General features: G+C 39.5%; 1 long non-coding RNA gene across 1 annotated transcript; it reads right to left on the bottom strand.

Moving 5' to 3' along the window:
• Positions 1-38,833: 38,833 nt before the first annotated feature.
• Positions 38,834-43,069, bottom strand: LOC142162820 (uncharacterized). The gene is made up of 2 exons (XR_012694254.1): positions 41,531-43,069; positions 38,834-39,091 (listed from the first exon to the last, which is right to left on the bottom strand). It is a non-coding gene; the product is annotated as an uncharacterized LOC142162820 (long non-coding RNA).
• Positions 43,070-72,089: the final 29,020 nt, after the last annotated feature.

The following is a 72,089-nucleotide window of genomic DNA, read 5'->3' as shown; positions in this document are numbered from 1 at the left end:
GTGTTGGTGCACTCCACTTGCTCCAGAGTTGCCTATTTGGTCAGTATGCTTTGGATATGTATTGATTGGTATGGCGGGGCCCTGTCCCGACCTTTTTTATTTTATGTACTCTTAGAGGCTTGTAAACAAATGTTAGGTGTATGGATACTTGTATGGCCTTGTCGGCCTATTTTTGAGTTTACAAATGGTCATGTCGGCCTTATAGGCCCGTATGTTACATATATAAGTTTGTATATCATGTTGGGTCTTCATATGTTGAGTATTCCCTTATATTTTATTCTTGTTATCTCATGACGGGTTTTCTAGATCATTTACTCATGATAGTATGATAAGAAAGATATGTTATGTTGGTACTCGATCGAGTAAGGCACCGGGTGCCCGCCGCGGCCCTTCGGTTTGGGTCGTGACACTCGAGGTCATAGTGTACATCCGTTTGCAGGCCTTGAAGTAACCTTCCTATATTTCTATTACTATTTATTTTGCATTAGACAATATTGTATTTCATTTCAGACTTTGTATTTTGTTGTCTTTATAGCTCATGTACTCTATGACATCAGTCTTAGAAAATCGTTTAGATAGTTGTATTGGTTTTAGACTTGTTATGTAATTTCAGGGTTTTTACTCTTTATTTATGATATTGTGCTATTAAATGTTTATTTTTGTTTCTTCTTTTATTGTTAAGTATTTCCCTGCCTAGAAAGTGGGACTAGGAACCATCACGATCCCTTGGATGGGATATTCGATCGTGACAAGTTGGTATCAAAGTCCTAGGTTGCATAGGTCTCACGAGTCATGAGCAAGCTTGGTAGAGTCTTGAGGATCGGTACGACAACGTCTGTACTTATCTTCGAGAGACTATAATGCTTTTAGGAAACGTCTCTTTCATTATTTATCTATTGTGTGGCTTTGTTCTATCCTAAATTTTGATCTTTACTCTCTTATTCTCTCACAGATATTGAGAATTTATGCTTCAGCCATAGCTGAGCAAGAGCCAGAGCCCCCAGGTTGTAGCCACTACCAGGGGTAGAGGCCATGGCAGGGGCAGAGCTAGAGTCTAGCCTAGAGCACGTATAGTGGAACCTACACCTACTCACGCTCATGCTAGAGCAGTGTCGGTCGAGCTTTAGTTAGCTCCGGATGCTGAGCAAACTCCAGTTCAGGATGATCCAGTAAGGCTAGCTCAGGTTCCAGAGGGGTTCATTGTTATCCAGTGCTTTGGGATGCCTTGGTCTATATGATTTGTTTTATGGAGAGAATGGCTCAAGAAGGTATACTTCCTATGGAACCAACCAATTCTCAGGCCGGGGAAAGAGCTCAGACACTCGCCACTCACACTCCAGAGCAGATGGTGCATGAGTATCAGACCCAAGAGTGCTACCAGTTTGTGTGGATCGGTCTATTATTGCAGCGTAGCCTGAGGTTGGGTCCACGATGTCAATTGATGAGTTGAAGAGGATGGATAAGTTTTAGAAGTTGTTTCCTCTTCTGTCACAACCCAAAATTCCAACAATGGGGCCGTAATAGCACCTAATATTTACGTGCTAGGCAAGCCAATATTAGCTAATTAATTAACTATTTTTAATAATTTAAAAGCAAAACACTAATAATTAACAACTGATAAACTCTGAAATACATAAAATAAATACCAAAAGTAACGCAATCTATACTAATCCCACAAATCCAGAGTCACAAGTACTTAAGTGTCTAGAATACCAAAAACATGGTGTGAGAAGAAATACAACTGTCTGAAACTAGAATAACAGTAAAACAAGATATAAGGGGACTTCAAGGACTGTGAACGCCAATAAGCTCTACCTCAAGTCTCATGGGCAAGTCAGATCCAAGCGAACTCCTCTACGCACTACTAGGACCAGCACCGGGATCTGTAGAAGAAGTGCAGAAGTATAGTATGAGTACAACAGACCCTATATACTCTATAAGCGTTGATCCTAACCTCGAATAAGTAGTGACGAGGCTATGATAAGACACTTAGTATTAACTTGTACAAATAATAACAAAAGATAACAGAAATATAGAGAAAAAAAAGTAAACTCATAAGAACAGATCCGAAGGTCAACTAACAAAGGATCGATAATAACAACATCTCATAACCACATATCAGTTCAGAAATAAAGCACTACATCTACAAAAGGTTACAATACATCATACTCTATTGTGTCACGCAACCTGATCCCAACCTTTATCATAATATCTACTACGACATGCAACCCGATCCCAATATCATATCAATATATGTTGCGGCGTGTAACCCGTTCCCATTATATGTTCATTTTGATATTGTTGTGGCGCGCAACCCATTCCTAATATCAACTCATTAACATGAACAACTCAACACAATCAAATGTCGTAATCTCGACACAAAGGAAATGAAGCGTATAGAACCTCAAGGAACTACTAGTAGAAATAGAGAATAGCCAATGCCTCGTATTCACAAACCTCGACAAATTATCATTTCAAGAATAGCTAAAGGAGTCACATAATCAGATGACATAATGAAGTGCAACAAGTAATGTAAAGACAATAAAAAATTTAAAACTTGAGACAATATGGAAGTATAATTAAATACAGCTAGGAACATATAGAAGGTAAGTAGGTATTGAGTGAGGAATGAATAAATCGAAACAATTAACAATTAAAAAGCAGCTAACAATTAAGGCATGGAGAAACGTAAGGACATGTAGCAACCAAAGCATGTAACTGAATATAACATGAAATAATTAATTATGTAAAGGTAAATACCCCAACCCGCATGCTATAACCCATGACAACGCATATACACTCGTCACCTTGCATATCGCCTTCCCCACGCATAAATCACATAACAAATTGACCAACAAGCCTAATTTTCTCAAGTCAAATTGTGACGACCCGGCCAGTCATCTCATGAGTTACCTCTCTGTTTACTCCGTTTCTATTTCTTTATACTTAGTTATCTGTGTTTTATGTGATCGAGTTGATTAGTTTGTGTTCGGAGAGGATTTGGTAAGAAATGAGACACTTAGTCTCTTTTAAGAAAGTTTAAGTTGGAGAAGTCAACCGGATGTTGACTATTGTGTTAGAGGGCTCGTATGTGAGTTCCAATGGTTCGGTTAGCTTCGAAAGGTGATTTATGACTTAGGAGTGTGATCGGAATGGGTTTTGGAGGTCCGGAGTAAAATTAGGCTTGAATTGGCGAAGTTGGTATTTTGGCGATTTCCGGTTAATAGGTGAGATTTTGATATAAGGGTTGGAATAGAATTCCAAGAGTTGAAGTAGATTTTGTGTCATTTGGGATGTATGTATAAAATTTCAGGTCACTCAGACGTGGTTTGGTTGGGTTTTTGATCAAAAGCGTATTTCGGAAGATTTTAGAAAACTTAGGCTTGAATTCGATGTGAATTGATGGATTTGATGTTGTTTAAGGTGTTTTGATGATTAGAACAAGTTTGAATAAGGTTTTAGGATGTGTTGGTATTTTTGGTTGAGGTCTCGGGGGCCTCGGGTGGGTTTTGAATGGTCATTCGGGTCATTTTTGGAGTTGGGAATTTGCAGAAAAATCTGATCAGGTGTTGTAGAGATTATCTCTTCGCGTTCGTGTGAGGAGCCTCGCGTTTGCGAAGAAGGTAATGAGGAAGGTTAGGATTTAGCCTTCGTGTTCGCAGGATTGGCTTCGCGTTCGCGGAAGGCTGGGGTTCAGTGCATCGCCTTCGCGAGTAGGTGTACGCGATCGCAAAGAAGGATTTGAGTCAGATCGCGAAGGTGTAGGAGGAGAAAGCATCGCGTTCGCGTAGAGGAAAGTCTGGTCAATGCAAAATTTGTGCATCGCGATCGCGAGGTGTTGTCTGCGATCGCGAAGAAGGGGGAGACAGACCTGGGCAGAATGTTTTATGTCATTTCATCCGCGATTTTGGGGATCATTTCCTCCATAGTTGATCATTTTGAGAGCTTTTTGAAGGATATTAAAGAGGTATTCAAGGGGAAACATTTGGAGGTAAGAATTTTGGACCTAAAACTCAATTCTATTGTGAAATCTACCTAGAAATCATGGTACTTAAGCTAAAAATGGAAGAACTAGGGCTTGGGATTTTGAACTTTTGAATTGGGATTTGAAGGACCATTTGAGGTCGGATTTGAGAACTTTTGATATGTATGAACTCGTGAGGAGATGAGGAATCTAATGATGCAAAAATTTTTGAGTTTCGAGAAGTGGTCATGTGGCTCGGGCTTTGCTAATTTCGGGATTTTTGATACTTTTCGATTGTTTTCGCTTGGACTTTGTTCCCTTAGCATATTGTGACGTATTCGTTCTGATTTTGGTTAGATTCAACGGGAGTGGAGGCTGATTCAAGAGGCAAAGGCATCACGGAGTAGTATTTTCACCGGTTTGAGATAAGTAACCATTGTAAATCTGGAACTGAGGGTACAAAACCACGGTATTTGACTTGATTTGATAAAAACGGTGACACACATGCTAGGTGACGAGCGTGTGGGCGTGCACCGGTCGGGATTGTGACTTGGTCCGTCCCATAGCGACTATTAAGCCGCGTATTTGATTCGGAAATCTTATATTATTCTGTATTTCAATCTTTTATACTGTATTATGGGCTGTATGCTATGTTTGGGGCCTCATGCCAACCTGTAGAACCTTTAGGGGCATTTTGACGGTTTTTCCTCACTTTACTTGATAAAATCACATCCTCAGCCATGTTTTTATATGTTTAAAAGATTAAAGCTGGTCCTATCACTCTATTCCTAAATGTGAGGATTGTGTGGGCTGAGATCCCTGCCTTCTAATATTGTGCCCGAGAGGCAGTGAGGTTAATGACTGAGAGAGATTAAGAACCCAATTGTGAGGATATTATATGTATATATTATGAATCGGGGTACACGCCGCAACGATACTTATATGGACCGGGCTGCACACCGCAGCGAATTATATATTGGATCGGGCTGCCTGCCACAACGATATAACACTTGGGCTGTAGGAGCCCCTCCGAAGTCTGCACACCCCCAGTGAGCGTAGTCGACTATATATATATTGATCAGGCTGCACGCCGCAGCGGTTACTATGATTTCTATTATTATAAGGTATATATATGAGATGAGTGCTGAGAAATAAGTACTAAGTGACGAGAGATGAGTCCCGAGTGACTGAGAGGCTGCCCGAGGGGTCTTATTTTGAGTGATTCTTTGACCGAGAGGCCTTATTATGTTGTTTTCACTGTTTCACTCTTTTTTCAAACAAAAACCTCTATTTGAAAAATACTGCTAGGTATATGATTTCAAACATTAAGCTGAAAGTGTATATTTTGTGACGAAACTGGGTTTAAACTGCAAAGTCGAGCTATTATCCTGTTGTTATTTTCAGTTAATATATTTTAACTGCTCGCACTATCTTCAGTCTTTATTTACGTTAGTTACTTACTAAGTTGGTGTACTCACATTACTCCCTGCACCTTGTGTGCAGATCCAGGTGCCCGAGAGGCAGAGTGACATCTTTCTGCGGATTCAGTGTTCACCGGAGATTACGAGATAGCTGCATTGCGTCTGCAAGCCTATTTTCTCCTCTCTGTCTAGTTCATTCTCACTTTTCGTAGAGTTGATGTACTCAATGTTCAGTTATGTACTAGAGGCTCTAGACTCGTGACACCGGATTTGTTGGGCTGTGTGGTTCTGTTATTTCGATTTTCCGCATATTTTTGTCATTATAACACTTATAAAGAATTCCGTATTTAAAACTTATGTTAGAAAAATGGCTTAATGATGTTGATAAACGAGTTGTGATTATGGGTTGTCGGCTTGCCTAGTACTGTGATAGGTGCCATCACGACCGGTATTTGGAGTCGTGACACAAATTTATACATGATACATATCTTTTCCCGCAACCAAATCAATAATCAACCACGACTTTTCCTTTCGAACAAGCCTCCAAACCAACCGAATCTATCCAAATATCATTCAGATAATTTAAAATAAGCTTTAGAAACTACCAACGAATAATAAAGGTTCAATTTTGATCATTTATGAAAAGTCAACAAAAGTCAACCCAAGGCTCGCTTGGTCGAAATTCAAGATTCGGACCAAAAGACGATAACCCATTAACTCCCTAGATTGGATATCTATGAGCTTAGTAGGGTTCTTGCTTGTGTTATTGTGTAGTAGACCTTGTTTGAGTGTATTAAAGCTCACTAGTGCAGTGATCTATACTTGTTGTTGTTGAAGGAAACAGTGTAGAGAGGTAGTTCAAAAATGGTTGTGATTGGAGATGACAGTGTTATATGGCTTCAGGGTCATATTTGTGATAGGAACGTAGATGATTTGATGGAGTTGATTCTCTAAGAGGCTTATAGTTTGTGGTATTCTATTCATCATGGTTTTATGAAGATGTATCGTGACTTAAAACAATATTACTAGTGACGAAAGATGAAGAATGGCATTGTTGGGCATGTTTCATAGTATTTGAATAACCGGCAGGTGAAGTATGAACATCAAAAACCAGGTGATTTGACTCAGAGGTTGGTTATACATGAGTGGAAGTGGGAGTGCATTACTATGGACTTTGTGGTAGGATTACGGACATTGAAGAAGTTTGGTGCTATTTGGTTCATTATGGACAGACTGACCAAATCTGCACATTTTATTTGTTGACTTCATACACTTCAGAGAAGTGTGCTCAAATCTATATCATATTGACTATTCATATGCATGGTGTGCCTATTTCTATCATTTCAGTCCGTGACACTCAGTTTATGTCGCACTTTTGGAGAGTTATCCTACAAGAATTGTGCACACATGTAGAGTTGAGCACTACATTTCACCCGCAGATGGATGGCTAGTACAAGTGGACTATTCAAATCCCTGATATATTGAGGGCTTGTGTTATTAATTTTGAAGTCTATTGGGACCAGTCTCTACTATTGGCGGAGTTTTCTTATAACAAAATCTATCAATCTAGCATTTAAATGTTGCCATATGAGTCTTTATATGGTAGGAGATTTCGTTCTCCTATCGGTTGGATTGAACCCGGTGAGGCTAGGATATTGGGTACATATTTGGTTCATGATGTCTTAGATATGTGAAGTTAATCAGAAGCATCTTCAGACATTGCAGAGTAGGTAGAAGAGTTTTGCGGACAAGAAGGTCTGTGATATGGCTTATGGAGGGTGAGAATGTACTTTTAAAAGTTTCTTCTATGAAGGGTGTGATGAGATTTGTGAAAAAGGACAAGTTTAGCCCGAGGTTTATTGGCACTTTTGAGGTGTTAGAGAGAGTTGGGGAGTTTTCTTATAGGCTTGCATTGCCTCCCAGCCATCTAATATTTCATATTTTGATGCTTCAGAAGTATCATAAGGACAAGTCGCACGTTGTAGACTTCAGCACGGTGCAGTTTGATGAGAATTTGACTTATGAAGAAGAGTCAATAGCTATTTTGGATAGTCATGTTCGGACTTTTAGATCTAAGGAGATTTCTTCTGCAAAAGTGCTTTGGAAAGGTCAATCGACCGAGGAGGCTAATTAGGAGTCTGAGTCTCATATAAGGAGTAGATATCAGCATGTCTTTGCCAGTTCATGTACATGTCTATGTCCGTTCAAGGACGAATGTTTCTTTTAGAGGTGGAGAATGTAACAACCCAATAGATCATTTTGATTTCTACATTTCTATTTTGTGATTTGAGACCTTAAATAAGTTCTTTTGATGTTTTGTTACTTGTGCATGTAGTTCGTTTCGATTTCCAGAAATTTTAGATGTGTTTTGGAGGAGAAATTCTAATTGTAGAGCTTTAATATTGTTGGAGTTAACCACGGTCAATATTCTTGGTAAACGATCTTGGATCGGTATTTTGACAATTTTAGTAGGGTTGTATGATGATTTTGGACTTGTTGATATATTTGATTTGGGTCCCGGGTGACCCGAGGCCGTTTCGGCGCATATTGTTGAAAGTTGAAAATTTTGAACTTATGAACTATTTAATCTTTGTTTTGATGGTTGATTCTTGATTGTTCATATTATTTTGATATTTTGAGCTTACAAGCGAGTTCATATTAGGTTTACATACTTGTTAGAATGATTGAATGTGGTCCCGAGGGGCTCGTGAGTTTCAGATTGGTTTCGGGCTATTTTGGTAAGTCTTGCTATTGTTAGTGTATTGTTGCAAATTTTGACAGCAGGAGCACAAATGCGAGGTTGCAATTGTGACAGTCGCCTCGCATTTGCGAGGGGGGGGGATGGCTCAGGTTTGTCACATTTGCGATGCATTGTGTGTGAATACGAGGTTCTGCATTTGCAAATGCTAGCTCTTTTTTAGTAAAGAGCTCATTTTGGAGGATGGCTCGCAATTGTGAAGACCATGTGGTAAATGCAAAGTCGGATTTGTGAAAGTCATGTCACAATTGTGATTTTGCACCGACGCTTGTTCGCAAATGCGAACAAAGTTGTTGCATTTCCGAATAATATTTCGCAATTACGACATTTATTTTTCAGTAAAAGGGATGTGTTTTGAGATTATCTTATTTTATTCTATTTTTAAGACCAAGACTACATAAGGAGGCAACGTTTGAGAGGATTTTCTTCCCAACTTTAAAGGTTAGTACTCTTAATTTAGTTTTGATTTATTTTCATAAATTCCCATAGAGTTTCGCCCCAAAATCTAGAATTTCAAAGAGTAAAAAAAATAGGATTTAGATTGTAACTTAAGATAGTGAATTTTGGAGATTTAGACCTCGATTTGAGGTCAGATCTCAAAGCAAATCACATATTTGGACTCAGAAAGAATGAGTAATCGGGATTTGGTCTTGATTTCAAATTTTGACTAAGTGGGCCCAGGATAAATTTTTGTTCACTTTTTCATATATGATAAAGATTAAACCTTTTTAGTATTATGAGGGTTTCTTAAGCTTGTTTGACTTATTTGAGTATTATTTGAGTAGATTCAAGTTATTTGGAGGCTTTTCTTAAAGAAAAGCAGTATTGAATTGTTGAACTTGTTCCGAAAAGAGGTAAGTATCATGGTTAACCTTGATTCGAGGAAATTAGGTTGTAAATGAATTACTTGATTTGTGCTAAATCTGTTGGGGCGATGTATATGCATAATGACGAGTATATATGTGTTTGTCATTTCCTAAAGTATACTGTTAGAATTAGTTTTATTCGTGTTTTTGCTTATTTCATGTGTTATTCTCTTATATTATAGTGGATTGTATAACTACTTGACTATTCACGTATTAATGATCTTGTTTGAGTTCTCGGTGGGATATATGAGTAAGATTTTCTCTTGGATATTGGATTGCTTATGATACTTTGGTCATGTTCAGTTCTCCTTAATGAATTATGCTTATTCGTCCTTTTGATATTTTACTTTGCCATGTTTTATTGCTTGTTGGGTGTTTCCATGTGAATTTGTATGTTGGATTGGGTTTCTCGCCGTTATATTATTATTATGGGACCGAGTTGGTCACCGAACAATATTGACATGGAATCAGGTTACTCGCGACAATAGTTTTGTGTTGGATCATGTTGTGCACCACAATGAATATGTTATGAATTCTTTTGTTTAATGGCTATGTTATTCACAGATATTGTTTCATCCTCGTTGGTTTGAGTTTTTCAGAAAGGTTTTGTTGTTTTAACTGAGAAACATGGTTGATATTTTCCTGTTGATCCTTTAGTATTTTCTCATACTTATTGTTGTTAATTCTCTTGCTAATTCTCTTGCTTATTAATTGTACATATTTGTATGGTAAGTGTCTTGTCATAGCTTTGTCGAGGTTAGGCTCAATACTTACTGAGTACATTGAGTTGGTTGTACTCATGCTACACTTCTACACTTCTTGTGCTAATTCACGCATTGGTCCCAACAGAGTCGTGAGATGTGCTTAGCTTGGATATTTGGGAGACTTGAGGTAGTACTGCACATCCGTTCGCAGGCCTTGAAGTCACTTTGTTATGTCTCTATTACTTTTTATTTTGCATCAAACATTATTGTATTTCATTTCAGATTTTGTATTAAGTATTCTTTAGAGCTCATGTACTCTATGACACAAGTCTTGAGAAATCGTTTGGACCATTGTACTGAATTTTAACTTGTTATGTAATTTTAGAGATTTTAATATTTATTTATCATATTATGCGGTTAAACATTTAGTTATGTTTCTTCTTTTACTATTAAATATTGTCTTGCCTATTAAGTGGAGTTAGCGACATCATGACCCCTTGATTGGTATTTTGGGTCGTGATAGCTAATTCAACTTATCATGAACAATCACTGTAATTACCACCAACATAGGAAACTTTTATAACTGTATAGGAAATAATATGTTTATATTAAATGATCGCATGAGGAAGTGACATGTGGAGCCAAGGACATAAGATAGTTGAATCCGAAGGCAATGATCCCGTCGGTTACCAGAGAGAATGATATTGATAATGATGAAGTAAATTTCCGCCACCCGGTAATATTTAATGAGGAATATTCTTAAGTACACATCCTGTTACAAGGAATATGGCATTCACTGCCTGAAACCATAAAAAGAACCCACAATAATTCCGTTACACATTCTTCAATAGTCCTCATAATTGACACTCAAAAGGGGTTTGATCCTAGGACCTTATTCCCTAAGTGCAACTATAAATAGTGGGCCCTATTATCATTATAAAGGATGCGAATTTTATGGCAAAGACATGCTACATTCTATTCAAAGCTCAATATATTTTTTATCTTCTTATTTATTGATATCGCTGCTATTGTCCCCGGAAGCCTAGCTCCTGGAATTACTATTTCAGCTATTTTATCTCCATCTCAAGGCTAAGTATTATATGTTTGTCTAGTTCATCTATTATTTTAAGATCAAATTAATTTGCTTGTCTATAAACCAAGTATAAATTCAACTGTACCGTTTTATGAGTAAACAATTTGGCACCCACCATGGGGCTTAAATAGTTGTGTAATTAAGTTGGTCGTTGCATGTTTTACTAACGTGTTTGATTATTTGTTCTTAGCAAAAAATTATAGAAAATGACAGATAATGGTGTTAACAACACACAAAATATTAAGGCCCAAGAAAATCAGCCTCATCACAAGGATTCAATAATTGATATCCACATTGAGGGGAACGAGGACATGCCGGTCCACGACAGGCAGTACTCACGACATGTTCGAAAAACAACTCCTAATGATTCTAAAGAGGAGCACGTCGTCAAAGCGGTAAGGGTCCTGCAGGAGCAACAAAAGTCCATTATAGGTCATCTCACATGGCAATATAAGGTTATGATAGAGCTAAAGCAAGTGTTATAGGGTGCTTCATATAATGCGAATGAACGAGGTCCAGTTCCTCCAAGTCTCCATCAAATCAAACAATGCAGAGGGTCGACAACAACACCCAAGGGGAGAAGTCGGCTTTAATAGGGTAGTGAGGAGTGGAACTGGCCACAATAATAAGAGTGATCCCTTAAAAAACAAACTCATACGGTTTATGAAGGAAGTGAACGCCCGCATGGATCAATATCCAGGTGCACCACCAGTGTTGAAGAGGCTGGACTCAAAGAAGTACACTCAATTGTCGTACAAATCAAACGCGACACCAAAATTTATCTCGAAGCAGTTTAAAATGCCTTACTTGAAAAAATATAATGGGACTTCAGATCCTTAGGATCATATCACCACCTACACAATGGCGGTGAAGGGGAACGATTTTTCTCCCCACGAGATCAAGATAGTATTGCTGAAAAAATTTGGAGAGACTCTCATGAAAGGAGCCTTGATGTGGTATTCGCTTTTGCCTAAGCATTCCATAGAATCTTTCGAGATGCTCGTGGATTCTTTCATTAAGGCCCATGTTGGGGCCAGAAAGGTACATGCCTGAAAGGCTGATATATTCAGGATTGCACAAGGAGAGTCCGAGTTGCTATGGGAGTTTGTAACCCAATTCTAGAAGGAAAAGATGTTTCTACCTGATGTTCCGGATGAATGGGCAGCTGAAACATTCACCAAGGGTTTGAATCCGAGAAGTTCTGATGCTTCCTAGAAATTTAATGAAATCCTACTCGAGTTCCAAATGACAACTTAGGCGGATGATCACAACCGGTACCAATCAAAGATAAAGACTGAAGATGATCAGCTCGGTTTTTCGGCGTCAATTAAGTGTTTGGAAAAGAATAGAGTGAAATCAAAAGATGATTTTGACACAGATAGACGGTTTTTGAGGAGCCTATTTTTTCTCTATGAACGGGCCGAAGGATGCGGAAGAGGTTTTCGGTCAGCAGATAGGTCCATTACCAATAAAAGAACTGATCACAGCCGGAACATAAGGTCATTACAGGACAAGGAAACGTCAGGATCTCGAGATTCTTCCTACCACAGACTTTCAGAATATAACTTCAACGTCAATGTAGTAGAGTTGGTATTGGCTATAAGGAACATTGAATAAGCGCGGTTCTCGATGTTAATGAGATCCGATCCCATCCAGAGGGATCTTAATTTGTGGTGTAACAATTGTGACCATAATTGTTTTTATAACCGGTCATTTAAAAATTCCTTATGATGGCCATTTTCAGCAGTGTCACAACCTCTTCGCAACACGGAGCCCTCAAAATCAAGAGAAGATCCCTTGCGCCTAACGATCAACATGATTTTTGGGGGGAGGGGGGACTAGATTAACGGGGTTACCTTCTCAGCGGCAAAAAAAGACGAAGGTATTAGTAACCCGCAACAAGAGACTTCGGGAAGTCGCTGATGACGACATCACTTTCACGGAGGAGGACGCAGATGGATTGTTCAAAAATGCGACAAGTTTCAACGTTACACTCCATTGGTACATAAACCAGCAGAACCATTGTACTTAGTTTTGTCTCCATAGCCGTTCGTGAAGTGGGGGATGAATATCGTCGGACCACTACCGCTGGCCCCTGGTAAGGTAATGTTTCATTTGATTTTAAGTGACTATTTTTCTAAGTGGGTTGAAGAAGGTCCTTATCACAAGATTGGTGAATGTTAAGTGGTGGATTTCTTGTGGGAGAACATAATTTGTAGATTTGGTATACCAAAAGAAATAGCCTACGAAAACGGGCCACAATTTATAGGAACAAAGGTCACGAAGTTCCTTGAAGACTTGAAAATACAAAGGATCACATCTTCAACATATCATCTGTGCACAAATGGTCAAGCGAAATCAACGAACAAAGTGATTATACAAAATCTCAAAAAGTGATGGAAGCAGCTAAAGGCAAATGGCTCGAGGAGCTGCTCAGTGTATTATGGGCGTACTAAACAATAGACAAATCAAGCGCTAGAGAGACTCATTTTTCCCTTATGTATGGAGCAGAAGCCCTGATCTCGATGGAAGTAGGGGGAGCCTACCTTGAGATACTTCCAGGAAAATTAAGAAGTAAACGATGAAGTAATGTTGGTCAATTTGGAGCTACTTGATTAATGCAGGGACTTGGTGCATATAAGGATGGCAGCTTAAAAGTAGAGAATGAAAAGATATTATAATCGAAGAGCAAACCTCCGTTATTTCAAAGTGGGAAACTTGGTTTTAAGGAAAGTAACTCGAAACACCCGTGAACATAATACATGGAAGCTAGGTCCGACATGGGAATGACTCTATCGGGTTTCAGCTATCACCAGAAAGGATCATATGAGTTGGAGAATCAAAATAGAGAAAAGTTTCCAAGCAAGTGGAATGTGGCACACCTCAAGAGATACTACTGCTAATGGACATCACCTGTACTGAAAGTATGTGCTGCACTCTTTTTTCCTTCGTTTAATTTTCGTCCCAATTGGGTTTCTTTGGGAAGGTTTTAAAACAAGGTAGAAATGGAAAGCATACTATGAAGGAAGTTCCAACAACAGCAATAAGACCTTTTTAATGACAAGTCACATAAGAAAAGAGCCACTCTAGAGCGGTTAGATAATCCTTTGCTTGGTAGCAAAGTTCCTACTGGGAAGTTAAGTTTGCTATCAAACAAAGATTACCCTACCGTTCACAAGTGCAAGCCAGTAGGGGATTGTTAGATGGTCTTTAGCTCAATATCATAAATTCCTAAGAGGAAGTGAAGTTTGTTATCGAACTCGAAGGTGTAAAACTTCCATTGTTCAAACACGCATTCCTCGCATTCGAATACTAGGGAGAGCGAAATGAGGGTACCACAGCAACGACTGTCGCTTCGAACGGAATACGAAACCCAGAAACACAATTGTACGATCGGGACCGAGGACTGCCCAACCAGCCCCGTAGAAACAAGTTGTACAAGTTAGCCACAAGAAATGGCAATTTCTTTTTAGCACAACGAATGCTTATATTCTTACTAAAATGGAAGGAATAAAGTAAAGTCCTTTTATTCTATCTTGTTTCTTGTTTCTTGTTTGAACAATGAATTGATTTTGTTCTTTAAAAGTTAAACAAGTATTTCAAATGCTAATGGTGCAATGAACATGAAACGTGCTCTTCAACAACACTGCAAACATAAATGGGCCCCCTTTTATGAAAACCCTCATGTTAAAGGGTTGATATTGGAAGGGCTTATGCCCAAAATCCCAATGCCTTCGGGGAAAACTACTGTCATAACCCAATTTCTCCCTCCATGAACCGTCGTAACGGCACCTAGTCTCTACGACTAGGTAAGCCTAACACTTTGCGGAAATGAAACAAAAGCATGAACATTACCTACTAACTATAACAATTATCTAATAAGCAACTGAATGCCACTCGACATATACAATTAACACTTCTGAAATGTACGAAACAATTCCCAAAACTCGCAAGTCACAAGCTACTAAGAAGTCTTAACTGTTATATACACCATTTCTACAAAAAGAGGGAAAAATGAACATAGAGGGGGACTCCGAGGATCTGTGGGTGCGGGCAGATGTACCTTGAAGTCTCCAATAAGCAGCAACAACTGCAACTATTGATGAGGCTGGTACTATGAACCTGGATCTGCACACAAAAAATATGTGCAGGAAAAGGCATGAGTACACCACAACGATACCCAAAAAATGCCAAGCCTAATCTCGGTCGAGTAGTGACAATATTAGGTCAGAGCCCTATTGGTATCAATATAATGAAATAAGATAGAATGAAATATTGCAGTAGAAATAAATACGGAAATCTAACAGAATAGAATCAAAAAAAGCCAACGGCTCAGAACATAGTGATAACAATAGGGGATCTCCCGGGATACCGTCCCGTAGTCCCAAACGTAAATGAGCAGAGTGATCTCCCGGAATACCGTTCCGTTGTCCCAAAGAAAATATGCAGTTCTAGGGAATCTCCCGGAATAACGTTCCCCAGAACCTTCTCCGGCCATTTTCTTGCCTGAATCCATGGTGGTTTCACCACCCACCAGCCTTCTATGGCTCCTCCACGCTTGGTTACCGAAGTCTCATGACCTGACCACGAAGAAGCTGGGTCCATACCTTGCTTGATTCAAGTTCCATGTCTATCTCTGGCCTTGCTCTGGCAAGCCATGTCTGTTCGAGCCTGGCCTTGACTCTTCCTGCTTAGATCAACGACTATCCAAGCCTTTCTCACCATTTGGGTTCCTCTGAAACCCTAGCTTTTGAGGTTCTTCTGATTTCTTTAAATCTATTCTAGATCCATGTTTTCCCTAAACTTTTAAATGATTTCTTGATATTTCTTTCAAAACTATGCTTTCAAAACCTTTATTTTTTTCGATCTAGGGTTTTTGAGTTATTTAGATGTTTCTCTGATTTTCTTTTTCTCTTGTGTGTTTCTTCTACTATGTTTCTTCTACTGTGTTCTTTGTGTGTTTCTTCTATTATGTTTCTTCTGTTGTGTTCTTGTTAGGTTTCTTCTACCATGTTTTTATCAGTTTCCTCTACTGTGTTTTTATATGTTTCTCCTACTGTGTTCTTATTAAGTTTCTTCTACTATGCTTCTTTATATGTTTCTTCTACTGTGTTCTTGTTAGTTTCTTCTACTAGGTTTCTTATTAGTCTCTTCTACTATTTTCTTTACTGTGCGTCGCATGTTGTTCTTTTACTATGCTTCTCATGAGTTCCTGCTACTGAAAGAGCATGTCAAAGGTCTCAGTTCCTTTCTGAGACCTCTGAACCTGTCTCAATTAGTATCTTTTACCTTGATTACTTGTCCTCTCATCTCTGCTCTCGATTGATAGTAAAAACCCTAGAATTTGGGGGTTCATCCGAGTTTTGAGACCATTGGCTATATGATTTGCTTGACCTTGTTTGATTCCAGAAACCCTAATTCCTTTAGACCTATTTCGAGTCTCTAAACTGAGACTTGGGATCTCTGTTTCTTTAAGCGATTCTGATTTTCTACTAAACTCTTCTAAAGTCCTTATACTGGACCCTTTTGTATGCTATTTGATACTATCTCTTCTACATTGCTGACCTATGTGACTACCATGATCTTACAGTCTATTACCTACTGATTTTGCAATGGTATGACATTTTTTTTCTTTGCCCTAAATTCAGCCTAGCATATTTTTGTACTCTTTATATGTGTTGAACTTCCCTCTAAAAATGGCTTTCAATTTTGATTGATTTCAGACTTCCTTTGTATAAGTTTGATTGATTTCTTTCCTTGTCTGCTGACTTCCCTGTTACTCGATTTGAGTCAAAAACTTTCCTTAGCTTTTCTGACTTGGTTCATTCATGGACCAATGATTACAAAAATCTCTGACCCCTTGATTTACTGTATACTGATTGATCCTTACCTTATTTGTTTTAACCGTGTATTTCAAAATTCTTCCCTTAATTAAACCTCTATGTATTTACCCCTAATTGTTTACTTTGCACAAGATGCTTATTTGATTTCTTTCCTTTAATAACTTTTACCGTTTAAGTCTGAATTCCTTAATTAAAGGAAGTCTTGTATTGATTGATTTTTAATTGATATCCAGTTCCTTAATTGTTTTCTTACCTTATTTCTGCCTGTTTTTTTCACACTATAAATACACGACTCTTTCATTAGCAAAAACATCCATCACTCATAGTCTTTCTGAACTTACACTTACACTCAAAAGTATTCTCTCTTGTTGCTTGTACTGTGGCCTATTCACAAGACCTACTACCTGCCTTTCTTTATTTGCTTCTTTGAAACTGGTATGTCCTGATTTAAGCTTTTTAGCAGCACAACAATGTGTTTATTTACTACTTCCGTATCCCTGTCTGCTTACTGCTTCTGTGTGGTTCAACACTACTGATTTCTTTCTGCATGTCTGTTATGAATACCAAACCCCTGCCCCCATATGTGTTCATGCTATGGTTTGAGGCATGGCAATATGCAAAGTATTGTCCATTGAATTAAGCTTGATCCCCTGGGATCCTAGCCTCTAATAATGTGTGTTCTAGTAGGCTTATAGGTATTCTAGCATCCTCCATTGCTGGGCATTCCTAAAGCCTGCCCTTGCCTAAGCAATAGGCTCTTTACAATCTCCCCATTCCCCTGAACCCCCCTATGTGTGTTTATTAGTAGTTGTTTCCCTCTCCTTTTCCCCTTTAGCATTCTATTCTACACTTGCACACTTTCTTAGTCTTTAAGTTCTGCCCCCCCTCTTGTGAGCCTTTCCTTGGGACCCTTTGAGTTCCCTCTGAACTTGGACACTTGAGAGCTGGCCCTTCCACACTGCACTTGTCCTAATCTGATTATACATTTGGGTGTGAGCATTGCTCGGAGTCCCTTTGAGGCTCTTAGGGAACTTTGACACACTCAAATGGGAGAAAGGATTTGGATCATGATCTCATGGAGTTGGTTTACCTCATATTTTAGACATAAAGTCTGAATCAGGTTCTCCTTTGGTTGTACATTTATATATGTTTTCTGATGTATTTTTTACTTTATTTCGGGCTATAATATTTTGTAATAAACTCTTGGTGATGGTTAGTGATAAAGGGGCAGGTAACTATGTATGCAAAAAGGGTAGATACCATGTCTATAGAAATTTTGAATCTACATATAGAAATCATGCCTATAGGAATTTTGAATCTGCATATAGAAATCATGCCTATAAGTGTTTGGAAATCTGCATATGCAAATAGAAATCATGCCTATAATTCCTTCTGAATTCTGTATATCCTACATTCATATAGAAATCATGATCATATGGCTACTATATTCATATAGAAATCATGCCTACAGGATTGTCTAAATCTGCACGATCAATCGCACTAGATATCATGTCCATAGGTCTTAAACAAATTTCTGCACCTAGATATCATGCTCATAGGACTTAAACATCCAATTGCACCTAGATATCATGTTCATTCAGCATCTAGATATCATGTTCATAGGTTTAAAATGAGTCTTTCGCATTTTTATACCATGTCTACAAGATTCAAAATCAACTACGCGTAGAAAGCATGTCTATAGGAATTCCTAATCGAAATTGAATCTCTTCATTCACGTATAGAGCTAAAACCAGTAATAACAGGTACCATCAGTTGCAGAAATTATAACCTTCGTTAAAACTTACCTTTCTTTTAATAATCTGACTACCCCTTTTAACCAGTACGTATTCAGTTTATTTTGCTTTCTGAATTCAGTAGATACCATGCCTATAGGATTTTTGTCCAACACTTAGGCAAGCCTTAGGGTAAAGTTATAAACTGAATCTGTTCTATTAACTACAACCAGCAGGCAGGCCTGATCCGGGCTTCTTATCTAAACTATGTAATAAATCAGTCTGCCTCAAACTTTAAGTTCTTTCATGTCTAGTATTTAATCAAACCCTAAATAGTATATGTAAGTCATGCTAATTACATGCTTCTTTGTGAAAGGAGGTATATCTAAGCCTCTGCTTGTTATGTGCTTTCCTCAACTTGCAATACGTGTTTTGTATGTCGCCTTAGAATTTTTGCCTTTGAAACTACAAATAAGCCTAATATCCCTCCCCTTTAGGATTAGTAGTCCTAAATGCCTCCGGGGCTGATAGGATTGGGACGGGTAATTGCATGCAATAAGTAATCGAGACCATTCCTCGCTTTAATGCCTTAACGGAGTGGGAAGGGTAGATATAGATATGATGACCACACGATAATGTCACATGTAGCCCCTCATTGACGAGTGATTACAGAGCATTGTATGGAGTGATCCATATTATTAATAAACCTAGGACCCCCCCTTTCCCTTTGTTTCTTCTAAAGATTTCAAACTATTTGTTTTAAGAAAAATCAGCTTTCTTTTAGTTCTTTCCAACTTTGTTTATTTGTAAACCATTACATAAAAATCCCCTCTTATTTGAAGTTTCATTTGCCTACATGTTATTTGCACCTAAATTCACAACAATTGTCTGGCCGGGAACCACACTAGTGGATCGTGAGGGGTGCCTAATACCTTTCCCTTGGGATAATTTCAAGCCCTTACCCAATCTCTGGTTACTCAAATCAAACCCTCTTGGTGTCCTAATGCACATTAATTATTAGGTGGCGACTCTTCAAGTCAAACCCAATTCCCAAAAGGAATGAGTTGTCCTCCCAAATGTCATAAACCCGATTTTGCGAGAAAAAAAGGGGGCAACATGGACGATGGCGATAAATGGGATATGCACTCATAGTACGATAGAGATTTTAGCGAGGCTAAACGAGTTCGTGTCTTCGAGGAAAAAACATCGCTCGAGCCTGCTATTTCTGAAGTCTTCAGTTCCAAAGCGGTGGTTCCTCTGAGCGATCATGCATCAACTGAGGTTGGTTCTTCTAGGGCCGAGGGGGATGGACTAATAGGAGTGTGCTCGGCCTTTGAGGAAGTCCTCCGACTTCACTTCGTGGTAAGTTTTGGCATAGTCCGTCCGCATCTTGTGTCTTCCCTTCCTTATGGAATTTTTCTTCTGCAGGCCTTTGATGGGCTCAGGTCTGAGCTGCTCCGTCATGGGGCTAGGCTTCGGAAAGCTCTGGATGAGGGGAGGTCCCTTAGGCTCCTCTGTGAGGAGAAGGAGGTTGAGTTGATACACTGGCGGTATGAGGCGTACCGGAGCTCGAGTTACGAGAGCTATTTGATGGAGCAGGTAACCTCTTGTATTATGCGTTTCGCTTTTTTAACCCTTAAGGTTAATGTTTTTTCCTATCTTAGTTGCAGAAAAGGACGGAGGCTCTGGAGTACCTTAGGGGTGAAGCCAACCGCGTTAGGAATGACTGTGGCGAACTAGGAGCTCAGGTGCAGGCTCAAACTTTAGAGGAGAAGGTGCCTTAGCTAAATTTCCCGCCTTTAAGGCCCAACTCCGCTTGGCTCGTGACAACGCTTCAGTTCAAGCGGATATAATTACGAAGCTCGAGTCTAAACTCTCGAAGGTCAGGGTTGAAATTGTCGATGCTCGGGCTGAAGCAGCATTGAGTCATACCAAGGCTGATCAGGAGATGTCGATTCATTTGAAGGATGCCACTAATGCCCAAGACGTGTAGAAGAGGGCCCTCGATCGTGAAAAGAGGATCGAGGAATATGTTCGTTGCATATCCCGAAGAGAGGTACTTGAAGAGATCGACACCAGGGGTTTTATGCTCCTGGAAGAGCTGGCTCGAGCGTGGGCAGACGAGCATGATGCTCGGTCACTTCTTGCCGATGCCACAGAGAGTGAAGATGAGGCTGATAGGCCGTAGCCCTTTGAAGTGAGGCGTAGATTTTGCTGCTTTATATGTAATATTAGCAGAGCACGTTTGTAGATAGAGAACAAATTTTTTGCGTATGTAAATAAAAGGAGGCCTGGAGCATTATCTCTTATGTATCCCTTTCTGCTTCGCTTTTGACTAGGCAGGTTAGTTTCGGAGTTGGCGAGAATCCTTAGATTCGTAACATGGTTCTGGAGCTCATCAGGCAGGCCTAGAGGCTCTTATACGCTTGGTTGATGCGGCCTTTAGTGCAAGCTGGCATTAGATCTTTTATGCTTTGTTTAACTGTTTTGGGTTTAGTCTCCAAGTTTTGTTTCGACTCGAGCCCATTCAACCCTCGAGCTTTGTGTTTGTATGGGCTGGCAACAATGGCTCTTACACCTTGCCTTTGGGCATTTGTATTTTAACTATTTTGAGTTCAGTCTCCGAGTCGAGCTCCGACTCGAGCTCAATCGATCCTCAAGTTTTACGTCAACATGGGCTAGCGACAATGGCTCTTACGCCTTGCCCTTGGGCATTTATATTTTAACTATTTTGGGTTCAATCTCCAAGTCGGGCTCCAACTCGAGCTCAATCGACCCTCAAGTTTTACGTCTGGCGACAATGGCTCTTACGCCTTGGGTCGAAGCGACCTTTTATGTATGTGGCCTTGAGGCTTGTGGAGCTGGCGACAATGGCTCTTATGTTGTGCCTTTAGGCATGTATAGTTAACTATTTTGGATCCAGTCTCCGAATCGGGTTACGACTCGAGCTCATTTCAATCCTCAAGTTTTCAATTTTTAAGCTGTCGACAGTGGCTCTTACGCTTTTGGTCGCTGCGACCTTTTAGTGTGTGGCCCGGAAGCTCGTTTGGCTGGCGACAATGGCTCTTACACTTTTTCCTGTGGGAATATATACGCTTTATTTTACTCTCGTTAAGGACTTTTAAAATGATTTTGCCTGACCCGTCGTCGGTTGGGGGAGAACCTCGATTTCAAGTCGTTAGCGGCGATGATCGAGCACCTCGGAAGGTTTAGCTCATAGGTTGAGTAGCTCGAAGCCTTGTGATTTGGAGCTGACATGGTTGAAACTCGTTTTCCTGTCGAGGGTAGCCTATTTTAACTGGGTTTTTTCGAAGTAGATTCGAAGTAATGGCCTATGATTTTGTTAGACACGGTCAGGCATCCCCGAGTCGCGTTAATTTGGCTGGTGCAGCCATTTTGACTGTATTTGTGTTTGGCCAAAGCCATTTTTGGTCCCCGAGTGTAGTACTTTGGGCATATATATTGAGGGTATCCCTTTTTAGGGGTCTTACAAATTCGATATATAGCCTAAACTTCGGGATCTAGTTTATGCCTGTAGTAAGGTCTTACAAAAATTTTCTCATTCTTATTGAGGTCTTATAGTTTTTTCATGCCTGTTGAGCTCTTACAATTTTTTCATGCCGTTGAGGTCTTACAGGTTCGTCATGCCATTGAGGTTTTACAATTTGTCATGCTATTGAGGTCTAACAGTTTCGTCATGCTGTTGAGGTCTTACAGTTTCGTCATGTCATTGAGGTCTTATAGTTTTGTCATGCCGTTGAGGTCTTACAATTTTTATTACTATGTAAAATAGATCTGGCTAGACTGAGTCTGCCCTCTCGGGGTCTTACGACCTCGGGCTCTTTTAGTGAATGGCGATTGACGACAATCATCGAGTTTCCTTTGGCTCGAAGGCCATTACTTGTGAGCTCGAAATTGCCTCGTTGGGGACTTATGAGCATGGAGTTTCGACCCTGAGGTCGCGCGGGTGCCAAATTATTGACGCTAAGTCTCAAAGTATTTCGGGACGTACTCGGTGGAGGGATCCTTGTCGTGAGCATGCTAAATTTTCTTTTGGAGTATGAGATGGTTTTGGCAAAATGTATTCTTTGATTACTTGTCGTAAATACATGTTGTTTTGTTGCCGTGAGCTCTCCCTACGTGGGCATGACTCTTTTGACCGTTTGGCCCGGTACATGATTTCCTATTGGAGCTTAGTCTGTTGTTCCCCGGCCCTTCCGAGCGGACGCCATCTTCAAGGGCGGTGCCTTCCAGTGTTTGGGGTTAATTGCAAAAGAAGCCCTGGGAGCTCGTCGGATCCTCTTTAGGAGGCACATCACTCCGCTAAGAACCTTGCTGGTGAGATGCCCTTCGGGGCGGAAGTTCGGCCAAGGGGAAGGAGTGGGACGGGTGCCGTTAAGGTCTTGGGATTTTTGGGTAGGGTTAACACTTCCGAACGCCCTGGCCGGGTGTTTGCATGCAGGTTAGTGTAAAATAATGAAGGAGGGAGGTAGTTTTACCTTACTGCGGGATGCGTAGGTGATGTTTCGAGGTCCGATATATCCCTGCTGCTTTGGAGCGAGGACTCTAGCATAGCCCTTCACTATGTTTAATCGGTCTTGGCAAGAGACATGGTTTGATTACCCTTTGACCTTTTCGAGAGTGGAGATATTAATGTCGGTGATATGTTATGTGACGCGAACATTCCCCTTGCCACGTGTTGCTCCCTGCTGACGGTTTTAGTTCCGTCCCTTGCGGGGGATTTCACCCTTTGGCGAAGGGGGGATGGCACTGCCTTCACGCAGTGCCTCCGCAGTCATCTGAATAAGGCGTTTATCCCTTGCGCCTTCTTTGATGATACAGAACTTAGTGTTCTGGTCTGCTCCAGCCGTGCTGACTGAGAGAATGGTCTCTCTTCACGCCATCTCGATTGCCGTGTGGAATCTGCCAAAGATTCGAGTGGCGGGCGCGATTTGGTCCGGTGGTCCAAGCTGCCCTATCATCCTCGGCGCCCGATAATGTTGATCGAGCTACCTGAATTTATAAGCACATGATTTATTAGAAATGGATCGAATGAGGATAAAGGTTACAGTGTGCGTCAGTGTGAGGCTGAGACACGGTCTCAGTGTCCTCTTTGATGAATGTGAGGGTTTCCTTGGGAATACATCCCCAGATTCGCTTTTATCTAGTGACGGGCATTTTTACCCTCTTCTTTATAAGTTATTGGAGAGTGTCGTTGCTCCTCCACTATCATGGTACTACGTCACGACCCATTTGCTTCGTTCTTCTTAGCCGCCCTCTTTACTCGGAACTGAACCTGAATCTGATCGCTCGACAGTTCTCGGCGGTGATTTTTCTTGAGAGGCTTGGCTTTTTTATTTCGGAGCTGGTGTCCATCTTTGGCCCCATGGCCGTGCGTATTATCTAGTTCACACACCAATCTGCGATTCCTCTAAGAGGGATTCGACTGAATCGGCCTGGGCCATCAGAAGTCTCTGGTTTTGCCGACGGTGAACACAATGTCTTATACAACAGTGTTGAAATTGTATCCTGATAGGTGAGGCGCCCTCACTAGCCTTGTGTCCCCGTAGAATCTGGCTCTTTTGATATTTCCTCGAGGATATTGTCCTCGATCCATTCTCCGATTGTAGCGAGGTAGGTTGTGTCTCGGGGTATTCCTCCTATCTACTGCGTACGGCCGATATTTCTCCTTGTTTTGCATCAGTTTCTTTTCCAGGAGCTTGCTTGGGTATACTGAGCCCGAGGGGGCTCCTAGCTGGTCATCCACGACCTCGATATGCGACTGGTGCCAGAAGTGGGCATCCGACCGGGCCTTGGCTGGGTGCCCGATCAAGTTCTATTTCAACTGCCTTAAAATCACCAGGCTTTGTTAGTTTAGACTTTGAGTGAAGGCTTGCACCGCCCAATCGTCTGAGGTCGGGGGTAGTTCCATTCGTTCCATCGGGGAACGAGATGTGAATCCTCGCAGCATTTCATTCTCCCTTTGCTCAATCTCGGATGTGTCGGGCTTTCTCGTCGTTGCTTCGATGGCACCGGAGCGTTCTTTTGCTAAGGAATCTGCCAGTATGGTAACTAAGATTATGGGGTTTGGAGCTAGGATATGATGTCACTTCATGACCCCTTTCAAGAGCGCTTCTCCGAACCTCTTCAATAAGACGAACTTGATCTAATCGTGTTTTGTGTCATTGTCTTTCATCGCACATGTACAGGCAGTGATGTGTTTGTTGGGATCTGAGATCCTATTGTACTTTGGGAGTTCTGTCATTCTGGACTTCTTTGGAATGGGTTTCGGGGCCGCTTCTTCAGGGAACGGCCTTTGTATGAACTTCTTCGACTACACGCCCTTGAAGATCGGGGATGCACCCGTGATCTGGTTGACCCTAAACTTATAGGTCTCAACCTTCTTGTCATTGGCTGCTATCATTTTCTCGCCTAACATGATCCTTTTGGTGAGATCCTCTTGTATTTTCACGATGCAAGGATTGCCTACTAATTCGTTGTTGCTTGACCTCTCCGGTACCTATTCGGCCGGGGGAGTAGTTTCTGGCACTACTATGCCGGGAGTCTTCGTTGGCTTTGCAACTGAGCGATAGCCAACTATTATGCCTGCAACATTTCAAAAATATCATGAAGACTAACTTCCTGTACTTCCCGGGCTGGGGTCTTCTGGGCTTCCTGCTAGTCGCCGTGTTGTTTGCTTCTGTCGGTGTGTGAGGTTTCATTGACCTACTGCACGTCTTATGAACTCGTGTCTGCTGGAATTGGTCCAGGTGCATTATCGGGGTTCTGCGAAGGCATGCCAATGACTGGAACAGCCACACCATTTTCTCCGTGATTTTCAAGGTAGTCGTTCTCAACTCTGTTTACCGAGCTGGACATTTTGAACTAAAATCAAGAGATCTTGGACAAGAAAAAGTGTGAAAGATAATTTGCGTTTGTGCAATGAAGCCAGCAAGATTAATCACTATTATTTTTAGCACCACGGTGGGTGCCAAACTGTCTACCGTGAAAATGGTAACAATAATTAAATTTGTAAATGGAACTCTAAAAATACGTGATCTCTTTTTATGCTAGTTTGTTAGAACGGTTGATGCTAAGCGTATGAAATTTAACGATGAAATTAAAGCTAAAACGGGGCAGTAATCAAACCGGAGGGCTTGCTACCCGAGCTTCGAACTAGTCGATGAAAGGCCTCGAGGTCGATACCCAGCTCGAGCTTGAGCTATCGGGGTTAACAGGGGAGGGGATAACAGTTAAGATATAATTAAAAAAGGCTCCTTATGGCCAATATCAAGCAATAAATGAAGAACACGTATGAAAGCAACAGATGGAAAGAGTAGCCTCGAGATAGTAAGTTAGAGAGAAAAGAGAGAGAAAGATATTATTGATCTTGTGTAGAATGGATGGAGAAAGATACAGCAGCCGCCCCCTACAAAAGTGGTGAGGATCCCAATTATATAGGAGGGGAATCTTGCCATAGTACAAAATATATTAATTGTAAAAACATGGAGATGGGACGGCTAGATGCGACATTTTGATACAGGCTCTAGGTAGGCCGGCTCTGTCAGACTTAGCCGTGTACTTTGAAAATTCCCGTTTTGATATAGCCTCGATCTTCGTTTTCTTTGAGTCGAGCCTCGATGAGCCCCGAGGGAGGGGACTCGGTCGCAGCTCCATGTCCTCGGGGTCTCGAGACATTCTTCTGAAGTGACTTGATAGCAAGAAATTAGGCCTTCTGATTTCGCCGCATACAACTGAGCTTTCTACAATTTAGAGAATCCATTAGCTCTCTTGTTTACACGGGCTTAATCCTGAGGACTTATCTATTCTCGTCACCTTCTCACATGCCCTTTCTTATCCTTACTCCTGTCCTCCTAAAACCTTGTCGTTTTTCCATACTTTAGCTTGCAACCTATACATATCTAAGCAACCTTCCTTCAACTTTCTTGCACCATGAATTTCCTTATGTTATTCTGGAACATCAAGCGAGACACCGCATCGTGTCTGACTCTTCTTTATTCTCTTAACTAGACCTCTAGTTACTTAGAAACCATGGGCTGGAAGGTATGTCACTAATGACACTATTGTTATTCTTGGATACTGAATCCCGATTCTTCTAGCCCTCTATCTGGAGTATGGACTATTTACAATCTTCTTCCTTTTAGTATCTCGTACGTTGTTCACCTTTACCTTACTTATCTTAAAATCTCGAATCGTATCTTCCATGACCTTCCTTCCACTTAGGTGTAATTCATGTCCATAACTTTAAGCTCTATTATAATACTTGCACCTCTAGTGCATACACAATTTGGGGAGCTTCGTACTGACTTCTTATGAGGTTAGGACACGTCTAACTGGATTTATTGTAGAGCCGTTATAAAATATCGCTATTGTACTATTTCTCTTCTACCTCTAACATTAAGAGTGATTCTACAATGTTCTCAGTCATGATGTCTGTAACTTTCTGGGTCCAATAAGCAGACTTCTAATTTACTTAGTTAATGTTACTCTTTAGTTTCCTCCTCATTCTGATTAACCTTTATGTATGCTTAAGCTATCACCTGATCTGCGGATCACGGAATTTAGTTATTACTTTAGCCTTTCATGGATGCTATGGAAAACCATGATACAATTTGTAATGATTCAACCCTTTGTCTATGACCTGGACCCAATTCATTCTTTTAACTCATATATGAGTATTTATAGCTGATCATTAATCAAATAATTCCTTTCGTTCCATTTCAACTTGCTTCCAATGTAAGCAATTGCTTTTTCTGGGTTTTTTTCCTCCTTGTTGCGTGCATACTTAGCTTAACTGAGTCCTCACGTATGCCAAAATTTTTGTGCAACTTGTATGGTCTCGAATATTACTTTTGATTTTACTCCCCACTCATTAGCCATGGTAGGTTCCACTTTCTTTTGGAGTGCCTACAATTTTGTAGTGAGACTGTTGCTACACAACCATTTTCTCCTTAGGTTACTGAGCTTAGGTTGAAGCCTTCTTCCTTACTTCCTCAACTAGTCTTTCATTGTAGTATTTAGAGAGGATCCTCCGACTCTTGTAAAGCCGTGAGCTTATTACATTGTATACTCGACTATCCTTTTGATGTCCTCCCTTGCCTATAATTATCTATAGTTACTTACTTCTACCCCCTTGTGCTTGTAGGGTTACTTCTGAACTTGATATTTTGACTGACTTCCCAGTGGTACTCTCTTTTATCTCTGTAACACTAATATGGTACCTTTAACAACCCCAACTCCTATTTAAATATTTCTCAATGATCACGATATTATAACTGCGAGGTTGAATTCACTATATTGGATTTTACTATGTTTGTCTTACACGGTCTACTTAACCCGTCTATAACATCCTGTTTAGCCATAACTTGGATCTTCCTGATCAATTACTACTACTCGTTGGCCCATTCTCATCTCAATATTCCGCGTAATTTTTCTTGGGTTATTTCCTTTGTCTATTCATAAGTCTCATATTGGCTCCTTATTTATTAATAACAGCTCGAGAAGAAGCCCTTACTTCCTCTCCTTGACGTCATGCTTGCATTAGAATCATAGCATATCTGCAGGATTTGGATAAGTTCCATCTCATTCCTTTTTCATTTTTATTGCATTCTTCCTTTACCATCCCATAGTCACTAGAACCATTTAATTCCGACTTAATGCCACATCACTCCATATTCCCCCCTTTAGGGGAGTACTAAGAGCTGAAGCCACGAGGATTTACCTATGGATGTTTTACCTATTCATTTTTGGCGTCGTTTCATGACATTAATGACCTTTGATCGCCTTGCGGGAATCCTTGTGTTACGAAGGATAACAAAATTCCTTACTCGTGATGGTGACACTTAGAGTAACTGGCGCATACAACCCTTTAAGCTTAACTTTCCTAATACTGCTTACTTTAGGGAAACATCTCCCTGAGTGACCATTCTCTGAATTCATCATGGATATTCTTCTGTTGTCCATTCTATTATTGCTGGAATGCAGTATGAAATAATCATGAAGCTAACTATTATCAAATCACTCAATTCCTAATTCATGTTTAGTTTATCTTGTTCACCAGCCCATACTGATTTCTATTATTCTAGGGTCCAACTTTTCCTTCCGGTAGTTGTGTTGGAGTCACAAAATTATTTTCCTAAGTGAGGATATGACTTTATGGCCTATACTCATTTGTTGTCTCAAGGCCTGTCACCTCTCGTTTATCACTTTACTTGACTTCAGACTCTATAATACTATCCTTTTTTGATCTACTGTTGTCATCCATGTACCACACTTTACTCATACTGCCTCATTAACTCTCTTCTTATTTTTCTGCTAACATTTCTGTCTATCACTTTATTCTAAAAACTAGAACAAAATATTCTTTTGCTTTTAGCCCCTCTTGCTCCATCCACTAGCTCATAGAATTGCCAAGTATTCTCGCTCTACTAGGAACGGGAGCCATACTAAGGTTATATTTATCCCTTCAATGCTTCCAATGCCTACCTTTGTAGTACTCATATCTAGTTGTACTATTTTAGAGTGAACCATCTGGGTGTCCCATAAAGAGATCTATTAGCATATTTGCAATATCCTTAGAGATGTCAACTAATGCAAATCATCCATTCATCATTTTGGGTTACTCTAACCCCAGCCGGATTCTGATAACCCTTCCTCTTATACCATATTTTTATCTCCCATGGACATAACCAAGATGGGTGTGGACAATTGTACATACCTTTGTTAAAATTGAAGATGACTCAAAATGCTTATATTTTTCTACTTGAATAGAAGATAATGTTCATCTCTACTAACTAGGTACCTCGTACCCTTCTTTACCTTGCTTCTTTTACTTGTTGAAACTTGTGCCTACCTTCCAATTCTCTTATTCCTTTTTACGGTAAGAGTGTATAAAATTTTCTTGCCTTAATGCTCCTTATCAAGAACCTTACACATTTTTGTACACACATGATCTGCTAAAGACCTTACATTTACTCATCATAAACATGATGCAAAATTGAGTTCCTCTAACTCAACTCTTCTAAGGCTATATCATATACCAATCATCTTTCTGGACGTAGGCATCGTTGTATTATGAATAAGATAGAGTTTAGACAGTTGAGTTCTTACAACTGGGCTCTACCACACGATCTAGAGTAAGAAGAAAAAATGACAGTCCTAAATGCCCTGTAGCCTCATACTTATAATTGTGGTGCACGACGCACCCATAAATAAGACTCTACTAGACACGGCTTGTAGACTCCCTAGGACGGAACTGCTCTGATACCACTTTTGTCACGACCCAAACTGATGGGCCGCAACGGGCACCTGGTACCTTACTTAATCGAGTACCTACGTAATGTATCTTTCGTATCATACTATCATAGGTAAATGAGCCAGAGAGGTTGTTGTGAGATAAGTAGAATAAAATATGGGGAAATACCCGACATAGAGCGACCCATCATGATATAAAAACTTACATACGAGACATACGGGCCTATAAGGCCAACATGATCATTTTTAAACTCAAAACATAGACCAACAAGGCCATACAAGAATCTGTATACATGACATCTGTCTACAACCCTCTAAGAGTACATACTTATCGCAAGGTTGGGACAGGGGCCCTCCATACAAAACAATATGTGTCTAAATCATACTAACCAAACAAGCCACTACGGAGCAAATGGAGCACACCAACATCTTCCATTGCGCCGATAGCCTACTTAGAGGACTCTCGACCTGTCCATCAAGACCTGCGGGCATGAAACGCAGCATCCCCAAGCAAAAAAGACGTTAGTACGAATAATGTACCGAGTATGTAAGGAACATAAATAAGTACATAAAAGACATGGAATAAATATAGAGTACATGACTTAACCTGTAAGTCTGGACAACTCTGTAAATCATGAAATACTTATACTGTCATGCATATGCGCATGAATGTCATGTCGTGCATAGTTACATGTGTTCAAAACATCATCAAGCCTCTGAGGGCATCCCATCATTCATCTCGGCCACTATGGGCAAAATCATCAACGTATACCAGTTGATCAGGTGGTGGTGCGTATATAATACCGTAACCTTTTCCCATATCCCATATACATATATATACATATAGATGCGTATATAACGACATCTGGTTATGGGTCAATGTACATGAATGTAACGTGTCACACCTCTCTTTTACTACCCCCCGGAAGGTGTATAAGAGATTTTTTCCAATTTATGTGACAATTGAAATGGGATTAATTATTAGATTTAGAGTCGCCACTTGGGATAATTTATGGTGTCCCAAGTCACCGGTTTAAGATCCTGAATCGAGGATATTTGACTCTATCTACGGTCTGCGAACACAGAAATCAGGGTAAGGAATTTTGTTAACCTGGGAGAAGGTGTTAGGCATTCCCGAGTTCCATGGTTCGAGCACGACCGCTTTGATCATACTTGGATTATTAAATTGTCTAATTACTCATTTTAAAAATCTATGTGCATTTGTGTTTTTTTAATTAAGAAATTATCTTAAAACAGGTCACACGCACGTGTACCCATTTGTTTGGCGCGTCAAAAATCATGTCACACAAACGTGTCCACAATTAGTAATGTTTTATTATTATTAAGAAGGTTTGGTCGAAGTTGCGCGAATGCATACTTCGATTTTGTTTTTAGAGTTGTAATTATGTCAGGAAAACGTGTCCGCAATCACAACGATATATTAAACGCGCCTAAAGCAAACTACGAACATTCATTTTTAAACTAAGTTTGGAGTTCAATCAAAATACTAAATGTAAACAAATTATTCACTTTTAGAACAAATTACTAAGTTATAATAGTTTCGAAAAATAGCACCTCCCTTTACATGACTAAAACTCATTATGAATCATAATAAAATCAAACTATCAGACTAATTTCAAACAGGACACATTAAACAAACTAGAAAGCAACTCAATATTTTTTTAGAGGTCTTAGAAAAAATTCAAACAGGACATAGTAAGCAAACCAAGCTAGCAGACTAATTAATCAGAACAATGTCGCATTTGTAGAGGTGTTTTTTTTGTTTTTGTAATTATTATAAGTGATTGATACATTCAGTTGTTCTTTTAATTTTTGACACCATTTCCTAAAAATTCTGAAAGGTCCGCAAATACAGAAACCAAAAGAAAGAGATGGACAAGATCTCATTTACATGAATACTACTTCGTTCATTCACGACTAGAAGAACCTCACAGATATTAACAGCACAAACAACAAAATGATGACAAGTCGCAATAACATCCAAAGCCGGCAAGGCTGATATTATAAAATACATATAACAACGCCATAAGGCGAAGATTAGAAAAGATTATATCCAGATAATAAAGCAGCAACTATAAACAACAGAACTTTTCTTTCATTCTCGTATAAGTGCTTGAGACATCAAGATTACATTGATCAAGAACAAGTTAAGAGGAACGGACCTGAGGCAATTTTTCCAAATACAATCCAAAAATGCTTAACTACAGAAAACTTGGACAGCGACGACAACCTTGATGGAACTCCAATTTTGAGACGAAAATTAAAGAAAAGCTGAAGACGAAAACAGAATAATGTATTTTCTGGCTCTGTTTCCACTCCCTTCTCACGTTTCTGCCACTGTTTCTCCCTATCTTCCATATATGTATCCTCTTTTTTTTGGTTTTTCGTTGTGTGTGTGAGATGAGAGGTAGTGGCTGAATTTTGGTAGTTGTGTGGCTGGAATTGGAGGAGTATCGCTGGGTGAGGATGCGTTGTTGTGTTTTCTGGCAATTTTTGAGAGGTTCAGAAGGTGGTTCAAAAAGAAGAAGCCTATGCTTTAATCTATGGAAAAGCAGCAGATCTGCTAGAGTGTATATATCTAGGTTTTGTTTTATTATGTCAAAAATGGTTGATTGCCTTCTTTAGGTCTAGGGTCCCTTTTAAGTGTCTTCCTAGGTTTTTAGGGGTATTGGGCTTGGGTTGTCATGGGCTATGTCCGAAAATTAGGCTTAAAAATAGGTTGTTTGAGCCCATATTTTATTCTTTCTCCGTGAACAAGACTAAAAATACAACCTCATTTACCAATTAATCCTACTTAAGTAAAAATGACTATAAAAATAAGATTAATCGTTAAAACAAACCTATTTTTTTGTATTTTCAAATATCATATTAAGATAATAATAAGGTACTCTTTTTTTGTATTTTTTAGTTTTACAAAAAGTAATAAACTAAAAGCAACTAAAAAGAAGAAATATTTTGTAATTTTTATTTTTTTGATAAAATAAAGTAAAAGAGTCAAAACTAATTGAAATAGAGATATTATGCCTAAACTAAACATTTACATGCTAAAATATGAAAATCTTGGGGAGGATCAAAAATCACATGTCTACAACTGCCCCTCTTTGACTTGAAATACGAAGTATTTTCAGACAAAGAACGACTAGACAGATTTTTTGACCTGACCCTTATTTAAAGAGACCAAAAGCTAAAAGAAAGGAGAATGTGACCGAGCCCTAGTATCTGAGCTGCCTACATATCCTTGGCTATAAAGGAATTAGGCCACGTGTAGTTCAGAAGTGAGTGAGATGATGGAGTATATCGAGGTGGAGAGTCGTTCGAGGTGCCATTCCGTCGAGGTTTCGGTCCGCGGTCCTGTTATTACAGCAAAATCAAAAAATGACTAACTAAGCCTATCAACTATGAGTTACAAGATTCCTATTTATAAGTCTTCTGAAGCTTGATCTTGAGTCTTGAATGGTTCTGCATGCAGACTTTGGATTTGAACGTTGACGCTTGCTAGTTGCAGGTGCTAGTTCATTCTTTTTCAGCTTTTCGGATCAAAACCGGACATACCATGCTTGTGACTTTAGTCATGTCTTGAGCAGCTCACCTCTTTCATCAACTTCTGCATTTGGATTCACTTCTTTCCTTTCTCTCTTTTTTTTTTAATCTGGATTGTGATTAACTTCCGTTGATCATCTCGGACTGTTGACTCGCATTCTTGCTGCGAGCTTCTTTTGTTGCTGACTTGAATTGCATTCTGAAGTAAATTCCCTTGTTTTCCAGGTGGGTGCCTGATTGCCAAAGCTTGAACTGTCTTCCTTCAAAACTTGAACCGTTTTCCCTTATTCTCCAGGTGGGTGCCTGATTGCTGAACTTCAACTGTCCTCCTTCAAAACTACTTTCCCTTAAAACTTGAACTGTCTTCCCTTTTTCTCCAGGTGGGCGCCTGATTGCTGAACTTGAACTGTCTTCCTTCGGAACTGCTTTCCCTTGAAACTTGAACTGTCTTCCCTTGAAACTTGAACTGTCTTCCCTTGTTCTCCAGGTGGGCGCCTGATTGTTGAAACTTTCTGTGTTCCCTCGAAACTGCTTTCCCTTGAAACTTGAACTATCTTCCCTTGTTCTCTAGGTGGGCGCCTAATTGCTGAACTTGACCTGTCTTCCTTCGGAACTGCTTTCCCTTGAACCTTAAGATAATTCCGAAACAAATTCCCTTGTTTCCCGGGTGGGTGCCTGCAATCAAAACAACAAAACATACATTGCTGGTGAATTGACATTTCCTATTTGCTCCTTCACTTGCCATGATAACTTTGATTTCACCTTGAAAGACATTGCTTACTTATTGACTAACCACTTTCTCTGTCACCCTTATCGCAGAAAATACCTCTGATTCATTCAAACTCAATACCATCTACCCGTTGCATTTTGCTCATGAATTGACATTTACCGCACCTTTGTATTTCACATGAATCCCGAAGCACGTTGATTGTTACTGACTCAGTGCGCATACTGTTCTTTCCTAACTTATGCCACTTTGATGTGCTGGCCAGATTCCGTTTTGTGCAATTGAAAAGCTTGTGGCAAAGTTTGAAGTCATTTCTCACTTGTTCTGACCAAACAGACTCAGGAAAAGGAAGTAAACAAGACAAAAGGAACAGAGTAAAGGACAATGGAAAGAGATGATTCCTAACAAAAAAACTACAAAGTAGAAACTTATCAGATGTGGATACCAATTCTAATGACCATGACATGCACCTTCGGATTAAGTGGCCTAAACTATCAAGCAAGTCTGATGTTCAACTCTTGTTATACCCCTAAACCGTGAAACTGGCTTCCGTGCTCCGATTATCTTATCTGATTAACGATCCTTAATCGACTTGTGGTGCCCGAAGGGTCTTCACCATCAAGCCTCTCTCATTTTGTTCTTTCTCTCAACTTATTGTCGCCTTATGGTGCCTGTGAAGGTTTTCACCGATAAGACTCTCTCATTTTTGTTTTCCTTGTGTAGAATGAAGTGTTGCCCCTGATGAGAATCATACCTCTAACTCGCTTGACTTGGCACTACTCAAAGATTGATCGGAAGGTCTTTCTTTGGATCGTAATATAGGCTTTTGGATAAGATTAGAAACAAATGGTATCATAAAGGCTCAAAAACAGCTTAAAAAGGCTCAAAATTACAACTTTTGGAATCAGATTTCTTACAACAACCGCAACTTCTGCCCCAGTTTCTTTACTTGGGGACTTTTGAAATTTTATTTTGATGGGACCGAACCATGAGGCTGCCTACGTATCCTTAAAAGGAATCAGGTCGAACGTAGTTCATGTCATAGGAATTGCTTTGTTGTTGTTACTTTCTCTTTTTCTCTCTCTCTCTCTCTATCTCTCTCTCTCTCTCTTTTTCTTTTCTTTTCTTCCTTTTTCTTCTTTTTTTCCCACTCTTTTCCATTCTTTTCTTTCTCTTTTTCTCTTCTCTTTTCCTCTTTTTCTTCTTTATTTACCTTTTGTGTCCGTGTTTCTGAACTTTGCTACTAATTCCAAAAGAGGGGTATGGAAGAAAATAAATAAGGCTCAAAGGGGTAACAAAGGATAAAATGTTTAGATAGCAGAATAAAATGCCTTTGTCATTTCAGTCTTCAAAGCACGCCAAATACAAACAACACAATTAAACAAACCAAAAAAATCATACATAATATCTTTTGACTGCATTAAAATTGATAGTCATATCTACACATTTGCCTTCTACATCTGTTAAATACAAAGCACCATTGGACAACACTCTCGTTACCATAAACGGCCCCGACCAATTTGGGGCAAACTTGCCTTTAGCTTCAACCTGATGCGGCACGATGCGTTTCAATAGTGTTTCTTTATATTCTATCTGCCCCAATTTCACATAATTCGGGCTTGAAGTGATCTCAAAATGCCTTTTCTTATTTCCCTCAAATGTCTCTATCATCTTCAAATTGTTTCATTGCTTCATGACTAAACTAACTTTTAAGACCAGGATGAGAATTGCGTGTGCATGTCATGTCACTAGAGTCAGCAGGAAAAGAGGAAATTGCACTAGACAGATGGTGAAAGGGTTTGAACAACAAAACAAGTAAATTAAGCTAGGGTTATAACCCTGGAACAAAACCAAACAACACTAAACGAGCTACTATAACTAAGCAAACTAGGCAAAATAAAAGGATAGAAGGGTTTGAGTCACAAGACAATATCCGGATTGCAACCCTGAAAATAACCCGGTCAACAGAAATAACAACAAAATAAACCACCAAAACTCCTCCCTAGCTAACCAAGAAAGGAGCGTCTTTCCAATTACCAAGCTCGCCATCTTAGCCACTAAGTTCCACATCAATATTACCAATTTTAATCACATTGACCTCAGCAAATAGCTTTTAGGCCTCTTTTGCCAACTTGTTCTTAAGATCAACTTTTGGAACTGAGACTGATAGCGCTGAAAACTTTTCGGCAAGTGGCCCTCCGAGGATCTTAGAAGAATTCTCATATTCCTTTTCAAGACAAATCATACCCACCATATGCGTCTCATTATGAACAGGCGATGGACTTTGGCTAGTGTCTATTGCATATAGATTTCGCACGATAATGTAACCTGCATCAATAAGCTTCTGAACTGCTCTTTTCAGATGCCAACACTTTTCTGTGCCGTGACCCGGGGAATTAGAGAAATATGCGCACCTTTAAGAATAATCAAAATTCTTTGGAAGAGGGTTGAACATTTTTATCTGAATCGGCTTCAACATGTCCAATTGCCTCAACTTTTGGAACAAACTGGCATATGATTCTCCAATAAGAGTGAAAGTCTTTTCTTTTTCCTGTTGTCTTTTCATTTTGTACTCCGGCCTCGGTTGGAACCTCCTATGGGTAGGTGGTTGACATGCTTGAGGAGGCGGGTACAATATTTGTAGAGGTGGTGCAAGCCATTACGGGTCTTGTGGGTGTGGAGCATATGGCGGTGCATTATGGATAGAGTACTAAGAAGGTGAGGCATGACCTTGGTGATTTTGTGGAGGAAAGTAGCACTGGGAAGGATTATCTGGAGGACGAGGATATTCATAGGGTCAGTATTGAGGCTGAAAACGTTTAGCAGGAAAGCCCACTGGATCCTGTTGTTGGTGGGACATAGCAGCATCCTTTCTATCAATTGGAGAACTGACCCGAGCAACTTGTTCGTTCCATCTGAACCAAAATTCCCTAAATCTTTCCTTGGGTTTCTTTTCCATCTGAGATAGGGAGGAGTGGTTTGGGACAATATCTATATTATACTGAAAGTGTCGCACAAAATCTTGAGCCATGTCATCCCATGTACTCCACTTACCGACATCTTGACAATTATGCCATTCCAAAGCTGCCGCAGTCTGTAACTCATCTTTCCCGCCAACACTTCTCATTTCACTGCCATAACTCCTCAAATGGGCTACTGGATCTCCACGCCCATCATACAAATTAAACTTTGGCATCTTAAACCCTTTCAACTTTCTGGATATCTCATCTTGCTCTACTGTCATAGCAGACTTTGCAGTCTCACCGGGATGCTCGAAATGAGGAGCGTAAGAGTATGGACCCGGGATCTTGAAAATTGGTTCTAGAGCATAGTGTTGGGCATCGGGGATTTTGAACACAGTCTCACTAGAGGATCGAGGAAAGGTAGCAAGTGGATGAGCTACAAAAACATGACTGGTCAAAGGAGCGGGATATGAGGTGGTTTTGGCGGGTAGAGTACGAAAAGGTTGTGGGGAGATATCAACAATAGTGGGAATCTGGATTTGTGATAGTGATGGGATAGTTGCAAGGTTTTTAGTGTAGTTAGTGGGGAATGAAGGTGGATGATGCCCCCTGATCCACGCTTGGTATATTTCAGTCATCTGTCCTTTCAACCTTAAGACCTCTTCTTTCAACTCTGATTCTGATTCAACAATTCCCTTAGACGGATCAATAACCCCTATGTCCAAGTCTTTTCTAGACATGGCTACCTTGCTCTTTGACCTTGTGTTGTATGGATAAGTTACCTTAAGAACCACAAACCAACCACCCTTCTTCTCAATGGAGATAAAAAAAGGAACAAAATGAGGTCATCACGCTAGCGTTAGCGCATTTAACAGCTGCAAATATCACATTATGTGCAATGCACCTAGCAACAATTAAAGGTTCAAAAATGACTTCGAGGGCCACAAGCTTACTTGACATCATCCCAATTTGTTTATTTAAATCTTCTCTTTTCTTTTCTTTTCTAGAACTTCTTGGCTTGCTCATTTTCCTTCCTCTCTTTTTTTTCTTGTAATTATCGCACTTTTCTTTCTTTTCATTTTCCACATCCCATAATTCATCACCTTTTTTGTTTCCTTCTTTTTTCATTTTTCTTTTAATAAAATTAAAAAAAATGATTCGATCGAACCCTATGTAGGTTGCCTACGTATCATGACGCCACATGAATTATATTTTTGCATAGTTCGGGAATATCGGGAATAAAGTAAACAAATAAATGAAGCAAATCTTTTTTTTTTTTAATTTTGTAGACTTAATGTTCTATAACCTATTCTAAACTCAAGCTTAACGAGCATATATTTTTTTAATTTTGAAACAAACATTCTATGGAAAATTATTAAGCAAAAAACCATACAAAAGAAAAATATTTTTTTGATTCTTTTGTTAGGAAGGCAATCTAAAGAATAAACCAAATAAAAAATATTTTGAATTTTCATTTGATATCTTTGAAGAAAGATTTCGAAATAAGAAATGAACAAGATAGAAAATGTTTTTGGATTTCATTTTTTGATTACCTAAGGAAGAAACTTTAGAGATAAACAAAGATACAATATGTTTTTTTTCCTCTATGTACACTATCATAAAGTTCTAGTGAAAATAAAGAATTTTTTTTCATTTTTCCGTTAATTTCACAAAGAAGAACCTCATAAGAAAATCTTTTTGGATTTTGGGAATTAATATCTTGAAAGAAAACTTTTAAAGAGGTACTAAAAGAAAATTCCCTTCTTTTTCTGAATTTTTAGTCTTAATATACTAAAAGAAATGTAAAAGCAATTTTCATTTTATTTTGAGTTCTAGATATTAATTTCCCAAAGGAAAACCACCTCAAAAGAAATTTTTTATTTTATTCTAGATTTAGTATTCTAAAGAAAACTTCTAATAGAAATATAAAACGCAAAACCTCTTTCTTTTTTTTTTTGAATTTTTGAGTTACAACACACTTTTTCAAATACAAAGTAGAAAGTATAATAACAAAAGACTCGACATTACTATACAAAACTAAAAAGTAAAAGACGAAATAAAATGAAAAACAGACTCAATACATAAAAAAAAAAAAATCTCCTTAAGCAACTCCTGAATGAGCGATCTTGACTGGATGGTCCCGGGGTGTCTGTCATACTCAAACTCCGGTAAGTAGACCCACACCTGTATGAGAAAATTAAGACCAAATAAGTTAAAGACCTAGAACGCTATGTGAGACAATAACCCTTCCTGTTGGACACATGCAAGACATGATTGTGACTATTTTTCTAAAATTCACATATGTGGCTAAAAGTGGTTAAAATACAAGATTTGGCTACGACCCCGTGAAGCCAAGAACCTAAGACTCACTAGGAAGACCAGAACCTATGTGGTTTGCCTACGTATCACGCCTCGAAAGACGAGAATCGGGTATGCGTAGTTCGAGCAGATTTTGATATGGGCGAGAATTAAATAAAACAACTAATTTAGAGAAAAATATGTTTTTGTATTTTTTTTTTTTTGAAAAATGATGAAACAAGTAAACTCTTTTTGGATTTTCTTTTCCCTTTTTTTATTTTTTTTTTATTTTCGGAAAATGATGAAAAAGCGCAATTTTTTTTTTTTGAATTTTTCATGTTTCATGTTTCTTTTTCTTAACAAAAATGTGAAAGAAAACATAACTGGCCCCTACTTGCTTTATTTTCACACTTCACCTTTTTTTTTTCTTTTTTTTTGGTTTTCCCTCAACTATCATTGGTCTACCAAATGACCCTTTTACCCTTGAAGATTGTAACATGTAGCCCATAGGATGCATCTGGATGGTTTTTTATTTTTGGGTACACCTGTTCTAGACGGACCCAACCCCTGTGTTGAGTCCCCAAAGTCAAATGCACATGATGCAAACAAACGTACCTACTAGGGATTCGGCATGAGGTTATGTTATTCTAAGTTTAAACCTCGGGTTGTGTTCTTAACCTGACTTACCCGAGCAGACTAATCGAGCCGAAGAAGGGGCAACGTACCGGGAGCACTAAAGTCTACCCGGACTTGTTGCTGGCCCAGCATCATTCTATTTGGTATAACTTCTACAGAAAAAGCGGGCCACGCGAACGTGTGCACCATTTTTAGAAGACTCAGAGGGGTGGCGTAAGAAGGCATTTTAATGCAATTGAAACAATATCAAAGCGGTAAATAAACGGCAATTAGCACAGTAGATCTACAAATACGATAATATGAACAATAAATAAAGCTAAGTAAAAATCATAAAAACAAGCTCGAATTCTTGAACCCTAAACCAGATATTCTGGGTTCTTGTCCCCAGCAGAGTCGCCAGAGCTGTCACTCCTCCTTTTTACTACCCCCAGAAGGGGTATATGGAGTTTTTTTCCAATTTAAGTGATAATCAAAACGGGATTAATTATTAGATTCAGAGTCGCCACTTGGATAATTTATAATGTCCCAAGTCACCGGTTTAAGATCCCGAATCGAGGAAATTTGACTCTATTTACGGTCTGCGAACACAGAAATATGGGTAAGAAATTCTATTAACCCGGGAGAAGGTGTTAGGCATTCCCGAGTTCCTTGGTTCGAGCACGATCGCTTTGATCATACTTGGCTTATTAAATTGTCTAATTACTCATTTTAAAAACCTATATGCATTTGCCTTTTTAAATTAAAAAATTATCTTAAAATAGGTCACGCGCACGTTCACTCATTTGTTTGGCGCGTCAAAAATCATGTCACGCGAACATGTCCACAATTAGTAACGTTTTATTATTATTAAGAAGGTTTGGTCGAAGTTGTGCGAACACATACTTCGATTTTATTTTTAGAATTGTAGTTATATCACGCGAACGTGTCCGTAATTACAACGATATATTAAACGTGCCTAAAGCAAACTATGAACATTCATTTTTAAACTAAGTTTGGAGTTCAATAAAAATACTAATTGTAAATAAATTATTCACTTTTAGAACAAATTACTAAGTTATAATAGTTTCGAAAAATAGCACCTCCCTTTACATGACTAAAACTCATTATGACTTATAATAAAATCAAACTATCAGACTAATTTCAAACACGACACATTGAACAAATTAGCAAACAACTCAACATTTTTTAGAGGTCTTAGAATAAATTCAAACAAGACACAGTAAACAAACCAAGCTAGCAGACTAATTAATCAGAACATAGTCACATTTGTAGAGGTCTTTTTTTTTGTTTTTATAATTATTATAAGTGATTGATACATTCAGTTGTTCTTTTAATTTTTGACACCATTTCCTAACAATTTTGAAAGGTCCGCAAATACAGAAATCAAAAGAAAGTGATGGACAAGATCTCATTTACATACATACTACTTCGTTCGTTCACGGCTAGAAGAACCTCACAGATATTAACAGTCACAGACAAGAAAACAACGGAAAGTCGCGATTACATCCAAAGCCGGCAAGGTTGATATTATAAAATACATAGTAGCAGTGCCACAAGGTGAAGATTAGAAAATATTGTATCCGGATAATAAAGCAACAACTATAAGCAGCAGAACGTTTCTTTCATTCTCGTATAAGTGCTTGAGACATCAAGATTACATTGATCAAGAACAAGTTAAGAGAAACGAACCTGAGATAATTTTTCCAAATGCAATCCGAAAATGCTTAACTACGAAAAACTCGGATAGCGATGACAACCTTAATGGAACTCCAATTTTGAGACGAAAATTAAAGAAAAACTGAAGACGAAAACAGAATAATGTATTTTCTGGCTCTGTTTTCGCTCCCTTCTCACGTTTCTGCCATTGTTTCTCCCTATCTTCCATATTTGTATCCTTTTTTTTTGGTTTTTCGTTGTGTGTGTGTGTTGAGAGGTGGTGGCTGAATTTTGGTGATCGCGTGGCTGGAATTGGAGGAGTATCGCTGGATGTGGATGCGTTATTGTGTTTTCCAGCAATTTTTGAAAGGTTCAGAGGGTGGTTCAAGAAGAAGAAGCCTATGCTTTAATCTATGGAAAAGCAGCGGATCTGATAGAGTGTATATATCTAGGTTTTGTTTTATTATGTCAAAAACGGTTGATTTCCTTCTTTAGGTCCAGGGTCCCTTTTAAGTATCTTCCTAGGTTTTTAGGGGTATTGGGCTTGGGTTGTCATGGACTAAGTCTGAAAATTAGGCTTAAAATGGGTTGTTTGAGCCCAAATTTTATTGTTTCTCCTTGAACAAGACTAAAAATACGACCTCATTTACCAATTAATCCTACTAAGTAAAAATAACTATTAAAATAAAACTAATCGTAAAAACAAACCTATTTTTTTTATATTGTCAAATATCATGTTAAAATAAAAATAAGGTACTATTTTTTGGTATTTTTTAGTTTTACGAAAAGTAATAAACTAAAAGCAACTAAAAGAAGAAATATTTTTGTAATTTTTATTTTTTTTTGATAAAATAAAGTAAAAGAGTCAAAACTAATTGAAATAGCGATATTAGGCCTAAACTAAACATTTACATGCTAAAATATGAAAAAATTTGGAAAGGGTCAAAAATCACATGCCTACATAATGCATGAGAAGTAAGTCAATAAAATCTCTTGGAATGTCGTAAGACCATTATGCCTTTGATTAATATCATGAAATAAACTTTACCAACTTACGTATTTTTGAGACACATGGACAGATAATAAAATAAAAATACATATGGGGAATCGAGAACATAGGAACCTCTAGTATTTCTATGAATTGAGTTATTTATGGAAGTTGTGCATTTGCTCGTTTCATTTGTATCGTGCGGATCATGCCAAAAGGAAAGAAGGGATAGCCTTAACATACCTGAACCAATTCCCTTGACAATCCCTTTAACACTTGTTGATTGCGAAAATATGTAACGGCGGATCGAAGTAGAAGAAAATTCGTATGTTATTCTTGAGAAAGATTGTACCGTGCTATCTTAGAATTGCAAATCCCGTTGCTATTATGCAGTGTAACTTTGTATGAAATTTACCTAGAATCCGTCACTTTCCTTAGTTTTAATTCACTTTTCCAGTGAATTAGACTTGAAGATTTGTGAATTGATCATATCTTGTAGAAAATGATGATAACTTGAATTGAAGATTTGCACCGTATCATCCTTTTTGAAATGATCATATCTTGTATGAAAATGCACTATATTATTCTGTGGGAAATGACCCTATCTTGTATGAAATTAGTTGGATTTAAAAAGTCTTACCTTAGTGGGTCTGGGCCCCACTAGGTGATGACTTAGCAAAGAATCCCTCCAAAGTTTGCCACCTTTTTGTGTGAGTTAATACTCATGATCACGGCCCCTTTGGGCTGCCACGTTAAGGGGGTGGGAAATTTAATTTTATCCTATAGTTAATTAATTAATTAATTAGGTAATGTCCCGCTACCCAGTAATTAACCAATTACCCGCATAATTAAGAATTGTCTCAAATTACTTAAGATACCACTCACTTTTAACATACCTCATATACTTCACTATCATGGTCATGTGGTACCATGTATGGTACTAGTCCATAAATACCGGGTATTATACTTCGGGCCGTATTTTACCCCAAATTGACAAATTTTGATGAAACTTATTTTCTTCGATTTGCTTGCCCTCTCACCTTTACGAATTTACTTATCTCTTGTTTGAAATAGCATAATACTTATAATTCCAAAATAGTCTCATTTTCGAGCATTCATCATTTTATTTATGGCGTACTTTTACGTATGAAAATATGGGGTGTAATAGTAGTAGTATTTTAAATTTGTATTTTTTAGTCTGTATGCCAATTTTCTTGCTTCCGAGGCCTCCAAAGGTTGATTCAAGATAAGGAGGAACTTACCTCCGAGTGGGATCAACTTTTGGCCAAGCGAGACCAAATTACTGCTTACCTTTTAGAGTTGGAAGCTGGAGTTGCTACGACTGTTAAGTTGGAGGCTCGGCTGCTGCAAAATGAGCAATAAGTGGTGACCCTTGGCCAAGAGATCGCCCTATTGAGGGCTCAATTTTAAGAAACTAAGGCCAAATTGGTTGAAGTCAATAATTCCATTCTTGCCGCATCCGATCGTGAGACTGCCTTCGCTAAAAGATTTAATAATTCCCTTAAATTCCAAAGCCGAAGATTTTGCAGTTGCGGGGGCGAAGTATGCCCAATTGTAGGAGAAGTATAAGAGGACCATTAAGCATAATATAATTTTTAGCTGTACCATCCGTGACCTCGATGTTAGGATCTGATCTCTTTGATCTATGCGGGAAAACCTTTCTGCTATGGTCGGCCACCTTAAAGAATAACTTTAGCACCGAGCAGTTTCCCTCAATGTTGAAAAAAACATATGTAATGTACAACATATGGAGAAAAACATTGGAAGAGGCCAAAACATGTAGGATTGATTTTGATGCCGAAATCGCTAAGGCCCATGAGCTAAAGTTAGCAGAAAAAAAGGGTCTTCCGGCCCGGCCCGATGCTACCAATTCTTCTGGTTTTGGTTCTAAGTTCTTGACAATTGAAGAAGAAACGGAAGGTGATGATGTTGAAGGCTAAAATGATGAGCCGGTGGAGGATCCATCCACTTCTCATGGTGTTGCAGATGATTCTCTTCCTCTGGGTCGTGGAGATGCAGTATCTTAGTTTTTGTTTTCTTTTTCTTTTCCATACTTTTGTATCTGTACTGGTTTTGCTATGAATAGAAGCACTTTTTTGCTTAAGTATTATGCAAATTTTTCTCTTTGCATACTTTTAATTTGGTCTCTTTACGTACTTTTCGTTTAAGTATTTGCGCAAGTTTGCTTTTTACATCTTTTTTCATTTAAGTGTTTGTGCAAGTTTTTTTGCGTCTTTTTCGTTTAAGTGTTTGCGCAAGTTTGATTTTGCATTTTTTTCGTCCAACGCTTTGAGTGTATTTGTAATGACCCGGTCGATCGTTTTGAGAGTTAGAGACCCCGATCGTCGATTAACTGCTTCTTTTCTGCTATTGGGACTTGCCGGGAAGTTCATTTTGGTTTTTGGAAGTGTTTGCGATGCTTAGTCCCTTAAACGAAGACTTAAGACTTAGAATTTGGACTGCAATCGGAATAGTATGAAGAAGATTCCGGAATGGAGTTCCATCGATTCCGTTAGCTCCACTAGGTGATTTTGGGCTTAGAGGCGTGTCTGGATTGTGTTTTGGAGGTCCGTAGCTTATTTGGGCTTGAAATGGTGAAAGTCGAATATTTGGAGTTTTGGACTGAAAGTGGAATTTATGATATCAGGTTCGGAATCTAATTTTGGAAGTTGAAATAGGTCTGTAATGTTGATTATGACTTGTGTGAAAATTTGGGGTCAATTGGACATGGTTTAGTTGGTTTCGGCATCAGTTGTCGAATTTGGATGTTTCAAGTTCATTAGGTTTGGATTGGAGGATGAATTATGTTTCTAGCATTGTTGATGTGATTTGAGGGCTCGACTAAGTTCGTATGGTGTTTTAGGATTGGTTGGTATGTTTGGTTGAGGTCCCAAGGGCCTCGGGTGTGTTTCAGATGCTCAACATATTGAAATTTGGACTTAGGCCATAGCTGAAGTTTAGGCATCTAGTGCTTTAGCAACGGTGTTGGGAGACCGTAGGTGCGGGGTGAAAGTGCAGAAGAGAAGGCGCAGAAGCGCAAAGGAGAGGGGCTACCTGGGATTGCTGGAGCGAAGAAGGTTTCGTATTTGCGATATCGCATAAGTGCTCTAGGACCCACAAAAGCAGAAAAGGACAGCAGAAGTGGACAAAAGACCGCAGGTGCGCACACGCAGGTGCGACCCCTAGATCGTAGAAGCGGACTCTGAGTTTTAAGTCATTTCCACACCTGCAATGGATTTTCCGTAGGTGCGGCTCCGAAGGTGGGAAGAATGGTCCGCAAATACGGTTTGACTGGCAGAAAAAGGGAAAAATCGAGGGATTGATTCATTTCACCATTTTTGGACTTGGGAGTTGGGGATTTGGCGATTCTTTGAGGGATTTTCAGAGAGAGCTTTGGGGTAACGATTCCTAACTCATTTTTAGTTGTACTTTATTAATCTAAAGTTGTTTTCTCCATTTAATTTCGGATTTGGGCTAAAAAGTTGGGAAAATGGGGGAAAAGCTCACCAACAGAATTTCTGAGTTTTGATTGGGATGTAAACCTCAGATTTGGATAATTTTCATACAAGTGATCTCGTGAGTGAATGGGTATTCATAATTTGTGACTTTTACCCAATTCCGAGACGTCATCCCAGGGAGGCGTTTTTGGCGTTTTTCCTATTTCTTGCCTTAGCTTTGATTTCATTAGCTAAATTAGTTTCTCGTAGTTATATTTATGTTATGTATTTGTTTTGGATAGATTTGGGCCATTCAGAGTCGGATATTCATGGAAAGAGCATTGTTTCGAATTGATTGAGTTTGGTTCGAGGTAAGTGGCTTGCCTAACCTTGTGGGGGGGGGGGGGGAACTCCCCTAGGATTTGGTATTGTTTATCAAATGAGCATTGTGTACGTGAGGTGATGAGTACGTACACGAGCTATTTGTTGTAAAACTCCATTTTTCACTAAGTCATAATCTGTTTCTCCTTATTTGAACTACACAAGCATATGTAACTATCCAGTTTTAGTTAGAATAGCATGCCTACGTGTTTTAACTGCCTATTTGAACTCTATCCAGTATGTTCAGTGAAATTACCTGCTTTTCTTTGCCTTGAACTTAGTCTAAACTATAGGTTTTCTTGCCATAATTGTTATTTCTATTGGTTGAGTTGCATATTTATTTTGGGACTATGAAACGATATTCCGGGAGATTCCCCCACGTACTGCATATTTACTTTGAAACTATAGAACCATATTCGAGGAGATCCCCCAGCACTGCATATTTACTTTGGGACTACAGAATGGTATTCCGGTAGATCCCCCTGCTCATTTACATTTGGCACTATGGGACGGTATCCCGGGAGATCCCTTGTTGTTATCATTGTGTTCTGAGCTGTTGGCTTTTATTGATTCTATTCCTATTAGATTTCCGTATTTATTTCTACTATGATACTTCATCCTGTCTTATTTTATTGTATTTATACCAGTAGGGCCCTGACCTGATCTCGTCACTACTCGACCGAGGTTAGGCTTGACACTTACTGGGTACAGTTGTGGTGTACTCATTCCCTTTTCTGCACATATTTTTTGTGTGCAGATCCAGGTTCATCATATCAGCCTCATCACTAGTTGCAGTCGATGGTGCTTATTGGAGACTTCAAGGTACATCTTCCCCCGCCCGCAGATCCTCGGAGTTCGCCTCTAACCTGCCTATGTTCATTTTTCCCTCTTTCTGTAGAAATGGTGTATAGAATAGTTAAGACTTCTTAGTAGCCTGTGACTTGTAGGTTTCCGGGTTTTAGGAATTGTTTTGTGCATTTCAAAAGTGTTAATTGTATATGCCGAGTGGCATTCAGTTCCTTGTTAGATAATTGTTATTGTTAGTAGTTAATGTTCATGTTTTTGTTTCATTTCCACAAAGTGTTAGGCTTACCTAGTCATAGGGACTAGGTGCCATCATGATGGTTTATGGAGAGAGAAATTGGGTTGCGACAAGTTGGTATTAGAGCTCTAGGTTAATAGGAGTCGTGAGTCACAAGCCGGTTTATTAAAATCTTGCAGATCTGTGCGGAGACGTTTGTAATTATTTTCGGGAGGCTATGGAACTGTTAGGAAAATTCCACTTTATTTGATTCCTTGTCGTGCGAGATTATTAACATCGAAATTCTAAATTTTTGTCTTCTATTCTCTCATAGATGATGAGGACACGTGCTACTTGAGATAACCAGGAACCCGCTCCCCCTGCTAGAGATGCTTGAGGCCAGGGCCGGGGTAGAGGCCGAGGATGCCCACGTAGTACAGCTAGAGCACCCGGGCGAGCTGCTATAAAGGAGCCATTAGTAGCTCCAGCCGGAGCACAGGCACCTGAGATTCCTGTTATTACTACTCCAACTCTTCAGGAGACCCTTACATAGTTCATGAGCATGTACAACACTCTAGCTCAGGCAGGGTTCATTCCCCTTATTGAGTCACAACTCAAGCCGAGAGAAGAGCACAGACTCCCACCGCCCGCACCCCAGAGCAGCGAGTTCAGTTCTATCAGATCCCAGAGGTCATACCGGTACCACCTGTAGCTCCAGCTCATCCCGAGAATAGGGTAGAAACTTCAGAGGAGGAGCGACATAGGCTCGAGAGGTATAAGAAGTACGACTCTCCTACATTCAGTAGTCTAGAATCAGAAGATGCTCAAAGATTTTTGGAGGAGTGCCACCTTATCCTCCGCACTATGGCATAGTAGACTTGAGTGGGGTTTCTTTCACTTCTTTCCCGCTTCGAGGGGCAACCTATCAACGGTGGCATACTTATGAATTGGATGGTACAGATGGGGTAGCTTCCCTTACATGGACTCACTTCTTGGATATGTTTTTGAGAGAGTATGTTCCTCAGAGCCTCAGGGACGCATGGCACGCGGAGTTTGAGCAGTTACACCAGGGTGTTATGACTGTTTCAGAGTAGGCAATCCGATTCAGTGACTTGGCTAGACATTCACCAACCTTGGTTTCTACGGTTCGAGAGAGGGTTCGTCGGTTTATTGAGGGACTCATTCCCAGCATCAAGACTAGCATGGCCCAAGAGTTGGATATGGATATCTCGTATCAACAGGTGGTGAGTATTGCTAGGAGGGTAGAGGTCATGCTTGCTCGGAATAGGGAGGAGAGAGAGGCCAAGAGTTCTCGAGACTCTGGCCATTATTCTAGTGCCCGAGCTTCAGTTGTAGTTCATCATGGTAGGGGTTATGTTAGTCTCATCGTTCATCCAGCTCTTCTAGCCGCCAGTGGTAATCCAGTTCCTCCTAGACCTCAGGAGCCTTATTATGCATCTCCGGTATCTAGTGTGCCTTCTGCACGGGGTGCTATTAGCGGTCGGTCCAGTAGACCTTGCCCGAGCTAGCCACAATAGCCACGCCTTCCCAGAGCTTATTTTGAGTATGGTGACACTCATCATATGGTGAGGGATAGCCCTAGACTTAGGAGGGGTGCACCTCTACAGACTTCTCAGCCACAGCGTGCTCCACAGGGTTCCTAAGCTATTATTACCGCACTAGGTACCACTCCACTTTCTCAGCCATCTCAAGGTGGAGGTCGGGGAGGCAGAGGTCGCCCTATAAGGGGAAGCTAGACTAGATACTATGCCTTTTCTGCTTGTGCAGAGCTTGTTGCTTCCGATTTTGTCATTGCAGGTATTGTTCCGATCTGTCATAGAAATGCATCGATTCTATTCGATCCAGGCTCCACTTATTCTTATGTGTCATCTTATTTTGTTCCATATTTGGGCTTATCTCGGGATTGTCTGTGTTCCCCTGTTTATGTGTCTACTCTTATGGGAGATTCTCTTGTTGTGGACCATATGCATCAGTCGTGTTTGATTACTCTTAGTGGTTTTGTGACTAGAGCCAATTTATTATTGCTTAGCATGGTAGATTTTGATATTATCTTGGGTATGGACTGGTTGTTGCCTCATTATGCTATTCTAGATTGTCACGCCAAGACCATGAGATTTACTATGCCAGGTTTACCGCGATTAGTGTGGAGGGGTACCTTAGATTACACTCCCAGCAGAGTTATTTCATTTCTTAAAGCTCAATGAATGGTCGAGAAGGGGTGTGACACATATCTAGCTTATGTGAAAGATGTCAGTATTGATACCCCTACAGTTGATATAGTCCCAGTAGTGAGGGATTTCCCTGAGGTGTTTCCATCTATTCTTCCGGACATGCTGCCCGACAGAGATATTGACTTCGATATTGATTTGTGTCCGGGCACTCAGTACCTCTCTATTCCTTTGTATCGTATGGCCCCTCCTGTGTTGAAGGAGTTGAAGGAACAGTTACAGAAATTGCTTGATAAGGGCTTCATTCGGCCCAATGTGTCACCTTGGGGTGATCATGTCTTGTTTGTGAAGAAAAATGATGGTTCAATGCGTCTGTGCATTGATTATCGCCAATTGAAAAACGTCACAATGAAGAACATGTATCATTTGCCTCATATTGATGTCTTATTTGATCAGTTACAGGGTGCCAGTGTGTTTTCCAAGATTGACATGCATTTCGGTTATCACTAGTTGAAGATTCTGGAGTCACATATCCCAAAGACTGCTTTTAGGACTCGGTATGGTCATTATGAGTTCCTTGTCATGTCATTTGGGTTGACCAACACCCCAGCATCATTTATGAATTTGATACACAGTGTATTTCGTCCTTATCTTGACTCGTTCGTCATTGTAATTATTGATGATATTCTGGAGTACTCCCGGAGTCGAGACGATTATGAGCAGTACCTAAGGACAATGCTTCAGACTTTGATGGAGAAGAAATTATATGCAAGGTTCTCAAAATATGAGTTCTGGCTGGATTCAGTGGCAATTTAGGTCACTTTGTCGAGTGAAAGGATCAAGGTGGATCCGAGGAAAGTGGAAGCGGTGCAGAGTTGGCCCAGACCATCCTTAGCTACAGTGATCCAGAGTTTTCTTGGTTTGGCGGGTTATTACCTTTGATTTGATGAGGGATTCTCATCTATTGCAACACTTATGACCAGGCTGACCCAGAAGGGTGCTCCGTTCAGATAGACGGAAGAGTATGAAGAGAGCTTCCAGAAGCTCAAGATAGATTTTACTATGGCCCTAGTATTGGTATTGCCTTCAGGTTCGGGGTCTTATACAGTTTATTGTGGTGCGTCGCGAGTTGGCCTCGATGCGCTGTTGACGCATGACTGTAGGGTATCCCCCTTATATCTTCTGTAAGAACGAGAGGGATGGGCTCCACAGAGGCATGCGAGAGAAAGCGTTGAACAATTATTCAATGATTGGAGAGGCTTTGACAAGACATTGCCTACGCGTCCAGACAGCTGAATGTGCATGAAAAGAACTATCATGTCCACGACCTTGAGTTAGCTACTATTGTTCATGCCTTGAAGATTTGGAGGCACTATTTGTATGTTGTCACTTGTGAAATCTACACTGATCACCGGAGTTTGCAGCATTTGTTCAATCAGAAGGATCTTAATTTGCCTCAGAGGAGGTGGTTAGAGCTGCTTAAGGAATATGATATCACCATTTTGTACCACCCAGGGAATGCCAATGTGGTGAACGATGCTTTGAGCTGTCGGGCAGAGAGTTTGGGGAGTTTAGCTTCTCTTCTGGAAGCGGAGAGGCCCATGGTTGGATGTTCAGGCCTTAGCCAGCCAGTTTGTGAGATTGGATATTTTTGAGCCTAGTCGAGTATTGGCTTGTGTGGTCTCTCGATCTTATCTTTATGATCGTATCAGAGAGCGTCAGTATGATGACCCCTATCTGCTTGTCCTTAAGGACATAGTCCAGCACGGTGATGCTAAGGAGGTTACTATTGAGGATGATGGTGCTTTGACGATGCAGGGCAGGCTGTGTGTGCCTAATATAGACGGTTTGCGTGTGTTCATTCTTCAGGAGGCTCACAGCTCGCGGTACTCTACTCATCCAAGTGCCTCGAAGATATATCAGGACTTGAGGCAGCATTACTGGTGAAAGATGACGAAGAAAGATATAGTGGAGTATATTAGTCGGTGCCTAAATTTCCAGTAGGTGCAGTATGAGCATTAGCGGCCGGGTGGATCGCTTTAGAACTTAGAGATTCCGGAGTGGAAATGGGAGCGGATCACTATTGATTTCGTTGTTAGACTCCCACGAACTTAGCAAAAGATTGATGCAGTTTGGTTGACTATAGATAGGCTAACCAAATAAGCTCATTTCATTCTTGTGATGACTACCTATTCCTCCGAGAAGCTGGCTGGAGTTTATATTCGCGAGATTATCAAGCTTCATGGCATGCAGGTATCTATCATCTTTGACCAGGGTACGCAGTTTACATCACGGTTGTGGAGGGCCGTACAACATGAGTTAGGAACTCGGGTTGAGTTAAGCACAATATTTCATCCTCAAATGGGCGGGAAGTCCGAGTGCACTATTTAGATACTAGAGGATATGTTTTGTATGTGTGTGATGAAGTTTGGATGTTTATGGGATCATTTCTTGCTTCTCGTGGTTTTTGCTTACAACAACAGTTATCATTCCAGCATTCAGATGGCACCGTGTGAGGCTATGTATGATAGGCTATGTCGGTCTCTAGTGGGTTGGTTTGAGCCGGGCGAGACTAGATTATTGAGTACAGACATGGTTCTAGATGCTTTGGAGAAGGTTAAGGTGATTCAGGATAGATTTCGCACAGCCTAGTCTAGACATAAGAGTTATGTGAATAGGTTCGTGATGTTGCATTCATGGTTGGAGAGCGGGTCTTGCTCCGGGTTTCACCTATGCATGGCATTATAAGGTTCGGAAAGAGGGGCAAGTTGAGCCCAAGGTTTATTGGTCCATTTGAGGTGTTGCAGCGTGTTGGGGAGGTTGCTTATGAGCTTACCTTACCTCCCAGCCTACTAAGAGTTCATCCGACATTTCGTGTTTCGATGCTCCGGAGATATCATGACGATCAGTTTCACGTGTTCGATTTTAGCTCAGTCCAGTTGGACAAGGATCTATTTTTTTTGAGAATCCAGTGGCTATTTTGGACAGGCAGGTTCGGAAGCTGAGGTCAAAGAACAATGCATCAGTAAAGGTTCAGTTGCGGGGTAAGCCGGTCGGGGAGGTGACTTGGGAGACTGAGCAGGATATGCGCAGTTGTTATCCTCATCTTTTCACCACTTTAGTTATGTCTCTATGCTCGTTCGAGGACGAATGATTATTTTATGAGGTGGAAGATGTAACAATCCGATCGGTCGTTTTGACAGATAGAGCCACGATCCCCGATTAATTGCTTCCCCCTTATATATCTACTATTGTGACTTACCAGGAGGTTCATTTTGGTTTTTGGAAGTGTTTGGGACACTTAGTCCCTAAAACGGAGGCTTAAGACTTAGAATTTGGACCAAAGTCAGAACTATGTGAAGACGACTCCAGAATGGAGTTATGTCGATTCTGTTAGCTCCGTTGGGTAATTTTGGACTTAGGGGCATGTGTTTTGGAGGTCTGCAGCTCATTTAGGCTTGAAATGGCGAAAGTCGAATTTTTGGAGTTTTGGACCGGTGGTGGAATTTTTGATATCGGAGTCAGAATCCGATTCCGGAAGTTAGAGTAGGTCCGTAATATTGATTATGTCTTGTGTGCAAAATTTGGGGGTAAATCGGATGTGGTTTTGTTAGTTTCGGCTTTGGTTGTCGAATTTGGATGTTTCATGTTCATAAGGTATGGATTGGAGGCTGAATTGTGTTTTTAGTATTGTTGATATGATCTGAGGGCTCAACTAAGTTCGTATGGTATTTTATGATTGTTTGGTATGTTTTGTTGAGGTCCCAGGAGCCTCGGGTGTGTTTCGGATGCTCAACGGATTGAAATTTTGACATAGGCCATTGCTGAAGTTTAGGCATCTAGTGTTTTCGCACCTGTAGTGGAGAGACTGCAGGTGCGGGCTCGCAAGTACGGAAGAGGAGGCATAGAAGCAGAAAGGATAGGGGCTACCTGGGGTCATAGGTGTGAAGAAGGTTCCTTATCTGCGATGCCACAGAAGCACTCCAGGACCCGCAGAAATAGAAAATGACCGCAGAAGCGGACAAAAGTCCGAAGGTGCGCAAACACAGGTATGACCCCTTGATCGCAGAAGCGCACTCTGAGTTTTAAGTCATTTCTACATCTGCGATATATCTTCCGTAGGTGCGGTGCCACATATACGAAGAAAGGTCCACAAATGCGGGTTGACTGGCAGAAAAAGGGCAAAATTGATGGTTTGATTCATTTCACCATTTTTGGACTTAAGAGCTCAGGATTTGGCGACTCTTTGAGGGATTTTCAGATAGAGCTTTGGGGTAACGATTCCTAACTCATTTTGAATTGTATTTCATTAATCTAAATTTGTTTTCTCCATTTAATTTCGGATTTGGATTGAAAAGTTGAGAAAATTGGGGAAAACTTCCCCAACCGAATTTATGAGTTTTGATGATTTGGATAATTTCGGTACGAGTGATCTCATGAATGAATAATTGTTCATAATTTGTGACTTTTACCCAATTTCGAGGTGTGGGCCCGGGGAGGCTTTTTGGGCATTTTTCCAAATTCTTGCCTTAGCTTTGATTTCATTAGCTAGATTAGTTTCTCATAGTTATATTTATGTTATGTAATTTATTTTGGCTAGATTTGGGCCATTCGGAGTCAGATACTCTTGTAAATAGCATTGTTTCGGATTGATTGAGCTTGGTTCGAGGTAAGTGGCTTGCCCAACCTTGTGTGAGGGAACTAACCTTATGATTTGGTACAATTTGATATATGAGCGACGTGTACGTAAGGTTGCGAGTACGTACACGGGCTATTTGTTGTAAAACTCCATTTTTCACTAAGTCATAACTTGTTTTTCCTTATTTGAACTACACTAGCATATGTAACTATCCAATTTTAGTCAGAATAGCATGCCTACATGTTTTAACTGCCTATTTGAACTCTGTGCAACATGTTTAGTGAAATTACCTGCTTTTCTTTACCTTGAACTAAGTCTAAACTATAGGTTTTCTCGCCGTAACTGTTATTTCTATTGGTTGAGCCGCATATTTATTTTGGGACTATAGAACGGTATTCCGAGAGATTCCTCTTGTACTGCATATTTACTGAAGCTCATCAGAGCGGAGGGGGGGGAAGGTTCTAGAGAGAACCATAGATAGAGATAGAGAGATGAGAGTCGATTGAGTGAAGAATGAGAGGAGTTTGGGGGGGGGTCGTTTGGTTTAATTTGGTAAGAACGAATCTGGGCCGTTGATCAATTTTGATAAACGGCCAAGATTTAATCCGGTTGGGTCGGGTAGATTTAGGGATTGGGCTTGGGTCTTTGGGCTGGTTTAATTAGGCGATTGGGCTGGTTTAATTTGGGTTGGAGTCTGTTTGATTTTTAGGCTAAATTTAAAAGCCAAATTTGGCTACAAGTTAAATAGCCTCTTTTTCCCCTTTAATTTATAGAAAAAATAGTAAAGAAATTTCTGAAAATAAATTGAAAGCACTAAAATGGTTTATAATATATAATTATCAATTTAAAAATATAAGATCCCATTTTATAAACATGAGACAAATTTAAACCTAAAAATGGCTAATATTGCAATTATGCAATTTTAACCTTAACAATACTAAATAAATTTGTAAAAAAAATATATTAGCTATATTTTAGTGTAAACATAAGACTCCAATAAATGAATCACCAAAATGAAAATTTTGGGATAATTATTGGGGTTTTCTTCATAAAATAGGGCAGTGAATTGATTTAAAAATCTTTGAAAAAATTAAGGAAAAATAATGTAACCTTGGGATATAGTTATATATGTATATATAGGCTATTTTGAAGGTATTTTGCATATTTAAAAATACAGAAAAAATTGGGTATCAACAGTCCATTGGCTCAGAAGCCGGCAACTCATCCCCCTCTCCGGAGAAGCACATCCCGCCACTTGGGACCTTCCGATACTTACGATGGCAAGGTCAGTATATAAAAAGAGGAAAATATCATCTCATATATACGAGGGCCAAGGTAAAAGCAACTTACGCACACACCTTGGTATTTCGCTTCCCATCTGCCCCGGGACAAAGCTCGCCACCTATGCTCGTCGCAAGTCGAATGGGTCGCCAACCTCTGGACCCAGCCAGGCAAATCGAGAACTTTGCCCGGTGCCCATGAAGTTACTATAGAAAAGGAGGAACACAGTTACTAAACTGGCTTTCGCTATGAGCGAATCTAAGAAAGCATGAGACACTCCACTCACGCGAGTGATTCCATTCCTCGGAAAATGGCATGAGTTCCACGGGGATAATATCAGTCGTCCAGACCCGGATGAATCGACTGACCCACTCTCGATCCTCATCTTCCTCATCATCAACAACGAAGGGCATGGACGAACGACACCGCAAGGTTAGCAGGCCTCGATGATGAAAGGGCTGGTACATCCTGACGAGGTGACTAAGCGTGAATTCAAGCCCAGCCTTCTCTGCAAAGAATCTCATCATCAGCACTACTCGCCAAAATGATGGATGTATCTGTGCCAAAGTAACCCGATACTTCAAGCAGAAATCAAGCACGACCATATCAAGGGGCATGTGCGAAAGGGTACAAGTATATGTTCAAGAATCCATCAGCAGGGTCCGTAATACCCTCATCCAGGGAAAGCGCCTACAACGCTATCCCCTCGCCCCATCCGCAGTCTCTCCTCACCACCTCTACATGTTCCTCTCTTATCGAAAACATAGCCTTCAAAGTAAACTCCCGCGAATCCTAAGCACTGGGAGTGGAACTTTCCCCTCCCTACCAGGCAGGCCCTGAAGTAGCAGCCATAACTATGGTAGAATTGGCAAACTGAAGCGGGGATCTAAACCAACACTTCCGTGCTTAAGGTAACGAAGGACTCGATGCCAAGGCGGAAGGATAACTATCTAAAAAATGATGAGATATTCCAAATATGCAAGAGCCGCCCCATGTATATGTGGGAAACAGCAATGATTCGCCTACCCAAGTGGTACCCAACCTCAGAGATCTCCGTCAAGAAGAAGTTGGGCCACAAAGTGTTAGCGACATCGACTCCAGTTCCGAGGTGGTACTTGACCTCGAAGTCTCCCTTGAGAATAAAAATAAGAACTTCGAGCTCCGTCCACAAGGGCTCGACCTTAGGAAATCGCCTAAATACAAATGGTCGCTTCCTCAGAAACCCGTCTACAAACACCTTAATAGGTTATCTACGTCAAAGCTCAAAGTAAAAGCTCCAAGCGCCCGAAGTTAACTTTCACTTTGGTGCTCTATCTCTACGAGGATCGAGGGCCCCGATGATCCAAGTTTGCCAGACCGCTTCAGGCTTGATCCCGAGAACAATGATGAGCTCGGAAAGGAGCCATTTCTGTCGACCAAAGGCCGGAAAGGATATTGACGATCGTCAGCAGAGGCATACATTCAAATCTCCGCAAACACACAAGAATATACAAGAACATGGCAAAAATCAAAAGCAGAAGTAAAGAAGATGTCTTCATATTTCATAAATATTGGCTTACAATGGCCCTCGGGGGGTCCTTACATGCAATTACAAAAGCCCGCAAGGGGTCCTTACACAGAAACAAAATGATGCACACACATGGTAAAAATATTAGAGACTAGTCGACTCTCGAAGGTCCACCTCCTGCAACAAACGACTCTGGGAACACATTCTCAAAAGCCTCATCCCGTCCCTCCGCATTCATATCCCCAAAGGATAGTTCAAGAAGAAGGGAGGGATGAAAAAATGCCATAACCGCCAAAGGTCGAGGACCCTCACTGGCCAAGAGAACCTCGGAGAGATAGCAGACCTGGCGAGCATCGGCCTCGCTTGCACGGCTACTTTGAATCAACTTCTTGGAATATTGAGCCGTGCAAAAAGCTAGACCGGGGCAAAGCATCACGTCGAGCCGGTGTCTGAAGGTGAGCAGTAGTGTATAATCCGAGCCCCCTTGTGAGTAGCGGTGCATAGTTCGAATGTCTTTCTAAAAAAGGGGAGAGTCGACTCCCCGTCTGTCGCCATCTCAAGCTAATAAGCACAGCAATAATGACTGCAACAACAATGGTAGCGACGACAAAATGGTATAATCTCGATCGACAAAGGGAAGCTTAGGCAAGAGGCCACGACACAACCTATAGGAGCACTACCATATGACCTTAGGGCCGCAAACTACAAATATGATGATCAACGATAGAGGGGGATGGTAAGAAGAAAAGGGCAAATGAGTGGAAGAAGACACTTGGATAGAAAAACAATGCCAGAACACCCCCATTTATAGGAGATAATGACGCGGTCATCGAGGCCTTTGGAAGATAGATCAGTGGATGCAATTACTGCATCCTTGAAGAACCAAATCGACAGCGATACTTTCACCTTGGAGAACAGGAATCGACAATGCATTGAATGATGCCGAAAACTCAAGTCCATGGGATGTCCCGATTATCGCAAAAGCTCGCGCCATAGGTTGAGTCATCAGTATGGCGTCATCACGAGAAGCCTGAGGAGTCAGGTGTCAGAATCATTTCCCATTGCTTCATTCTGAGAAACGCGGAGACTATCTGTATATGCGAAATCAGAGGGCCTAATTTCTTGCTATCAAGTCACTTCAGAAGAATGTCTCGAGACACCGAGGACGTGGAGCTGCGACCGAGTACCCTCCCTCGGGGCTCGTCGAGGCTCGACTAAAAGAAGACAAAGATCGAGGCTATAGCAAAACGGGAATTCCCAAAGCACACGGCTAAGTCTGATAGAGTCGGCCTACCCAGAGCCCGTATCGAGATGTCGCATCTAATCGTCCTATCTCCATGCTTTTACAATTAATATATTTTGTACTTTGGCAGGATTCCCCTCCTATATAAAGGGGATCCTCACCACTTTTGTGGGCAGCGGCTACTGTATCTTTCTCCATCCATTCTACACAAGATCAATAATATCTCTCTCTCTCTCTCTTTTTTCCCTCTAACTTACTCGCTCGAGGCTACTCTTTCCATCTATTGCTTTCAAACTTGTTCTTCATTTATTGCTTCATATTGGCCATAAGGAGCCTTCTTTAATTATATCTTAAATGTTATCCCCTCCCCAGTTACCCCTGATAGCTCGAGCTCGAGCTGGGTATCGACCTCGAGGCCTTTCATCGACCAGTCCGAAGCCCGGGTAGCAAGCCCCCCGGTTTGATTACTGCCCCGTTTTATCTTGAATTTTATCGTTAAACTTCATACGCTTAGCATTAACTGCTCTAACAAACTAGCATAAAAATAGATCATGTATTTTTAGAGTCCCATTTACAAATTTAATTGTTGTTACCATTTTTACGGTAAACATCAGTATAGCCGAATGAACTCAAAGGAGTCTGAGACTAGTAGCATTTAGAAGAGATGGAATGTTGTCCCGGTAGTAGAATAAAGATAAATTTTTCATAGATAAAGGATGACATTTGGACCGACGATTGAGTAATGATTTGAAGAAGATTTCATAAATTATACGAGATTAAAATACCCACGTAAATGAATCACATTGGGATGCTATAAAATACGCTTATTGAAGTACAATATAGCCGCTAAGTGGATCAGGAAAATCACTTCAAATATTCCTCGATGCAATGTAAGCCCTAGTTGCAAGGTATTACGTAAGAAGTTTCAAGTTATCGAAGGTATATTGTAGATCAATATTGAAGTGAATCAACAATGGATGGACAAAAGTCTCTTAAGATGAACAATAATGAGGTATCATTAAAAGACTTAGATTTATTGGAATAAGAAACAAGAGTAAGCTGGAATTTGATAGCAGACCTCAACAACGATAAATCGAAGTAAGAGTTATAGTATACCATGATCTACCTAGATCTAGTGAAATCATGCGGATAGATAAATGGGTCTATGAAATAAGATATAGCAATATTCGTAAATTGTAAAAAAAAGTACTGAGCAAAGAAATTCAGTGTACCATGGATTCCCAGAGGGATATCATGTCAAGCTCTGCATATGTTCACAAAGTGAGAATTAGAGGTTGGCTAAAAGCTGTAGGAAAAAGAGGAAAAGAGTCACATATACGTATATACAAAGTCAGAGTCATACAAACTGCGTGATAGAAGGTGGCAACAGTTACGAGATTAGAAGGATTCCGACCACGAGTCTTAAGGTGAGAAAGAGGCCTAAAGGGGGGAATGCTCTGGCCTTTGGATTTATTCATAGAACAATTGCCTAAATAGTAAGGAGAGTACTAAAATATTCGGAGGGCATAAATTATGAAAACGATAAGTGCATCAGCCAACATTCGAGGACGAATGTTCCAAAGGGGGGAATGATGTTACACCCCATATTTTCGTACGTGAAAGTACGCCATAAATAAATTGATGAAAACTCGGAAATGAGAGTATTTTTGAATTATAAGTATTATGTTATTTCAAACAAGAGGTAAGTAAATTCGTAAAGGTGAGAGGGAAAGCAAATCGAAGAAAATAAGTTTCGTCAAAGTTTGTCAATTTGGGATAAAATACGGCCCAAACTATAATACTCGGTATTTATGGACTAGTACTATATATAGTACCACATGACCATGAAAGTGAAGTATATGAGGTATGTTAAAAGTGAGTGGTATCTTAAGTAATTTGAGATAATTCTTAATTATGGGGGTAATTACTTAATTACCGGATAGCGACACATTACCTTATTAATTAATTAACTAGAGGATAAAATTAAATTTCCCACCCCCCTAACGCGGTAGCCCAAAGGGGACTTGATAATGAGTATTAACTTATACAAAAAGGAGGTGAACTTTGGAGGGATTCTTTGCTAAGTCATCACCTAGTGGGGCCCACACCCACTAAGGTAAGACTTTTTAAATCCAACTAATTTCATACAAAGATAGGATCATTTCACAAAGAGTGATACAATGCATTTTATTACAAGATATGATCATTTTCACAAAGAATGATACAGTGCATTTTCATACAAGATATGATCATTTCACAAAGAAAGATACGGTGCAAATCATCAATTAAATATGTGATCATTTCCTACAAGATATGATCAATTCACAAATCTTCAAGTCTAATTCACAAGAAACGTGAATTAAAACTAAGGAAAGTGACAGATTTTGGGTAAATTTTCATACAAAGTTACATTGCATAATAACAACGGGATTTGCAATTCTAAGAGAGCACGATACAATCTTTCTCAAGAACAACGTATGGATTTTCTTCTACTTCGATCCGTCATTACGTGTTGTCGCAATCAACTGGTGTTAAGGGATTGTCAAGGGAATCAGTTCAGATATGTTAAGGTGATGATAGGCTATAATTTCATATTTTAGTCAACTATTACATTCCAATTCACTGCACTTAAGTTGAGTTTGTGCTTTAATCGTTAGTGTTTTGCACTAATTGTGTGTTTTATGCCTTATAGGAGTGATTCCGAGCTATGTAGATGTTATGGAATTAATTCAAGTTATTTGAAGCTTTGAAGTCTGAGTAAAATCTCAGAGAATTAAGCCGGGATCGTGTTCTGGGATCAACGGATGATAGTTAAGAACGAATGAAGAATCGAGTATATATTGCGCACTGTCTAGTAAAGTGAACATAACTTTTCTCTCAAAACTTCATTTACACAATATATGGTTGGAAAACTAATTCAAAGGGCTACACTTTCTTGTTTTACGTTCTTCCAAATTCCAAACAGAATAGGGTAAAAAATGCATGACAATTGCTCCACGGTCAGATCTGCGGCCGCGGACAGAACATGGGCGAAATCCACGGTCTAATCCGCGGCCGTGGACGTCCTGACCTGGAACACTGTCCTTTTTCGCGTAGGAGAAGGTATAATTGTTTGGGACCGACCCTACTTGGTATATATACATAGAAAATGGTATTTTGAGCACCTTTGAAATACGTTTGACATAATTTAGACCTAAGGAGGCTAAGGGTACCGGGGATTCAACCTAAGGAAGCAAGAACACACTAGGAGCAAGGTAGAGAATTCTTCTATGAGTTTTTCACATCTATATATGGTAAAATCAGAGGGTGCAATTTTCCACCATTACGATGCCTCTAAGTTCGTTTTTAAAGGCTTGAGGCTATCGTCGAGATTTACCCCCGAGGGAATATCGATGCTCGACTTCGGAGCAGTATAGATCAGCGATTATGGTGAAAAAGTGGGAAGTTCCCAAGGCGCGTAACTAGAGTCAACAAAGTCTGTCAAGCTAGTCTAAGCCTGCATCATGACACTAACTAGTTGTACCAGCTGCATATCATTGTAATAAATGTATTTGTACTATGTTGAGATTCCCCCTCATATAAAAAGGGGATCCTTGTCATTTTGTAGACATCTGTTGCTCAATACTAAATACACAAGAATATTCTCTCTGCTCTCTAACATATTCTCTTGATCTCATTACTTCCGTTTATTGCTTACATTCATTGTGTTTTATTTATTGTTCATCATTTATTGCTTATCATAGATCATAAAGAGCCATCATTTTAGCTCTCGTAATTGTTAGTCCTCCCTCAATTTCCCTAAGCCAATCTCCAGACTCGACCTCGAGGCCTCATATACGGCAGCTCGAGGCCCCGACCTCCAGCTGCTCGGTTCGATTATCACATCGTCTCTAAGCTATAATCTTGTTTTCTAACCTTTTACTTAGCATCCATTGCCTAACAACTAGCATAAAAATAGATCATGTATTTTTAGAACCACAAAATCAAATTTAATTGTTATTACCATTTTTACGGTAAACAACTTCCTTCTTCATATTTTCATTATCGGTTATGAATTCTAGTATTGTAGTTATGCATACTATTATGAATAGCTAATTTGTTATCTAGAATTTTGATAGAACCTTTTGTAGGATAAATTTTCCTGTTACGTTAATATAGATTTGTTGTAGTATTTTCTCTATTTGTTCAACTACGTTATTATTGTGGTTGGTTGAAGAGCTCTCAATCGACTGTGCCTATTTAGTGTGTATTACTCGGGAGAGAGTGCATATTTAGGTAGTTGTTGAACAACATTATTCCTAACGTGTATGAGGGATCAATACGGAGGGTTTAAAGGTGGGATTAGGGATAACGAAACCTTGGGTGCGATCCGAGTGAGTCGTACTTAATGCCAACTAGCGTAATTCGGGAGAATATGTCTAGTAAATTGTGGTAATTACTCGGAAGAGAGTTACGACAGTCAGAGCGCTCATGATCGGTAGAGAATACTTAGGCAAATTTATAGAAAACATAGCGGGAAGGATTCCGACAATTGGAGAAATCATAACTCTAGACCTTCTTAATCTTGTCTCTAACCCTTAGTATCTTTAGTTGTTAATTTACTATTTTAATTTGTTAGTTAATTAGTTAAACACAAGAATCTTAATATCTATAAGTTAGGAATTATTCAAGCTTCTATTCTTATTGATAGTGAACAATTATAGCTATGCCTTAGTTCTCTGTGGGATTCGACTCCGGACTTGTAAATCGGATTATATTTGCAACGACCGCTTAGTCCTTTTTTATAATGCATAGTTGGGAATGATCATAAGGCTATCCCTTCTTTCCTTTTGGCATGATCCGTACGATACAAATGAAACGAGAAAATGCACATCTTCCATAAATGACTCAATTCATAGAAATACTAGAGGTTCCTATGTTCTTGATTCCCCATATGTATTTTATTTTATTATCTGTTCATGGGTCTCGAAAATACGTAAGTTGGTAAAGTTTATTTCATGATATTAATCAAAGGCATAATGGTCTTATGACATTCCAAGAGATTTTATTGACTTACTTTTCATGCATTTCACTCATGTGCATTGACCCATGACCATATGGCGTTATATGCGTATATATGTAAATATATGTATATGGGATATGGGAAAAGGTTACAACGTTATATACGCACCACCACCTGATCAGCTGGTATATGTTGATGATGTTGCCCACAATGGCTGAGACGATATGATGGGATGCCCTCAGTGGCATGATGATATTATGTACACCCATATACCTATGCACAACATGACATTCATACGCATATGCATAACACTATAAGTATTTAATGATTTATAGAGTTGTCCAGATTTACAGGTTGAGTCATGTACTCTATACTTCTTTCATGTCTTTTATGTACTTATTTATGTGCCTTACATACTCGGTACATTATTCGTAATGACATCCCTTTTGCTTGGGGATGTTGTGTTTCATGCCCGTAGGTCCCGATAGACAGGTTGCGAGTTCTCCAAGCAGGCTATCAACTCAGCGGAAGATGTTGGTGCACTCTATTTGCTCCGGAGTGGCTTGTTTGGTTAGTATGATTTAGACACATATTGTTTTGTATGGCGGGGCCCTGCCCCAACCTTATGATAAGTATGTATTCTTAGAGGCTTGTAGACAAATGTCATGTATACGGATGCTTGTATGGCCTTGTCGGCCTATGTTTTGAGTTTATAAATGATCATGTTGGCCTTATAGGCCCGTACGTCTCGTATGTAAGTTTTATGTATCAGGATGGGTTGTTATATATCGGGTATTTCCCCATATTTTATTCTGCTTATCTCACGACAGCCTCTCTGGCTCATTTACCTATGATAGTATGATACAAATGATATGTTCCGTAGGTACTCGGTTGAGTAAGGTATCGGGTCACCGTTGTGGCCCATCGGTTTGGGTCGTGACTATATCAAAGATAGAAGAGCAAACAAAGAAAATGAAAAATATACCGCTGTGGCGTTGTGCATAGAATTGTTCAACAAACACTCTCCCGAGAGACATTGCATATTTTCCTTGTTTTTTTGAAGCCAAAGGGTTCAGATAGTTAGCATGTTCCACCGGCCGGGACAATAAATTGCATTCAGTAGAGACCGAGAGTGTAACGCTCTTCGTCCTTTGTGGATCTTCTCAGGGGGGCAGCATAAATTTGCCCCAAGTTCCTATGAATTGGGGACTAGGGGAGATGAACATCCACTTCTTGGACAGCTATGGCTGGTGGAGATGATGTAGCAGTTGTTGGTGGTAAAGGAAGAGTTGGTGAAAAAGGAGATGATGTTGATGGCATTGAAGGATGAGATGTAGTTGCTGCAAGAACAATGTTGGTTGTTGTTTGCTCGATAACCGAAGATGGAAAGGACCTGGTACTCAGCCTCACAGTACTGGGTGCAGTGACTGGGATCCGAAAATGGGAGTTGGCATTTTCCACCATCTCAGACTCCCCTAGAGCACTGAGGCATCGTCTTCGGTTAGTGTAACTAACTAAACATATTGACCAGTCTATTGAGCTTAGGAAGGTCGTCGTTTTCTATGTAGAGAAGCCCAATCCTCGATGGCTTCCCCATCATCGTCAATCATCAATGTCTATGGCCGGTCCGGGCGGGGGGCTCGTCACCATAACTTCCCGAGATGACTCGGGGGTGGCATTCTTCGCTCTCTTATTTTTTTCCCCGGACACAGAGGAACATCTTCTCTTTGGTTGTTTGTTGTCCTGCAAGGGACTCCGAGAAGAAGCACCTACACCAGAAGCAGGCTCGGAGACACCTGTTCGGGCAATAGCTTCCTGTAGTAGCCTCACTGCATTAACGGGATTAGCCAAAACATCCTCCTCAGGGACGACAATCGAGCCCTGGGGTAGACTTGAATTTAGCAAAAAGGAAAAGGATTAATCAACTTTCTTACATGAAAAGTAAAGACGAGATAAGTCCAATTTACCATGATTTTTGGCTTTCTACTCGTATTTAAGGGCTAGTGCTATCCCCGTGCGGGTCTCAGGCGTAGTGACGTCTCATATTTTCTGGACCCACTGATTCAAGCCTTCAACCCTAAGTGGTACCCATTGAGTTGGTAGAACAGGCGAAAGAAGAAGGGTCGATAATTATATGAGATGATCTTTAATGAAAGAAAAGATAAACGAGGAACTTACGAGTGTGGTTCCATAGTTTCGGAAAGGATGAAGCCGTGGCCAGAATGATGTTGCTGGTAGTGACTATAACAAAATGTTCCATCCACCCACGGTCGATGTCATCATCCATGCTAGATACCAGAGCACAGTAGATATGCTTGCTGAAATTTATCATTCCCCCGTGGAAGATATTGGGAGAATAAAGATTCATCAATCGAATTAGGGTTAGCTCCTCTCCCATATCCTGTTAAAAACGCCAAAGACAAGCGACTGTCCTCCATACAGAAGGACTTACTTTAGCCAAGCATACTTGGTAGCGGATGCACAACTCCATGATGTTGGACTCAATCTCACCACTTAAAGAAAACACCCCCAAAGTAAAGGAATACATATAGAAATACGTAAATCCCTTCTTGGGTAAGGTTATCCGCTCCGTCAGGTCCGGAGCTATAATGTCTAAATCATGACAATGGCAGTCTTCCTTCACAGCACGAATATTGGAAGGACGGATTGAAGAAGGGTATACACTAACAGCCCATGTACGAGGGTTAGCAGAAAGAAATTTCTCTTCGAAGTCTTTAGTTGTGATAACACTTTTGGGGATGATGGTTCTCACCGTAGAAGGAGAAGCCTCATCGACTTTACCTTTGTTTTTTGAAGAACTAGGGATTTTAGAAGATGACGCCATTCTTTATCAGAAAAGAAGGAAAAGTTTTTCTCTTAAGAAGAAGCTTAAAGAGAGGTTGAAGACAAAGTACGAGTTGAATGAAGAGAGTTTGAGAAGGTTTGAAGAATTATGAAGCATAAATGAAGAAGTTTGATGCGTATAAGCAAAGAAATAAGTGGCTAATATCTTGGCCATAATTACCTCGATAACTGGCAAAAGCGATGCTGAATCGTGGGATGAAGCGTGTTCGAGGAAATAAATGCGGAGAGACGTGAGTCTACTTAACCTTCAAAAACTTTTCTGAGGGGGTTAGTGAATTTTCCGCCAAAGAGGTTGTTACTAACTTCCCGATAGCACAAAGTATGCCACCGGAAAGCAGGGGGCTATCTTTATAGGGAAAAAAAATGTTTATATTAAATGATCGCATGAGGAAGTGACGTGTGGAGTCGAAGACAGAACATAGTTGAATCCGAAAGCAACAATTCCGTCTGTTACCCGAGCGAATGATACTCATAAAGATGAAGTATATACCCGCCACCCGGTAGCATTTAATGTGGAATATTCTATAGCATTAAGTACATGGCTCATTACATATGGCATTCACTGCCTATCATTAAACATTCTTCAATGACCCTCATAATTTATATTAAAGAGGGGCTTAATCCCAGGACCTTGTTCCCTAGGTGCAACTATAAATAGTGAGCTCTATTGTCATTGTAAAAGACACGAATTTTCTGGCAGAGACACATTATATTCTATTCAAAGCTCAATATAATTTTTATCTTCTTGTTTATTGATATCGTTGCTATTGTCTCCAGAAGCCCTTCTCCCGGAATTACTATTTCTGCTATTTTATCTACATCTCAAGGCTAAGTATTATATTTTTGTCTAATTCATCTATTATTTTAGGATCAAATTAATTCACTTGTCTATTAACCATGTATAAATTCAACTGTACCATTTTATGGGTAAACAATTACCATGCAAGGGACATAATTGAGTAATTACCCTTTTTACGCTGTCACTGGATATATCTGAGTGACTTCTTCTACACTATCTTTTCTATGTATAAAAGTAAAACCTTAATTAATTAGTTCGCAATATTTGGTTAGGAGATTCAAATGCTCCAAGCGAGGATTAAGTTCATTTTGGAAGTGTATCAAACGATGGAATTAAGAGCAGTCCCTAGGAGTGGGAAATATGCTTGGCACACATTTCGCTGCCAAGTAGATTAGTACTATTATTAAATATGCTGAAAGAGGACTTAATTTCTTCCCTGGAAAGATGACCACTAATTAATGATGAGGTGGTAGGAGAAGGCTTAAACCTTAAAGGTGACAAGAGTATGAATGAAGACGGTGGGCGAACCTACAGGCTTTACATAAGTTGATAAAGAAAGAGAGCTTCAGACTTCTCAACTATGCATTGGTTCTTTCCCCCTATACGAACAAATGCTGTACTTGTGACACAATCAGATTTCACTTTTTGCAGAGATTAAAGCGAAAAAACAACAAACAGCTAAGTTTTTGAACCATTCAGTAGTTCGATTAATTTGGATAGACCCACATATACAGCTCGGTTCACTTCAATGTCTAATCTGTGGTTTAATGCACAGCACCTTCAGTAGTAAGCCCATTGGTTATATGTGTTCTTAAGGGGATGGCATAATACTCGGTCCCCCACTCAACTCACATCTTTTAAGCTAAGTGGTCCAAGCTACGCTTTCTTGCGTAAGATGGCTGGTGATTGCTCTTTTAAAGAGAAGCAGCAACAATATTCACTCTGGTTGGTTACTTTAACGGTATTGCATAACAACTTGTGTCTTGTATTCCTTATTTTTAGATGAAATTTTTATCGATCAGCTAAGTAGCTTAATGGTATAGTAGAGAACATTTTCTATGACGAAGACAGAAGTAAATCTGAAAGTGTTTCTTGAACTCAAACTTTGTGGAAATCTCTACCTTGGGTATCAGAAAATGACAACCAGATGTTATCAAGTACCAAATTAAATTAGGCAAAGGCGCTTATCTAGCAGCAGAAAGTCAAATTCCACCAAATCAAGCTAAAACAAGTAGAATGAATCAAGACTATAAGGTCGAAGTGTATGTCCTAAGGTTGACAATGAAGACTAAGAATTGACATGATTGGCCAGGTGTCATAAAAGCAGCAGCCGGCCAACCGCAATTTTACACAAAAATTACATTCTGTGAATTTACAAGTTTAAGAAATCGCATGCGGACCCCATTTTGAATGTTCAAAACGGCTAGCGTGTAAATGTCAGGATCCAAAATCCACTTACTTGTAATAACATTTAACTTAATTGGTTAGATAAGCCAAACAACAATCAACACATCTCTAATAAAATAATAAGAAATCAATAAATGAAATAACTGAAAGTCGATACAATATCCCAAGAATTGGTAGTACAAGTCATGAGCCACTAAGATTTAGATTTGCGAAGCTAATATAAAAAAATACAGCATATGTTTGGAAAACACATAAACAAAATAAGAATATACAACTACCAAGGACAAGTGGTAGCTATATCCTGAAAATTGGTATATCAACAATGCTAGCTCTCGCCATCAACAACATCTCTGCTACAAGATCTGCACGTAAGATGCAGATGTGTAGTATGAGTACAACCGACCCCATGTACTCAGCAAGTATCATACCTAACCTCGGTGAGGTAATAGTGACAAGAACTATAAATGATACTCGCTAATAATCTGCTCAATTCATTGTTGGTTCCAAACATATACGCAAGTATACGTGGTCAACAAATAAAAAAGTAATGAGAAAGTATCTTCCCACGAGGATTTATGATCAACTATTATCCAATATAAACTATTTATAAATTTATTGCTTCAATGGTTGCGAAGAAGATGATTGTGATTTAGACTACTAAGAATTACTACAAAATTACTAAATAATCAAGAATGCAAAGGTGCAAAGTAAACAAGCAAACACTCAGTACTGAGAATTCAATGAGATGGAAATCGGGGGTATGGAATTAATGTCTCTCCTATTGCGTTCTTCCGGTTGATTTAATCACTTGATTTATCTAATTTGTTGATTAAAATGGTTTATTATGCTCGCAAAGTTCTTTCGATACTTCGCTCACCTATTCAATCTAACCTAATGCTATACATCTATAGAATCAGAATTAACAAGAATGCATGTATATTTCCTGCGAAAATAACCAAGTAAGGCAACTAGAATATGTTTATCCTAATCGCGAATCTATTCTCAGATACCCGGAATCAAGAACATACTCTACTCAATCTTATATGTAATTTATAGTTTTCACTTTTGAGCTCAAATATAAATTCGTAAATAGTATTCTACTGTTAACTATGCAATAAAATAGTTAATCAATATTGATAAATAAATTAATATAATAATTCAAGCAAACCAATAAATCGTCAAACTACAATAGTCAAATACAATCTATAACTCCAGAATAATGAGGTTCTTAGCCACTCATGCTCATAAAAATGATAAAAATATTTTTTTAAACATAAAATCTATGAATACTAGATGAAAGATGGAAGAATCGATAAATTCCGTGTTCCGTTTGTATTTCTATGCCTTTGCTTCCTTCAAAATTGATCAACCCCATACTAATCATGTTTAGGGGATATTTATAGGCTAAAGTCGGAGCCCCCAAGTCCAAAACCAAGTGAAAAATATATAATGCACGAACTGGGTAAGGGACTAGGCCTTAGAGCTCGTGAGGCCTGGCTAGGAGCGTGCGTTTGGGTTCGTACGACCTGCTCTATCACATGGTGGACCTCGACTGGGGCCAAGCGTCGCCTGGCTTTGCGCTTTGTTTTGGCCCTTGTTCGATTTTGCCTTTTCGTGTTTTTTTGTGTATCTTTGAACTCCGTGTGTATAGCCTTCACACGTTTTCTTCCTTCACTGATCCTACACATAAAAACGATACAATTAAGCTCAAACGTCAACCCATAATTTACACTATTCTTGAGTAATTTATATTTACACAGATAAAGCACACAACACCACTAACTATGGTTGATAGCAACAATTAAGCTAGAGCATATGCAATTACATATACTTCCCTTTACTTATGTCATTCTTCAAAAGAAATATTCACAACAAAGATAACATGCTCATGAAAATCTTAGCCTCAAAAACTGAGTAAATATCACAGTGCACACATGGCACAAACACTTAACATCATAGAGAAATATAATAACGTCACCTATCCCTCACTAAAATCCTGTGCCCTCACAACAAGAACAAAAGAGTAAGTTGAATCCACACATTAGAATCAAATGCTCAAATCTATTTTAAGGACTCACATATATCAAAATCACTCAATCTCACAAAGACGCCACATGCATGCAATTAATATCATAGGTTTGTCCTTAAACACTACTTTAATTTATACTCTGCTAGCAAGAATATAACACTTATTTTATTCAATATATATATATATATATATATATATTTTTTTTTTTTCTTTTTTTCTTTTCTTCCCCATTTTTTCAACTATTATATTGTTTCCTCTCTTTTGCAATTTTCTCTAGCGGTGCATTATTTTATAAAATAAGTGCACCTTTTCTCCTTTAATTGGTTCCACTTGAAAGCCACCCAAATTTCTTCCTTACTCCTTTTAGCGCTCATTTCGTAATTAAAGTGCTTTAAGAGGTAAAAGGATCAAAATTATGTTAATTAAGAACCCCAAAAGGGTATAGGTTTGTAATGTGGGTGCGAAATAAAAGTCTATAGACTCAAAACGGTTAACTAGAGATAATTTTATTTTTTATAAGCATTACAGTAAAAAAGATCAAAGAAAGTCTAAAATCATTTTTCAAACCGAGAATCACCTAAAATTTCGCTTTAATTCACATACCGGACAAGTTCTAGACACAAGTAAATTGACATGGATTACACAAAAAAATCTCACCACACATGGCACATGACTCACTAAGGACGATCCCATTCGGACTTTCAAATAATGCACGTATTCACAAATCCACAAGATATTATGCATTAAGCACAAAGTGAACAATAACCAAGAAAATGAGACATATGCATCACAAAATATATATCTTAATAATCAAGTAAACATAAGCAATTTTAACATATACTACACATGTCAAAGCCTATATATGCTACTATCAAACAAGTCAAGGGCACCTAGAAATCTTATTTTTCTTCCTTCATGTATTTTCTAAATTTAATCTACTGTAAAAAAATGACTACTACCCGATTCAAGCTACATCCCATGGAAAAGAACTAAGTCAAAAAACAAAACCATGGAAAATTATTACTAACAAAAAAAAACTAAAAAATATGTTTTTGTGTTTTTCAATTTTATAATTTTTGTGTATTTTGGTTAGAATTTAATCCCTCAAGAAAGCTGCCTAGGAGATCTATCGTCAGGAAATGCCCAATTTTTTTTTTGTTTTTCTGTATTTTTTTGATTGTATTCTAAGTTCAAATCAAACTACTACTACATCAATCAAATAAAAAAAACAACCAAATTTTCTAACACAAACACGCGCGCACACACACACATACATATATATATACACACACATATATATTCATTAATCTAAGCTAAAAATAGAAAACAAGAAGCTAATAACTACTAAATTAAAATAATAAAATTAAGAAGCTAATAATTAATTCACTATTTACATACCAAGGGGAATCTCTCACCCCACACTTAAATCGTGCAGTTTCCTCAGTACATATATAAAAGCAATGAAAATCAAGTAAGGTGAAGGTCTTGAAAATTAGCATTTTGTTCGGTAGATTAAGGTCTTGAGAAACTTCATATTGTTTTTTTGACTTACAAAAGTGTCCAAAATCGACATCACATAGAAAGCATGCCTATATTCTTGTTTTAAAAGCTTAAGTGGTAAGAGTTGACCAGAGTTTGAGTTTTGTGTAGACAACTCTGGAATAGTATTTTGATTATTTTAATAGTTTCGTATGGTGATTTTAGACATAAGCATATGTCTGTATTAGGATTTGGAGGTCTGTAGGTTGATTTGACACTTTTTGGCGAAAGTTAAAAAGTTGAA

The sequence above is a fragment of the Nicotiana tabacum genome, chromosome 8, assembly GCF_000715075.1.
Source record: "Nicotiana tabacum cultivar K326 chromosome 8, ASM71507v2, whole genome shotgun sequence".
NCBI lineage: Eukaryota > Viridiplantae > Streptophyta > Magnoliopsida > Solanales > Solanaceae > Nicotiana > Nicotiana tabacum.
The sequence above is the reverse complement of the archived record's forward strand: the minus strand, read 5'-3'. Positions and strand labels throughout refer to the sequence as shown.